This window comes from Psammomys obesus, unplaced genomic scaffold (assembly GCF_907164565.1).
Source record: "Psammomys obesus unplaced genomic scaffold, mPsaObe1.curated_primary_1811, whole genome shotgun sequence".
Lineage (NCBI taxonomy): Eukaryota > Metazoa > Chordata > Mammalia > Rodentia > Muridae > Psammomys > Psammomys obesus.
The window spans coordinates 3075167-3144908 of NW_026590405.1; the positions used below are offsets into that span (position 1 = coordinate 3075167).

Sequence of the window (69742 nt, forward strand, 5' to 3'; positions counted from 1 at the left end):
CACACACACACACACACACACACAGTAGAGAACAAGTACGGTGTAACTGTGTTCACCGGGAGACCAGAAATTCCGTGTGGCTCACTCCACTGCAGCTTTTGCTTTACAGCAGGGGTGTGCGAGTTAGCCTGTGATAGCCTGAGGTGTCCCTGAGTGTTTCAGCAGCTTTGGGAAGAGAGGAGAGAAGGTCCCTGTAGGCCCTCCTTCCGCAGAGTTCAAGTCCCTGCCTGGCATTGCTGGTTTGATACTCAGTGCTATGTTGTATCGATTTGAAGAGTGATGGAGGCTTTTTGTTGCGGCTGCTGTTTTCCAGGCTGTAGTTATTTGAAGAGCAGCTTGACGTTTTGAGTCTCAGCCTGATGTGTGTGTGTGTGTACATGCTTGCATTTATTGCGTGCGGCAGGTTTAAAGTGCGCTTCACTTCAGGATGATTTCGTTCTGAAGGTAAACGGCTTGTGCCAATCATCAGCTTCTTGGCACTCATCTCCTTACCTGCCATTCTCACTGCCTGGGAGGGAGGTGTCAGCCCTTCTCTGTGGCGGCGGATCACTATGCTTCCTCAGCAGAGAAGAAGCGTGTTCTGGAGGAGGAGGCGAGGGGCCTCACCTTCTGCCTGGTTGCTGCCATCTTTGTTTCTTCCTGCTCATGTTGAGTGCTGTGGTGGGATTCTACGTAGCCTGATGGATAATCACCTAGTTGTGGCCATCTGGGGAGAGGTGCCTTTCAGAAATGTCCTCCATCTGCCTGTGGCCTGGCCGGTCTCAGCTCACCTGCTTCCTGCAGCCTCGGGCCAGCCCTGGACTGGAGGAGGTTGAGGTGTGGCTCTTTTCCTGGAGTGTGGCAAGCACACTCTTGAGCAAGCTCGGCACCCCAGCTCTGGAAAAGACAGGAAGTGACCCCCCCTTCCAGTTTGTCCTTTCTGGGCCATTCTTTCCAGCCTTAGCACTTCTGCGGCATCTTCATGGTCGCTCCACCGTTGAAATCAAACATTTTCATGCTGGACCATTCTCATCACATCTCCCGGTGGCTTGTGCCTGTGGGTAGATGGAGCCGAGGTACAGCCTGCTGCCCCAACGAATGCCTTGCTTGTTTGGTGAACTTCTTAGGTGAGCTGTCAGGGATCCGCTGTGTTCAAAGCTCTTGGGTCCCTTTTGCCCAAGTGGTGGTTCTGCCTGCTCATGGTCCAGGAAGAAGCTGTAGGAAACACAGGATTCTTTTCTCTTCAGAAGCTGCCGTCTTGTGCTGACTTTTGTCAGTCTCAGCAAATGTTCACCCGTTTCACAGGCGAGGAAGTAGAGCACAGAAGATCAACAAGGGTGAGTGAGGGCCAGGCTCTGGGCCTCTGAGCTTGACTCAGAGTGTTCTGACCTTGACATGGCTATTCATAGCCACAGTAGAAGACCTTGTGGCCGGAAATGACCACGTCCTATTCTCAGAATAACCTTTGCTCTAGTTAGGAGCCTTACAGGTTTCCCTGACCCCAGTGTCTGGTCTGTGCTCTCTGTAGTCACTCGCTGGTATTCCCTGTGGCTAGGTTTCTGGAGCCTCATAGGTACCAATATCTGGAGATGCACAAAACCTTGACAAAGAATGGAGTCATCTTTGCACACATCCTCCGTGCAATGCAGATCATTTCTGCATCGCCTACGATGCTTAGTGTAAGTTCTGACCCCTACGCACACTGCGTAGACAGGTCCAGCTGATGTCACTGTTTATTCTGTGCTTCATATGGAGCTGCATAACCTCCCTAGCGTCTAGCTCCTGAGTGGGACAGTTTTGGTGCCCTGGGCGATGACCTTCGTGCCCTATGGTAGTTATTTATGACTGCTATACAGTGTACATAGACTAGATGCTTTAATCTAAAGGAAATCCACCATCAAGGTGTCCCAGCCTGCTTCCTCCTGGCACCCCTCTCCTTGGCTTGCAGGAGGCGTCTCTTGATATTTCTTCACAGGCTTGCTTCTCTGTGTGTCTGGGCATTCTGTTGCTGTGAAGAGATACCACAACCACGGCAACTCTCTTAAAAAGACGGCATTTAACTGGGGCTCGCTTACAGTTCCGGAGCTTTAGTCCATCATCCTGATTGCGAGGAACATGGCGGCACACAGGCAGACGTGGTGCTGGAGGGTTCCACATCTGGATCTGAAGGAAGCAGGAAGAGAAAAAGCCACCAGGCCTGGCTTGGACTTGTGAAACCCTAAAGCCCACACCCAGTGTTACACCTACTCCAACAGGGCCACGTTTCCTACTCTCAAGCATTGCCACTCCCTGAGGACCAAGCGTTCATATATATGAGCCTATGAGGGCCATTCTTAGGCAACCACCACAACCTGTCTGTGTTTGTGTCTTGACTTCCTTTTCTTATAAGGGACAGTCAGTTTGGATGGGCCCATCCTGATGACCTCATCTACCTCACGTGCCTCTTTCCAAGAGCCTGCTTTCAGGTCACCAAGATGGCTCAGGAGGTAAAGTTGCTTGCTGCTCAAAGCTGGCTACCAGACTTCATCCGCCCATAGTGTTTTCGATGAGAACAGCCCCCTGAGGCTCATATGTTTGAACACTTGGGAAGTTAGACCAAGTCCGGGGAAGAGTAGGAGATTGAAGGGTATGTCACTGTGGGTGGATCAAGATGTGAGCTCTCAACTGTCCCTGCTGTAATGCCTTTGCTTTGCCATTCAGATGACTCTAACCCTCCGAAACGGCAAGTCTGATTAAATGCTTTCTAAACTGCCTTGGTCATAGTGTCTTGTCACAGCAATAGAAATGTAACTAAGACACACTATAAAGGTGGGTAGAGAGAACCGATCCCGCAACGTTGTCTCTGACATACGAACATTCCCTCTAGCTTCCTGTGCTTACACACATTCTCTCTCTCTCTCTTTCTCTCTCTCTCTCTCTCTCTCTCTCACACACACACACACACACACATTTACTTTTTCTTTTTTAAAGATCCTGTCTCCAAATACAGATTCACACTGAAGTAGTAGGATCAGAACTTCTGTGTGACTGATTCAGCCTGCAGAAGTAAATCTCAACAGCTCTTCAGGCGGCCCAGCTTCCAAGTTGCTCCCCAGTCTTCTCCAGGGACTTTGGGGATGGGAGTGGGGAAGGGGGAGGGAGGGTGCTTGAGCTTTTGACCTGTCCACTGATATGGTCATTTTCTTTGTTTACACCTCTGAACCTTGCATAGCTGTCTACTGGTTGAACTTGAAAGAACATAGCCCTGCCTAGGACACATGTCAGTAGGAATCCTATTTTAAAAAACTCAAGTTGGCCCTGAAATGAAAAAGTCAAAGAACATGGCTTGGAAGGTGGGCCAGGGCAGTGTCCAGAGGAACATGTCCCTCCCAGATGTTGCCAGCAGGGGTCAGATGAGCAACAAAACAAAAAACCAAAAAAAGCAAGGGCCAGCCCAGTGAGAGGAAGGAAAAAGAGTATCTTGAAGTATCCCTCCTCTAATTTCTCCCTTCCTCCCTCCCTGGTCCCTCCCACCCCCTTCCAGGTCCTTCCTGCCTTCAGCCACAGCCTAGAGCACAGCAGTGTAAAGGAACCAGAATTTTGCAACAGGTGGCTGGCAAAGAAGAGTGACTGACTTAAAAAAAAAATCATCACGGTGTGAGGATGACTGCAGAGTAAGACGCCTGTGCATGGGCTCTGGGGACAGGGTGGCCTCTGTAGGTGAGGTGGACACTATACAGAGAATCCCACTTACCACTGGACCAACATTTTCCAAGCCGGAGCCACTGCTGGGTTCACACCCTCAGGAACAACTCCTCCCTCCCTCCCACTCCCCCCGCCCCCCCATGATGGTAGCCCTTCCTATTAAGACAGGGGGCTCACTCCTTCCACTCACAAAAGCCCCCATCCCTCCTGGCTTGTTGAGAAGAGAGAAAAGACGAAACCAAAATGAAAAAAAAAATGACCTGCACAAAGTGTGTGTAGGAGGGAGGCTCAAACCTTCATGTCTTGACCCTTGTACCATAGGCAGGATGTGCTTGAAGAGCAGAGACTGAGGTAGGCCTTCAAAGACACATCCGAACCATAAACATGGGAGCTCTGTGGCCAAGAGACTTTGCAGGCACAGCAATCAAGGCTCTTAAGATGGGAGAGGATTCTGGGTCTTTGTGAGAAGGAGGCAGGAGGCTCGAGGCAGGGGCCATGTGACCGTGCCTTAGAACTTCCCTAGACTGAGTGATTTGCAATAGAACATAAAAGCGATGCCAGGAAGGATGGATGCCTCTTGATTCTGGAAATGGCTGGGGGAGGGTCCCCTAGAATCTTCGGAGGAACACAGCCCACCTAGACCTCCAGAACCACACACTAGTCTATGCGCATTAAGAATTTCTCGGTGCTTTCGATCACCGCTGCATCCGCAGCGGCACGACCCGGCAGCAGCACAGAGCCAACACACCTACGCTGGTGCCAGCAGCTGTCCTGGTTTTGATCTGGTGGGCTGCCTCTTTTATCGACCACTGTTCTTCCTTCTGCTGGTGTGACCGTGGCTAAGGAGGGGATGGCTACAGAAAGGAGGGTTCCTAAGAACATATAACACAGAAGGGTTGGCAGCTTTGAATGTGGGGGTGGGAAGTCTTTAGTTCCTGGAATCGAGGCTGTTACTCTGTTCTTTCCAACCTGGCACACAGGTTGCAATGTGGTGTCCTAGTGCAGACCTCTCGCTCTGGCCTTCACAGTCAGGCTGGCAGGACAGCCGGCCTGCAGCTGGCAGCGACAAAGGTAGGAGCCACGGCGGGCAGTGCCCCTGAGCATCAAGTGTGTTTTGAGCTCTTCCCGGTCACAGCAAGCGAATGCCTGTGTTAAGCATAACCACAGCTCCTCGTGCCTTGGCATAGGGCAGTTACCTCTTCCTGGAAGGCTTGGGCTGGCTCAGTTTCGGGAGATCCAGTTTCTCCAGTTAAAGGCTGAGTTGGCCCCGTGTGTCAGAGTCTTCACTGGGGGGTCCACTAGCTCCCACTTTCCTTCCTCTCTGTTTTCTTCACAGAAGCACATTCCCAGGGATGGAATCTGGAAGGGGATTGAGAATGTCTGCAATGTTCTGTTACAAGTCAATCACCATTAGAGAACTTCTTAAACCCACTGACAGCCTGCCTCTTTGTCACAGAGGGGACCACACTGTCCCAGGCTGCCAGAGAACCATGGAACCAATGCCAACATCTACCATGCGACTTTCACCCGGGGATAATCAAGCCCTCCCAACAATAGGGCCTGAGGGAAGACTGATCATAACTCGGAGTGGGGCTGCTAAGCATCCTGGGAGGCATGGGGCAGTCCTTTTCCACAGGATTACCAGGGCCCCGTGACTGTATGTGTGTGTGTGGGGGGCAGAAGACCCCGTCAATCTGCCACAAAGTGTCTTAGTCCTGCCTCCATTGTGCTGAAAGGTTTAGGATTGAGGTTTCAGACAGCAGGATAAAGTACAAAGTGAAACCTTGGGCCTCCACGCCTTCCTCTGGAAAGTGGACCAGCCTGGTGGCTCCTCGTGTTGAAGGCTTTTCTGTCGGCATGCCTTTCTTACCTCACCTCACCCTCTTTTTAATGCCTAAGACTTCTTTGGTCAGACAAATTTTGCAAAAACCCCAAGGCGCACAGAGGAACCTGAGCAGAGAGGCCTCGGTTGAGTCAGGGCCAAGTCATTGTATCTACAGATAGGGACTGCCAGGAGGGTGTGATGGGGCCAGACAGGGGAAGCCTTGACTATTCAGGCTCCTGAGTGCTGACCCTGATTGGAAGGCTTATCATTCAGCAGAGCCCTTGGCTAAACTGATCTGTGGGCTGTTTAGTTTCTGGTGGTGGTGGTGGGGTAGTAGACTCTAAATGACCTAAGAAAATTCTAGAGTTTAGAAGCTTATCAGTACCACCTTTTTCTTCTTTCCTTGTTCCCATTCTCCTCTTCCTCCTCGCCACCTCCTCTTCCCTCCCTCTTCCCTCCTCCCTCCTTCTGTTGAACTGGAGTTCCCTATGTTGCTTAGGCTGCTTCCAAACTCATACTCTCATGTGGTCATCCTGCCCCAGCTTTCTGAGTAGCTACAATTACAGCAGGCGTGCTCCACCACGCCCAGCCCTTATCTACAGTTTTCTATACCAATAGAGTCAGGGCACAGGATCACTGCTTAATAAACTTGATAAGGGGGAAGAGGGAGAGAAAGAGAGACAGAGACAGACACACACACGGGGGGGGGGGGCGGGGGGAGAATACGTGAGCCTAGCCCCTGATCACGTCACCAGGGGGAGAAAGGGCTGGTCTAGAATGGATAATCATGGCCTGGCCATCGTCCTCTCTGCTCTGCTAGGCTATGTTCAGTAGGTCACTCCTTCCTCTGCATGCTTGCCATCCGCTTGTCATGAGAGGTTTGCACAACATTGGCCCATGCTGACAAATAGCTACAGTGAGTTCCCACTTGTCCCTCTAGAGGTGACTGGGTAGAGGTTCCTTCCATCTGTCAGTGCCCTCCCAGACCCTAAAGAGGAAGGCAGGGCCACAAAACAGCCACCCTTCTCTTACTCAAACACTGACTCCTGACTCCATACAGGACCTTTGTTGCTGCAAGGAGAAACTGTGAGCTGTCTTGCAACAAACCCTGAAACTTGTTGACACGCTGGTGGCAAAGAACGGTGGAGACGGCCACGAGGTTGAGGGTGACTGGCTTCTCCCATGGCTCCTGCAAGTATTGCGCTCCATGGGGGCCGTTGGATTCACCACATGGGGTTGGCTGGACACTAGTTTCCATTCTATAAAGAGTGCCAGGGCCCTGAGCCTACTTTACTTTGAGGCAGAAGAGGCATGGGGCGGGGGCACATACCTTTCTCACTAGTTGGGCAAAATCGGCACACTCTCTGGGCGGCAGCTTGAGGAGGGGTCTCGTGCAGGAGTCGAGTGCTGAGCTGTGGCTCACGATGAGGGTGATGCCCACTGTAGACAAAACAGCTCAAGGTCAGAGCAGGCCCAGAGAGTGCTGGGCAGCATACAGGCTTCCTCAGAATCTTGCAGGTCCAGCTACCATCGCCTCTGTGAGATGGTGGGATGGGAAGTCATTCACCCCATGATTCGGGGTGCCCCGCCTTCCCACACGGGGCCTGGGGATCGGGCGGCCGTGTGCCAGCCTCAAGGATGACATAAGGATGATCTGAGCCACTATCCTCTGGTGGCTGGCTGCCTAGGTCCTGTCAGCCACAGGTGGGGTGTGTGATGGCTGCCGCCTAGACCTGATCCAATCACTTCAGCTCGCTTATCACCAGGAGCCCGAGATACTGCCTGCTTCAGATAAGTGTTCGCAGGACTCAGGGAGCCTCCTCGGGTGACATGATGGGCTCCTGACAGCTGGGGAGTGGTGTGGGATCCAGTACCTCTGTGTGTGCTTCCTGCTGGACACGTGGAGCCGGGAGAGCTTGTGGTTGACAGTGTGAAGCTGGGAGAGCGGGGAACCTGGCTGGTGGTTAGGGCAGGTGGGCTGAGCCCTAGCCTCCCTTTCCTTAGGCATTGGCTACCCTGTCTCTCTGTCATTCTTGGTTTCTCTTGTTTCCTTCTAGTCTTTTGGATAGGTGTAGTTTGTGAAGACCCTGATGTTCTGGGTCCATCAGTGCTCAGCACGAGAGCGCACAGGCGTGGGCTACATGGAGTATGTAACCGCTCCCTGTCAGGGTGGAGATGAGACACTGTCTTGGCCAGAACATGGGGTTGGGGTCATTGATAGCTCAAGGTCAGCGAATCCCATCCCAGGGAAGCCCAAAGCTGTTTCTCCTCAGGCCTGTGAGACACTTACTGTCCTGTGGGCACGTGCCGACGATGTGGCCCATGCTCACAGCGCACCTGTCCACATACTGGTCATAGCTCTCGGCCGGCATGAGGGAGGAGCGGGGAAATGCAGGCCTGAAAGGAGGATGGAGAGAGACACGGCTGATGTCAGAGAGCCTTCTGGTGATAACAGTGCGTGCTGGAGCACTGGAGCTGGACCATGATCCTCCAGATGGCCTGTCAGGCAGGGCTCGTGGGTTTACAGCCAGCAGGGGCTCCTGGGTGTGCTCTACACTGGCAGAGGACGTGGTAACCCCACGTTATGCTGGCTGAGCAGTCTACCCTGGGGAAGGATAAACTCAGTCACCCCCGATCCCCTTCACAAACCAGAGTCAGGATCTTCTTCTGGATGGGGTCTATATATGTCCGTCCTTGCAGGACCAGTTTTAGTAGGACCACCCCATCTTCCCAATGTGGTCAGATCCCCTAGCTTCCATTCCCTCTTAGGTGATGTGTGTTCACTGAAGGTGCCTTCACCAGGAGTCTTGTTGGTTTGGCCGAGCAAGCCCACAGCCCTCAAGCCATTTCCCATCACCTCCTTCCTGCCTGTGCTGTAGTCACGGCTCGATCTATCTCACTCCACTGCAGGGCTTCAGCTCAGTAGACAGATTTTCTTTAGTAAGAACTAGAGAAGCCTCAGTAGCAGAGACTCGCAAGGCACAATACCTGTAGTTAAGGTCAACATTGAAGTTCGCCTCTTTCAGCTCCTCCAAGGTCAAGAAGGTCAGAGTGGTCTTGCTGGCTTCCCACTTCATCCATTCGAAGATTCCAGGCTCAACTCGTATCTTCAGCTTCTTCTCCAGTTTAAGTTCTGGGGGAAAGGAGGTGTGTCAAGGGCAAACAAGTGTGAATTATTGTCAGTGTTGCACAAAGAAGTTTTTTTCGTACGTAGCTAGATCCTCCATGTTGGTTAATGTTTTTGTCAATTAGACACAAACTAGAGTCATCTGGGAAGAGGACACCTCAACTGAGAAAGCGCCTTTAGAAGATTGGTCTGCAGGCAAGCCTCTAGCTGTCCTGGAACTCACTATGTAGAGTTCTTGAACTCTCAGGAATCCACCTGCCTCTACAGCCTAAGTGCTGAGGTTAAAGGCAGGCATTATGATGCCCATTTCTTTGGTTAATTACTGATGTGGTTGTGTAGCGGGAGGTTTTTTTTGTGTCTTTAAAAACTCAGTTATGTTATGTAGACATGTTTTTGTTTTAATCCCAGGTGTGGGCTATGGGGCCGCTTCACATTGTCCACAGCAGCAGACTATTTGCCTCATTCCTGCTCTGAGAGGTGTGATCTTGGCCAGCTGCAGACAGTTTAATTCTGGGGACTCTGAGAGGGTATAAATGCCAGCATGGGGGCGATTGCTCTGAGGAAGAAGAAGGCTGTTGCTGCTTCCCCGCCTGCTGCTCCTGGTTACTACTGATGCGGTTTGACAAGACGTTGGAGATTTCCTGAAATGAAGATTGGACTTGCCCCAAGGAACTCAACGACCCTAACCAGCAGAAGTAGCTAAAGAGACCTATGCCCCTTCTCCCCACTAACTTTCTTTCTCTCCTACCTGGGGTTGGGGTGTTGGAAGGGATAAGAGGTGAAGAAGGGAGGTAGAGATATTAAAACAAACAAACAAATAAAATAGATATTTAAAAAGTGTGCCTACATGGGAGGGCCAAAACCACTGAGAATGATGCCACACACTGGCAGGAAATCATGGTGCCATAAGAAAGCAGGCTGAGCAAGCCGGTAATAAACAGCACTCCTCCATGGCTTCAGCTCCTACCTGCAGATCCCTGCCGTGGGCTCCAACCACACAACCCCTCTGGCTGATAGACTGTGACATGGAAGAATAAGTCAAATACCCTTGTTCTTCCCCGCTTGGTTTTGGTTAGCGTTTTTATCACAGTAACGGAAAAGCAAACTAGGACACCAACCTATACACGAGGTCAAGGAAACCCTTCACAAATGTGATTCTTTCCTGGCAAACGTCCTCCTGGGATTTAAGCATGGCAGAGACCCAAACCACCAGGCATCCAAGGACTAATAGCACGCTGCCCATCAAGAGGGGCCATGATGCTTTGCTAGGGGGACACCGGGGCAAAGGAGCCACAGGGCAAAGTATGACGACGGACATCAGTCCTGTGGCACCAGCTCCCACAGGTCCTACAGCCTTAGCATTCCGGGATGTTAGTGGGCCGTTTCTGCCTGCTGCTCTTGGGAGGCTGGTTTCTAACAGCCTTTTGGCTTAGCCGTGGCCATTCCTTGCCGGTCATCTCATTCACCTCCACTCCCTCTTTGCTCCCCATGCAGAGCAGCCTCAAGATCAAACTGAGGACCGCTGAGCTGCTCACCCACCTTCCAGGATGTACTTGGCTGTCTGCACACAGCGCAGGGCCGGAGAGGCAAAGGCTGCCGTGATTCTGACGCCGCTGTCCAGCAGGGCCTCTCCTGGAAAAATTGACAGGTAGGAAACACCCTTTGCTCGCCAGCCCAGGGTGGGGGGTTTGCCTTGATGGCAGGCAGGGATGTGTGAGGATCTCACCCACTGCTTCACACACCCGCAGGAGCCCCCACCAGCTTAGGGTAGAACCTGCAACCGTTCTTGTGACTACATTATATTGTGTGGTGGAGGGGGGTGGCCCAGGGGTCAGTGGCGAGTAGGTAGTGGAGGTTCCCCCTAGAAGGCCACCCAGCAGGAATGAAAGGAAACTGAAGCGGGTGGGTTATGTGAGCCTTATCCACGTATCTTGAAAGATGGAGGGGCTCATGTTACAAGGCATGGGTGCGGCCCCAGAAGCACAAAGTGGCCAATAGCAGCCAGGGAAGACCCAGCCCTGCATCCCAAGGACCTGAGTCCTGCTCCTAGCCTGAGTAAGTTGGGAAGGAGGCCAGGGTTCCAGAGAAAAGTGACTCTGAGCTGAGAACCCACCAGGCCACACTCAGGTCAGATCTGCACTGTCATCTTAGCATGGACTTTGCTCTACACCTTTGTGGTCATTTAGCTGGTCACCTCAAGGCCAGCCACAGCTTTCGGAAGGACAAACTGTAGCGTAACCATGTTTTCTCTGTGATACCTGACAGGAAAGCCAGGGGGCTTGGGGTTGTCAGTTACAGGCAAGTTGGAGGACCCCAGTGCCTCAGAATGGGGCCTTCATCAGTGGATCTGTGTCCAGGGATTTGACCAATGGGGATCAAAAAGTATCAGAAAGTCATGACTGTGCAGAATATGCAGATTCCATGAAAAATTTGTGGTTTTTTTTTTTTTTTTTTTTGTCTGTTTGTTTTGTTTTTCAAGACAGGGTTTCTCTGTGTAGCTTGGCTGTCCTGGACTCGATTTTTATAGACCAGACTGGCCTCGAACTCACAGAGATCTGCCTGCCTCTGCCTCCCTGAGTGTTGGATTACAGGCATGTGCCATCACACCTGGCTGGCGTGCGCGCACCCCCCCCCCCACACACACACACATACACTGATTTGAGTACATACAAGTCCTGGCACCTATCCCCCAGCATCCCACAGGGCAACTGAGAACAAGTTAGAATAAGGGTGGGCTCTGTGCGAACATGTCTTCTGCAAAGAAGGGTGAGTAGGGACAGACAGAGAGGGGTGATGGGAAGGCACCAGGGAAAGACCCCACGGAGCCACAGGGAGAGGCAGGCCTTCCTCACAGCCTCAGAAGGAACCATCTGCTGGCACCATGACCTTGGGACCTCAACCTCTAATGCCGACAGGTGACAAGCGATGCTTCATCCACCCAGTCGGTGGCAATGATGGACAGCAGCTCGGGATACTTGTCACCCACATAACCCATCCCTGGATGCTCAGATACACACACGAAGAGCTGCTCAAACATCTCTGTGAGTATTTAGGCATGAGGACAGGACTTCCACTCGTGACGTATGACACTCACATGTGTGCATAGGCCGCACTGCCCTTAGAAAGGAGGGGCTCTACTGGGCTGTGTGTGGCTGGTGTGTCCCAACCCCAGGACCAACTGAGGTCTCACTGGGAGCCTGACACAGTGCAGTGTATACACCATCCCCACGCAGGGAGCTGGCAGTGAAACCCCGTGTGCTCACGGAGGGTGAGAAGCATGAAAGCTGGCTCTAGTGGGTTTCTTTACCTAACCAGCCAGGGCCTGGGATGCCTGCCTGTCCCTTTAGACTTGGCTTTCTGGATTTATAAGATGCAAACCAGAAAAATGGAACAGTCTCACCTGCTACCCAAATCCAATCTTGTATAAGGAGATTACCCAGTCATAAACTCCAAGCCGTGAGCGACAAGATAATGCAATATAACCTGTAAGGGAGTGTGCTTTTAAAGTGTGTGTGTGTGTGTGTGTGTGTAGGTCAGAGGTCAACCTCAGAAGTCATCCCCAGGAATGCTGTTCACCATTTTATTTTGAAAAAGCACTTCTCACAGGCCTGGAGCCCACCCTGTAGGCCAGGCTGTCTGGCCAGGGAACTGTGGGGAGCAACCCATCTCTACTTCCTGGGAATACAAGTGTGTGCCACCACACCCAGCATTTGCACGTAGGTTCTGAGGATCAAGCTCAGGCCTCGGTGCTCGCGCAGCAGACGTTTGACCGACTGAGCTCCTTCCCCAGCTGAGTCTTAATTTTTGAAGCGCCACTCTTGGTGCATACGGTGTCTGTGGATAGTCCTTCTCCCTGTAGTGTCCCCTTCCCTAGATTTCATTGCTCATATCACCAACCATCCATTCTTGGCTCATACCGCCCCACTTTGGGTCACTAGCTGTGTGGCCCTGGGCAGATGGTCTAACATCTCTGTGATGGTTTGAATGAGAATGCCCGCCCGCCCCTGGCTCATGTATTTTAATATTTGGTCCCCAGTTAGTGGAACTGTTTGGGAAGGATCAGAGGGTGTGGCCTTGTTGGGGGAGGTGCGTCACTGGGAGCGGGCTCTGAGGTTTCAGAAGCTCACGTTAGGCTCAGTCCCCCTCTGCCTCCTGCCCATCTGCCAACCATGACGATCATGGACTAACTCTCTGAAACTGGAAGCCAGCCCTCAATTAAATGCTTCCTTTTATAAGTTGCCTTGGTCATGGTGATGCTTCACAGCAATGGAACAGTAACTAAGACAATCTCTGTGCCCCGGTATGAGCAGGGTAGGGAAGGTGCCGGTACTGATGTCGAAGGATGCATGGCAGGGGCTCAGTGTACGCAGCTATCATCATTACTGTCACTTTTGCTCCCCTGTGGGAACACTCTTGTACATACCAGCAAGTCTGGCCTGGAAAATTCCGCAGGATGATAATGGTGGATCGTTTTCAAAGTCTTTGATGCCATTGCTCCTCCTGGGCAGGCTGCGGGGGAAGTTCAGGTCTGGCCTGTAGTATTTTCCTGAGGTGGAAACAAGCAGCAGACACCTAAGACCACTGAGTCAGATCTCATTTGTTGCTCAAGGCCCCAAGCACTGCAGAGAAGGTTATTGTCTGAATCCTTGCCAATGTCATTTATGGAATGTTCTCTGTGACGTGGATTCAATTCATGCAACAAATATTGCTTTGCAGGCCTGTGACGTGTACTCAAATGCAGAGCACTTAGGTTTGAGCCCCAGGGGCCAGGAGCCCAGTTCATCCTCTCGGCCCTCCTCATTTCACACAAGGGAGAGGAGGCTGTGTCCCCCAGGATAAGCTTCTGAATAGGTGTCAGTTAACTGGGTACTGTGTGACAGTACATCCTTGGCTGTAGGTGCCCCACCTTGGAAACCCTTCAGTCAGGTGCTTGCATGCAAGACCAGAAAACAGGGGCTGCGTGACACCCTGGCCCCTTTGAGTCTCGAAGATCTGTTCAAGCTGTTAGAAATTCTGACCCTTAGCTATAAGCTGTGTGACCAGAAACAAGTGGCTTGCAAGCTTCACCCATCAGAGAAAAGGGGAAACCAGAATCATCACAACCATCATTCAACTGATGCCAAGGGCCTGGCTCATGTGGCCAATGTGGATGGGTGTGTTTCCATAACCACACTAGTGACCCCAAAGCCTGGGGGGCCCTGACATCTCCCAGCAGCTGCTATGCCATGGTTTCTCCAAGGGAACAACACTGTTGGAATCTAGGGTCCCTCAAGGACACAAAGCCAGTCTGTCTAGAGTCATCTGGCCTTAACCTACCATCAGCCGTAGTGCACTGTTGTAGCCAAGACTTCCCGAAGACCTGGTCCACTCTCTCCCCATGGCGTGCTACCAGAACACCTCTTCTCGCGATGGTCGCCTGGGGTGAGAGCGACGGGACACGGAGTTATTAACCAGACTCACTTTGCAGCATCCACCAGCCATTGCCTAGAGACAAGCTTCCCCCAAGCTGCTCAGCAGCTGTGGTCAGGCTGCTTCACTGTGTGAGGCTGGGAGCCTGTGTTCATTTCTCCCCAAGTTTAACTTTCTGGGTTGCATGACTTCATAACAGAGATGAAAAGAGGACTGGTACCACCCTGACACATATTTTTCAAGTCTCTTCCAAGTGTCTGTCTGTCTGTCTATCTATCTATCTATCTATCTATCTATCTATCTATCTATCTATCTATCTATCTATCTAACTATCTATCTACCCATCCATCCATCCATCCATCCATCCATCCATCCATCTACCTATCTATCCACTGATCCATCTATCTATTCATCTTTCTTTTTATCTTCTTCTCTTCTTCCCCTCTCTCTGTCTCTCTATTCCTCCTTTTTCTCTATCATATATCAATCTATTTATAGTTTACTCATTTGCTCCTTCTCTTCCTATTCCTCTCCTCCTTCTCCTCCTATTCCTCTCCTCCTTCCTCCCCTCTTCTCCTCCTCCTCCTCCTTCTCCCTCTAGGACTGCCCATACTTGAGTCCATCCCCATAGTACTCAGGTGTGTGTTCTGCCTCTGAGCACTCAGGTAAAGGAAGCCTTCCTCTTCTTCACTGCCTTCCTATTTAGCTGGCGAATCTCTGCCTGCTCAAGCGCTCCTAATGATTAGGAAAGTCATCCCTCATTGCACCTGAGGTGGGACAAGGACCCCTGCAGGTGCCAAAATCCAGAGGCTCAAGTCCCCTGTATAAAACGACATGATGTTTTCATTGAACATAAACACATCAGTGCCCTCTGTACTCTAACTCTCTCTAGGTAACTTATGTCCCTCCTTTCTTTCTCTTTCTTCCTTTCCCTCTCTTCCTTCGTCCTTCTCTTCCTCCCTCCCATTTTCCTCCCCTCCCTCTTTTTTGTTTTCTTTTGAGACATGGTCTGCCAGCCCAGGCTTTCCTGGAACTTTCTATGTACCCCAGGTTGGCCTCAGGCTCACAGCCATGCTTCTGGCTCTACCTCCCAAGTGCTGGGATTACAGATAAATGTCACCACAGCTAGTTTGGATCTTGAGTGTTATTCAAAGGCTTGGATGTGGAAGGCTTGGTGGCCAGCCTACGGTACTACTGAGAGTGGGACCTTTAGGAGGTAGGGCCTCGAGGGAAGACGTTAGGCCACTGGACTTGTGACTTTGAAGGGATCTTAGTACCCAGCCCCTCCCTGCCTTTGCTTCTGGCTTCTGTCAGGCAATCAACTCTCCTCTACTCTCTACCTCCATCATAGTAAATAGTACTACAACAGGCCCAAAGCAACAGGTTCAGAAGATAATGGGCTGAAACTCCAAGACCATGACAAACCATTCATTTTTTTGGAGCTGATTTAAGGCATTTTGTTGCAATCCTGGGAAGCTGATTAAGACAAGATGCCATTTTCTATAATATTTCCACCCCCAGTTGGTTGAATCAATGGGTAACAACAACAACAACAACATAACAAACAAACAAACAAACAAAAACCCTGCTATGGTCTAGAGGTATAGAGGCTGTTGTTTTGTTTTGTCTTAACTTTTTGCTTGACGATGTCACAGGTGGGGGGATGAGGGGACGGGGCCAGCAGCTGTCTGGAGCATCCCTTCCTTTCCAGGCTGGCCTTAGCATCTCACAGTCACAGGGTACATACCTCCTGTGTTCTTGGGGAGACCTGTGTTTGGGAAGTAGCCTGAGGGTACCTAGCAGTAATACATCAACCTTCAGGAGGGGCTCCTGTGTATGTGTGGGCTCACCCTCACTTGGGAGAAAAGCCAAACTCTAGCAGCCCATGTCTACCATGGTGTTATACCAGCAAGCATGACAAAACAAACAAACAAACAAACAAACAAAAGCCAAAACAACAACAGAAATCCAGGGTCCTGTTACCTGCAGGGCCTGAATGCTGCTAACGCTCCTTGGCATTGACGGGGTGTGGGATTCCCCATTTCTCCTGCTGATGGCTTCACCATCCCTCCTAGAGTTCAGGTCCATGGCAAGACTGAATGTGTATGTTCTGTGAGGGAAGAGGAGAGACTGTGAACACGGACGTGACGTGACATGTTGTCACCATGGTTTCTGTTCATGGAAGTTCCTGGGGATAGCTACCCTAACCTCTGCAGTTAGGATCAAGACCACAAAATAAAGGCAAGTGGGCAGAATACTCAGGGCATAACTCATTGGCTCACGGCTCTAGCCGTGATGCCAGGCCTGCCTCAACACACTGCCCATGTGTTGTTCAAATGTTACTTCATTTTAGAGATGGCAATTTCTCCACGTTGCTCAGGCCGGCCGGCCATGAACGCTTGGCTCAAGACAGCCTCTCACCTCAACCTTTCACGTAGCTGGGACTGCAGATGTGTGCCACTGTGCCAAGCCCTGATGTTTTCAGGAACACTAAGAAGGCACCTTTTAGATGAGATCAGTGGCTAGACCAGCAGACCTTGAATAAAATAGATGATCCATGCATGGAGGGTAGGGTGGGAATCTTAAGACAGGATAGATGGAGGTCTCCATGGAAGGGTGGGTTCTGTCTCCAGGCTACCTTCAGACACAGGCTGTAGCCCCAGATCTTTCCTGGGTCCCCACCTACTGGGCTGCCCTGAAGACTTCAGATCTGCCAATCACAAACTTCAACAAATCCCCTCCCAGCTGCATCCTCCACCCCTGCGTCCTACTGGTTCTGGACCTTAATGAATATCAAATCTCTTTCTCTCACACACCATCCTCTGATTTACCATCTACCGTTGTCAGAGGTGCTCAGACAGAAGCAATTGGGATATTGTCATGGTGGCTAGACACCTTCAAGAGCTAGGGATGCAGGTAACCAGGAAACTGTAAATTACTTAAAGTGCCACGGGGTGAACAGGCAATCAGGAGCTCGGGGGACATGTGCGGAGGAGAAGAGCCAAAGCAAACTGGAGAGTGAACCCCAAGATACGCAACAGGAAGGGGTGTTACACTCACAGGGTTGCTTCCTGTCTAGAAGGAACAGGCAGGTATCAAGAGAGGAAGGTGAATGGGCAACACAGAGCACGTGACTCCTCCTTGGAGTGGAGAAGGAGTGATTTCCTCGGGGCAGAAGCCATTTTGTACAAGGAAAAATTTCTATGGACTGTTTAAAGATAATGCCTGGTCCCAGCAACAGTTAGCTGCTCATGCGGTTCTTGGATAGACACTCCAGGCTCTTCTGGGTCGCCTTCTGTGAGAAATCATCGTACCCTCTTATGCCTGAGGCCCCTTGCTCTCACTCTCTGTTGACCCAGCCAGCAGCGTTATTCTCCAATTCCTTTCTGGACAGGGAACATTTTTTGGTTCCTTATCGGGAACATGGAAAATGGTTACAACACACCGAAAGAGAAAAGGCGGTCATGGTTTTGTCAGCCACTGAATTCAACCACTTAATCTTTGCATTCACCCATATTTAGATGCTAACCCACTTTTATTTTGGGAAAAGCAGATTGCACGGTTGGGCTTCAGAAGCCCAGAAGATATTATGGGCTGCAATAAGGCAGGGGTGGCTTGTCTGAGCAGGCTTCTGGATATCTGAGGGTGGGTACAGTTTCCCCAAATCCCTTGAGACTGTGTGAGTGACACATTTGTGGGTGGGTTGGGACAGAGGTGAGGAAGCAAGGGGCAGGCTGAGGAGACAGATGTGCAGAGACTCAATTCTCTTGAGGGTTAGGGGAGCAGCACGGGCCCACGTGGCTGGAGCAGAATGAGCCAAGGGAGGAGGCAGAGGTGGAACAGCGGAGCTTTTGTGGGTGCGGACCCCAGAGGCTGAAGGCTCTCCTGAGGTTTGCACTTGGGAGCGAGTGCGAGGGGCAGTCAGATTTGGTGAGTGTGGGCACAGCAGCCTGGGCCGCAGTTCACAGTGTGAACATTGCCTAGGTGATGGAGAGAGTTCTGCACCAGGCTTCCCTCCCTTACTTGTCTCCCTCTCCCCCAACTCTCTCTGCCCTGTTACTGCTCTGTCTGGGCCTCACACATTAGGTGAGCGATTCACCACCAAGACATACCCAAGCTCAACTCCAGGCTCTCCAGCTGAGCCATAGGAAATGGTGGCTTTCCCTTGAATGAGATGGTGAGCCTGTGGAGGTTGAGCCTGGCTCTCCTGGCACCACCGAGCTGGCTTTGGGTGAGGGGAAGGCTCAGGACCACCTGGGGCCAGAGTCATAGCCACTTTCAAAGGAAAGCTCCAGGCAGGAAGCCCTGCTAAGACCAGCATCTCTCACAGGAGTGTGGACACTGTGACATCTCTTGGAGAGCCCCGTGGAACCCCTGGTCATTCCGAATGGACACAGGCCATGAATGCCGAGCAGTGACTGGTCACCATCAAAGGCAGGCCTACCAAGCGGTTTGAGATGCCCTTCTGCTTCTCTTTCATTAAAGCTCTCTCAGCCCAGAAGCCAGAGACGTTTGTCTAAAAAAACATGTTCCTTCTGTTTATTTCTTGTCTCTGCTGGGCATTGGTTTGGGTGAACTATGTAGCTGGCATATAAATACTATGGATGTCATTCGCCCTCCCCCTCCCCCTCGAGCTTCTGCGGGGGCTCTCAGACATGAACTTTTTCAGGATACCAAGTAAGCTTACTCAACACCTAATACCTGGTCTGGCCCACTCAGCTGTCTTCTTTCCTCTGAGCCAAAACCCTATTTTGATTTTTTAATGCATTATACCATTAGTATCTTAAAAGTGTTGTTTTTTTTTTTTTTTGGACACGGTTTCATATATTCCAGGTTGGCTTCGGCTAACTATACGGCCAAAGATACCCGCGAACTCTGGATCTTCCTGCCAAGTCCTGGGTTTAGGGGTGTGCACTACCACATCTGGGTTTAGGCCATGCTGTAGATCAAACCCGGGGCCCTGTAGGTGCTGGGCAAGCAGTCCCCTCGTTGAGTGGCAAGCCGACCCCTCCTCTCATCACTCTGGTGCCAAGGTCTTCTCAGCTCCTTTCTCCCGTTGTTTCTTTCAGATAAATGCTTCATTCATTCAGTGACATTCAAACAACTTCCTAAAACCTGGAAGTGACTCTGAAGTTGACAAGTCCCTGTAACTCAGTCTCCTCAACCACCTGTGAGGTACAGTTTAACTCAGTCCCATCCTTACAGGAGCTTATCACAACAGCTCCCCACGATTCCAGCCTGACACCTGTCTAGAGCCACAAAGAAAGCGTCAGTTGCTGTCTGCCTGACACCTGTGACCAAGCCCTGGGCCATCTGTGACCTCTGTGGAATTTTGATGGAATTCATGCATTTAAATGTTTTATTTTTATTTTATGTGTATGAGAGTTTTGCCTGCATGTATGTCTGGTGCCATGTGTATGCCTGATATCCACAGAGGCCGGAAGAGGACATCAGAGCCCCTGGGACTGGACTTACAGATGGTTGTGAGCCGCTGTGTGGGTGCTGGAAATTGAACCTGGCCCTCTGAAAGAGCAGCACAGTGCTCTCAGCTGCTGAGCCCCTTTCTCTCATCTCGGCAAGTGTGTTTTGATTACCTATAAGTTATGGTCCTCTGTGGCTGTCATTGTGTCCTGTCCCATCTCTGTTCATAACCTCTTATGAGCTCCTCCATATGGACTCGGGCTGGAGAGATGTCCATTAAGCTCTAGAGATACAACCAACAAGTTGTGGGCTTTCTTCATGCACTCCCACACTGCAGACACCACGGGGATGAAATGTATCAGTGAATCCCATAGCTGAACAGTGACACACACTGGAGCCACAGACAGCCCCTCTTCAGCGAGGGAGCGTGTCAGACAGAGCAGATACAGCTGAAGCACCCTGACACAGGAAGTGCAGGTCGCTTCCTCCTTCCTGAAGGCACCCGTGTCACCCGAGGCTCACTACTCAGACAGCAGAATCATTGTTATCTCCGCGGGCCATCTGTGAACTGTACAGTCAGAGAGGAAGTTGAGTTTGTCTGCTGGTCTGTCAGTTACAAATGCAAGCAAGAGGGTGATGGGTGCCTTGGCATGAGAGTAGAGGGAAGCGTGTGACATTTTGTCATTTTTGTCATTTTTTCTCTTGGACTTTGGAGAGCCCCTCAGTGGTTACCCTGTGCTGCAGAAATAGAAGTTTCCATTCCCCTTTGTTCTTAGAAGGGGGTGTGGCATTTCAAAGACAAAGGCATTGCATTAGTGTCCTCGGGCCGTGGCCATACAGACTGGGGCTTCGATGACCGAACAGGCTTCCTTGTCTTACTGCCCTGGAGACCAGGAGGTCCCTCAAGACGTACAGGGACTTGCGATTCATCTTGGGGACTTGTGCTGGGTCTGATGATAAGTTGATGTCTCCCCTCCTGAGTCCTCAAGAACCATCCTTCTGATCAAAGTGAGATCAGATAAGGGGCATCTTGATTTAAAGGTCTTTCTCTTAAAAAAAAAAAAAAGTCCACTGAGGCTTCAACATGTAAGCATATGGAGGGGGTGCATCTCATCCAGCAACGGTGCCCTTGCTGTGTCTCCTCCCACCAGCTTGCTTTGTGGGATTGGAAGTCTTCTGTGGTGAGATGTCTTCACGTGGTTGGAAGATGGCTTCAGCTCCTTCTGGGCTCTGACCCCAGCCTGACCCTGACCCTCTCTGATCCGCATCGGGGCTGTCTACACGCTCTGTGAAGATGCCCGAAACTCAGGTAGCTCCAGAGTGTGTCCCTCCCCCACCAGCAGCCACCCTCCAGTAGCCTGTGGTTTCCAAGTGACAAGCGGGTGATGGATCGGGACTGTCGGGTCCTCAGAATTCTGCTGTCGCCAGCCCAAAAGGCTGGAGACGATGCACTCGCGATGGTGGTTTTCCGTAAAGAACAATGTGTTCACGTGGCAAAGCCACCTTCAGGGCTGGGAAAGTGTCCCCTGAGCAGGAAATGGCCCCTGGCCACGTGGTTTGCAGATCACTCCCTGGGTGCTGGCATACACCAGCGCTTCTTGCTGTTTATATCACCCATGACCTGTGTGAGTCCTGTAACCTTGGGAGATACATACGGAATGTCTATACAACAAGCCCACGGGTCAACCATCTGTGCACACAGCTGTCTGACTTCGCTCCCCACTGCCTAGCACCTTCACGACACATTCAGACATACGCCACGACCTCTCTTGTGACAGGGTCTCACTGTGTAGCCCTGGCTGCCTTGGAACTCACAGACGTACGCCTGCCTCCGCCTCCTAAGTACCAGAATTAAAGCCAGGCACCACCATACATCAATTTAAAAGCTCTCTAAACGGTTACAAGAATGCTTAGTGGCTTTAAAGGCCATAGAATTGGGGTTGGGAGTGAGGGAGCCCATCAGGCATGGTACAGCATTCAGTCAGCACTTGCTGCTTCTTGCCACTTTTTGTGACTAGACACTGGTTCCCAGGGGAAGCTGGTCTCCCAGCACGGTCAGGCTCACATGGTTTGGCATTTGTACAGGTGCAGGGGCTGCATTAACGGTGAAGTGCAACCGTGGCTGGCCGCAGCTTGCTGCAGCTGCAGCTCCAGGCTTGCCCCTTGCCTAACACCTCTGCCGAAGTGAGATCTCCTGCCCTTGGTGGGGAGAGAAGGACGAGGGGCTGTGAGCCCCGCCCCCAGCCCCCTGGAGTCTGACGCTAAGCTCTCCTGTCCTCTGTTCTTCCGTGTTTTTTTAGAGCAGCCAGCTGACTATAGGATGTCTGCAGGAAACCAAGGCTTCCCTGATTCTGTTGTTCAGCCCTTCACCTCCCAAGCCGGGAACTCAGCTCGCACAAGAGGGTGTGTTCGGTTCTCTCTGCAGGTCTTTGTGACTTAAGTGGATCATGAGCTGAAGGCTGATAGAAAAGCCTTGACATCATGGCTGAGGTTTGCTTCCTGAGCATGCTGCTCAACTCTTAGGAATTAGCCTGTGAAGCCGAGACGACAAGGAACAGCCCCCTGTAGAACTGGCTGAATCCATGCACTTCAAATGCTAGCTTAAATTAGTACACATGGCAGCTTCCTAAACGCCTATAAGAATCCGTGGTCAGCTCAGCTGCCCAGCACACGTGAAACCCAGGTGATGCCACTTCTCTGTAATACCAGTACTCTGAAGATGGAGGCAGAAGGATCAGAGGTTCAAAGGTCATCCTTGGCTAGAGACCAACATAGTGAGTTCCAAGGCAGCCTAGGTCACATGAGACCCTGCCTGTGTAGGGGTGGTAGGGGACCTACTTTGTTGTCAACTAGCATCTGGTGGGGCAGCCCGAGGGCACAAATGCCATCCCTGGCTTGCCACGCAAACCCAAATGTAAGCTGAATTAACAGGAAGAGACAGTAGCATAGAGGTCACCTGATCTCCTTCCATAAATGTTTTCAGAAAACCCTACGTTAAAAAAAAATAATATCTGGCAAAGCCTAGTCATTTTCCCCATGAACACCTGTCAGCCACTAAATGACCAAAATCAATCATTTGTTTTAAATATTCAAAATACATTTCTTCTCGATTTATTCGAAACAGAGGTTTTAGCCACCAGAACTTTTGCCACTCTTTAACTGGCTTCCAATGGGCACATAAATAAAACTGTATGGTTTCCACCGCTTTGCCTTATGAGCAGCTTTGATACAAACAAACAAAGCAGCAGCTGCTGCCTAGGGATTCCCTCAGGATGGGGACAGACATAGGAAGCTGGGGAAAGGGTTCTGAGTTGCAGCGAAATGCTTAGCAACATTGTCCATAAGGAACTGAACTGGTGAAGAATGAAGTCGGTTAAACAGCTCAGGTTACCTCTACGCACAGTGTCAAAGCTGTCACCGAGTTTCTCCTTTTTGCTTACAGTAAATTGGGGTAGGAGCCAACAACCTAGAGTTTTTGAAAATCCTTAGCCTCGACAGATGGTGCTAGATGCTAAAATGACAAGATCCCCCGACTGAGCTGGAAGAAACATACCACCAGGAGCATGACAGCTTCCAGGAAATACATTTTGCCAACAACCACAGAGCTTCGGAAAGGACCCTGAGCATCTGGTGAGTCCCCGGTGCCAGCCATGCCAGGATCACAGCCTCATAGGACCCCTAGTGGGGGACCCAGTAAAATTTGAGTCATGTCGTTATAGAACAGTAGAGGATTGCTAACCCTCCTTTGAGCTTCACCAGGGCCAGTTCTGACCTCTGTGTGCACTGTGGATGGTCATCAGAAGGAAGTATTTTACAGTATTTGGGCATTGTCTCAGAAGAGCAATTTGAAGTGATGTGATTTCCAGAGGGTTATCAGCAGAAACCATAAATAGATGATATGTTTACTGTGTGTACTGGGGAGGAGGGTAATTCGGCCAGCGTGGGGACTGCACGGCTTTCTAGTGACGGGATCTAGGAACACACAACCGCCGTGGCCACCGTCTCAGGTGGCAACTGACAGAGAGAGGGCGGGTCTTACCTGTGCTTCACCCACGTGTCAGCCTCATTGGCTCGCTCCGTGTAGTTCTCCGGCAAGAAGCCCCGGCAGCCAGTCTGATGTGAGGTCCCGATGGCCCAGCCCTCGCTGGCTTCCTCCTGCTGAGTAGGGTCCACGAAGATGTAGTCACCAGGAATGAGCATTAGCTCGTCCGCGTTCTGGGGTTTGTACTGGAACAGCGCCTTCAGGGTCTGGAAGGGGGTCAGGAGACCCATGCTTTGGTGAGGGTTCGGCTGGGATGCAAAGGCCAGATACCTTCTGTCTCGCCTTCTGGCTCCTCTGATCTGTCTTATGCCTCCAGGGTCCCTTCATCCTCGCCTAATGGTACACGATGTGGCACGTAGCCAAATGCCGCAGAGTGATAATCTTAGGTGGATTTAGAAATAAAACTCCATCTTCCTTCCTTCCTTCCACCCGTCCTCTTGTGAACCCGCCTGGGGCATTCATTTATCTGCTTACACACGTTTGTCTATCTTTTTGCCTACCCAGCCACCCAGCCACCCTTGCATTCAGCTGTCCATCTACTCAGACACCATTTTCCCATCCATCATCCATCCATCCATCCCTCCCTCTATCCACTTATCCATCCGTCCATCCATCTACCCACCCACTTTCTGATTCCTTCATCCATCCAGTCATCCAGCTGTCAATTTATTCACTCATCTTTCTACCCACCCACTCACCTACCAACCCATCTGTTCCATCTACTCACGCACCCACTCCCCCTTCATCCACACATCTGTCTACTCACCCCCTCAGACATCCATCTATCCACCAATTTACCTATCCATCTACTTACTCATAAACCCACCCACCATCCATTCATCTACCCATTTATATTTACCTACCTATCCATCCATCCACCCACCCCCTACCAATCTATCCATTCACGCATCATTTATACATGTATCTGTTCCTCTCATAGGAAACACCTTACAGGGCGAGCAAAGGTGCAGATCTACCTTCCTTGGTGTGAAGCTACTTACAATTTCTCTTACGACGGGCAATGTTGGGGCTTCCTCATACGGATTCCCTGTGTGACATACTTTCTTCCCCAACTAATCAGCTCTTAGGAAAGGGAACCTTGGGATGAAGCCCATCAAAATCACTATGTAGGGTGAATCAATAAGTAAAGCATGCATCGACACATCTTGACAAGAGGCTTCTCCAATACTGTGGGAGGGCTTTCATCGTCTTTTGAAATGACTGTATGTGCCCAACTCATCTATAAAGGGATGATCCTTCTAAACTGCAGGTGAGGAGAAGGCTCCAGCAGAGCTGAGCCCCCTGTTTTCTTCAGGGAAGGTTGTAGGGATGAGTGCTGTCAGGAGAACATTTATCACTTCCTGTCGGTAAGAAAGGCTGGGCCAGCCCACCGGCCCAGCCAGGTCTTCTTACCTGGTAGTGCACAAAACGCATGTCTCGGGAGTACAGAGCAGCCGTCCACTGGCAGGTGTGGCTGGGCTGGATGGCTCTGGCCAGCTGCTCCAGGGTCCTTTGGTGGTGAGGGTAGAACTTGTGGGCCAAGGTCAGGTGCAGCTGCTTGGTGCACGGCTTGACGGTGCAGTCTGTGGAGTCAAGGAAACGCAGGATGCTGGGTAGCTCATCCTGGATGTCAAGGGAACAGAGCGTGGCATGTTGGGTACCCAAGTCAGGTGAGAATGGGGGTGCTGAGAGCCTGTCCCTGGATGTCACTGCTACCTGCCCGGAACAGGCAGAAACCCTTCTTCATCATGCCTCTGCTCTACCACACCTGCCCCTTAGAGTTGGCGCTTTCTTGACAGGGACCGGCTCTCCCTATTAGGAAGGATGTGGTTGGATGCTTGCAGAGTGTTTGAAGAAGAAAAGGCAGGTGCAGAGATGTGGATCAAGGTCTTCAGAGCTCTTTGCCTGCAAGACAGTTTCAATGACAGAAGTGCAGTGACTGGCCCCTTCATTCTCCCATGCACACACAACAGGAGACTCTAGGTTGGAGCTGGTTTGGTTTGGTTTGGTTTTGGTTTGAGACAGAATCTCACGAGCCCTAGGCTGCTTTGAGTTTGTTGTATAGCTGAGGATGACCTTGAAATTCTGACCCTCCTACCTCTATTTCCTGAGTGACAGGATCATAAGTGCTCACATCCATTTCTGGTTGTGCATTGCTATGGATTGAACCTAGGGCCTGTCATTGCTAGGCAAACTCTCTCTCCATCGAGCTACACTCCCCAGCCTAGGCCAATGCCTTTTGCTTAAAGAAGAGTCTCAGGAAGAAAATTCCCTGAGCTGTGGACTATAAAACCTGCAGCGTGTCTGATGTTCATTTGCCTTTCCTCACCGGAAACCCTGGTAGTGCTGAGGCCTGGTGCTTTGTGATGGCCTCTGACCCTGAGAACTTTTTGGCTCCAGCTTGGCCTTTGAGTCTTTCAGGTCAATAAACAACAGAGGATAGTATCTCAGGAACAGATGGAGCTGGTGTCAGCTGGACCATAAGCATTTCAGGCTCTGAGGAGGCAGCCCGGTGTCTTAGTAAGAATGGCACAGACTTGACCGTGTCAGGGCCCACTTCAAGGATCTTCCGTGCTTGTCACCACAGGGGCTTTGGCTGGGAGTCAAGCTCTAACTGAGTTTCCTTCTTGACAGATAGGCCCTGATGACAAAGATAGCTGGTTCCAGGACTCTGGAGTCCACTGAGGACTCTCAGTGCCCGAAAGCTGCTGGTCTCCTCTGCATGTAGGTCAGGAAGCAGACAGGATGTGTTATTCCCCTAATGAAAGTTCTGGATGGTTCAGGTACCATGACACTAGGTTCACCACAGTGTTTTCCACATAGGGACCTTTAGCAGCTGGATGGACCCTGGCCAGGTCCCTGAGCCCTAAGCTTCTGGGCAAGCAGCCAGCCCAGGTGGCATGAAGGGTGAGTGTGTATATATGTGTGATGGGAAATTCCTTTTGTGACACATTTTAGTAGTTGGGGAGGGTGTGCTCCCAATGTGAGTCAGCACAGCCTGGGAAAGACCTGATTTGGCTTCTCCAGAAACCCAGGGGTGACTCATGCAGACTTTTGAATAGGCCTTTGTTTGCCCTCTGTTGCCCTGTGTACCTGGGTTCAATTTCACTGAGAGGGCCAGTGTGGGCAGGGAGGGACTTGGGACACTCCTGAGCTGTCATTCCAGGAAGGTCTCCCAGCCTCTCAGGTCAGACTGAGGTATAAGCTGGGAAGGCAGGAAGAGCTCTGTCAGGGTCAGGCGATGGCGATGAGCTAGCTCTCCCAAGAAGCCAGGCCTAATGACTGGCAGTGTTCAATGAGGCATAACACTCAGTTCTAGGCCACCAAGATAGGTGAGCACGGCACTTCCTGTCGCAATAGGATCCCCAGACCGGGTGGTGTAAAACAAGAGTTTATTGTCTTTGAGATCTGGAGGCCAGACGTTCAAATTCAAGGTGTGTGCAGGGCCACATTCCTTCCCAAGGCTCTCGGGGTGGGTCTTTGGGTATCATCTCTCTCCTGGTGGCCCCAGGCATCCCTTGGCTGGGGCTCCATTTTGCCCATCTCTGCCTCTGTGGTCAAGTGTTCTCCTAGTTGTCATCATGTGCCCTTTTCAGGACCATTATTGATTTAGAGTTATTGATTTAGGGTTCAATCACCAGATACCAGTGATTTAGGGTCACTTTACTCCAGCGTGACCTCATCTTAATGAATTGCATCTTTTAAAGAACCCACTGATAAATAAGGCTCTGTTCTGAGGTTCCTGGTGAGAGGGGACCCTGTTTAACATAATAAGGTGACGCTGGGCAGGGGTTCCCGCTGGGCAATCTCAGCCTCAGTTTCCTCTTTCTTTCCTCTCTCCATTTCTGGTTTGTTTGTTCCTCTTTTGAGACAGGGTCTCACGTAAAATAAAGTTAGGAGTCATCTTCACTGTCTAGTGAAGGGTGTCCTCAAACTTCTGATCCTCTTGCCTTCCCTTTCTGGATGACAGGCACATGGGCCTTATGCCTGGACTAGGCTGCACTGAGGACAGAACCTCACGCCCTGGCAAGCTCTCTGCTAACTGAGACATACCCTTGGAGCTTCCTCCCCACTCTTAAGGCGAACCCTGTGAGGCCCATTCCTGGGACGGAGAGACAGGTGTCTGAGGCAGTGGTCTACGTGCTGCCTTAGGACAAGAGTTCAACTGTCCCTTGGAGGATGGTCACTAAAGAGCCTTCACCACGGACAGGTGCTAAGCCATCAAGTCCTTAGGCCTGACCCTGCTGGGACCCAAAGGGTTCAGTGGGATGCCCCCAGCTGGGCTCTCCTACCTGCCAAGACTGAGGCCTCAGAGGCGAACGCCGCGGCGAATTCCCGGATGATGTCGGCGGGGCTGTCGTCGATGAAGAAGCCGAGGTAGCTGGTGGAAGAATGGAGAGCAAGAGGAACCAGGGCGGGGAAGGAGCCCAGGATCCTGTCCCCTGCTCGCCTCAGAGCCTCGTACAAACACTCGACTTTCTGGTCTTCACACTAAGGGAAGAGAAGCAGAGAACTCGTGTATCCTCAACTTGTTGAATGGATTCACCTGTTAAGAATTAAGGCTTAATCGCCATGGGCTGTTCTCTGTCCAAGGTTTACCCCTGCAGTTATAGAGTGAAGGGCCACACCCCTCTCCCCCATCTGCTGCTCAGTTACTTGAGGCATCTTGGATAAAAAGTCTTCCTGGAATACAATCTCCTTTACATGCCTAGGTTGGAATTCTCTTGTCACTCACCCTCCCCCCTGAGCCTGTCACCTCCCGAGTCAGTCCTCTTTCCTTCCATGCTCCTTGCCTGTCTCAGTTTGCACATGGTAACTTCTGGAATTCTCCAGTGAACTCTGAGGAAGCTCATGCTGCCCCCCTGGATGCCAGCTCAGACCCCCCAGGAAGCAACACTTTAGTTCTGAACCCAGAGACCTCCTAGTTTCAGGGACATGGGGGTGCTTTGTGGATGTTTGGGGGGTGCTGCTTTCCAGGGGATAGCTTCTGGAAGCTTCTTTGTTGCACACTGATTGTGCTTTGTGGCCTTCTATCGCTGTGGAGTGGCAGAACAAAGCCCTGCCCTGATGTCCCAGGAGTATGTGGGCCTTTCTCTAGCTCATCAGACAGAGGCATAGAGGAAAGGGCTGCAGGTCCTCCTCCTTGCCTTAGCCCTTCCTTTCTTTGTCCCTCAACCATGCATCCTCTTGCCTTGGCAATGCTCCCTGGGGAGGCTGCTGGCTTGACCTTTCTTTTCTCCCAGAGGTCCAGGCCCTGATGTAGGGAAGACCCTGGCTTATGCCTAGCCCAAACCAGCATTCTTCAGTCTTTTCATCACACAGGGGGCTCTTGCTCTGTTCAGGACTTTGCTAGTTTCTGAGTAGACAAGGACTAGGACAACATCTGCCTTCCTAGAGGGGCACATCACCCAAAAGTGCTCCTACAGATAGTTAGAAAGATACAGAGAGCCTAGGGTCATACCTCCTTCTCCCTGGGGAACTGAAGACTAAAATGAATCGGGTCCCGAAGGAGGAACTGAAGTTGACCAGAGGAAGGAAAAGATTCCCTGAAAAGGAGCCAGCTCGTGCTAATGTCTTGGTTAAAATAAAGCAGTTGTGTTCTATTGTTGCCTCGTTACCAGAGAAAACTGACATAAGCCGCAGTGGTGAGCGTTTAAGGCCTCTGGGGTGGACTCACCGTGAAAAAGTCACAGAGCGTCACGTGAGGGAAGACCTCGTGAGCTCTGTTCTTTGCACACTGGCGTCGGCTCTCCCTCCAGAACTCTTGGAGTTTTTCCAGCAAAGGCCCCGTGGGGCAGAGGAAGAGTGCATACTCTTGAGGTATAGGGTCATCCAGTGAAGGGTCACTGCAGTGGCCATGTAGCCTGCAAAAGAAAAACAAAACAAACAAACAAAAAACCAAACCTGTCATATCAGTAGGAGCTGTCCCCATTGAGGACACGTAACAGCAGTGTCACCAGCCCAAAGTTAGGGGTGTGCTGATCTCATACAAACACACAGTGTTGTGGCCATCCCTGCAAGATGGCTCCAGGCGGTGGGGGCTGTGTGGCTCCAGGCTAGACCACTGCATATCTCCTGCTCTTCGCCCCATTACAGCATCCTAATGCAGCCAACGGCAGAGAAGACCAGAGCCCAACCTTTAAATGTGGTATTGAAACACAGAGGGATATTCTTCACATGTTAACTTCACTGCAGACTGCAAATTAAACGGAAAGTTTGAAACCACAAAAGACTGGACAACATTTAGGCGAATGCTACTTTTTTTTTTTCCCCCTGAAAAAGTATTTATTTATTTATTTAGATTAAAAAAAGCATTTATTTGTTTATCGAGGCAGCTCTCTGTATACGGCAGGGGAGCCTGATGGTGATTTTGCTTGTCTCAGCTTCCTCACCGATGGGACTGCAGGTGTGAGTTACCACACCTAGCTAAGAAAATCCACGCTAAATACGAGAAAAACGGACGCACAGCTTCAAAGACAAGTTCATTGCAAAGAGAAATAAAAATGGAAAAGACGCAGTTTATCTTATTGGTCAGGTTAACACTGGCGTTCGTTTCGAAGGTCCAGTGCTGTTTTCCATCGTGTTAAAAGTGCGGCGAGAGCGCGGGCTGCGGGTGCGCAACCATTCCTTAGAGCGCGCTGCCGGCACACGCGGAAGAAGACGCTCAGCGCCTTAAATGAACATTTCTGCCTTTGTTCCCCAGGGCAGGGCAAGCTGCACAGGCAAAAACTCACACGGAAAATCTCTGTCAGGCAAGAGCTAAACGGGAGTGACCTTACTCAGCTCATTGCGGCTACAGCTTTGGAGAGCTCCTGGTCCCTACCTTGTGTGTGAACAAATGTCCTTAACGGTAACGGTAATCTGGATCGGAGGTGGGCCTGCGCCTCTTGGCTCCCCTTGTGCTCTTTCCCGAGCTCACCCCAATGGTGCATTTGCGGCAGGTCCAGTGAGCGTGTGCGTGTGTGTGTGTATGTATGTGTGTGTGTGTTTGCCTAAATCATGTACTACTGTTCGAGCCATTCTGTGACCTGCCTTTTGGGCTCTTTCATGGAAAGAATAGACACGTAGGTTCATTGCCAGCACGAGTCTTCCCAAGGCTGTCTCACAGTCCCTTTCACACAATATGGAACATTGCTTCCACCCATTTCCAAATCCAGAGACTTTTTATTTCTATTGCAATAAAGAGACGCCACAACCATGGCAACTCTTATTAGGGAAAAGGTTTAACTGGGGCTGCCTTAGAGTGTCAGAGGTTTAGTCCGTTATCGTCCTGGCGGGAAGCCTGGCGGCGTGCAGGCAGACGTGGAGCTGGGGAAGGAGAGTGCTACGTCTTGATCCACAGTCAGCAGGAGTGACTGCCACAATCGGGCCTAGCTTGAACAGCTGAGACCCAAAGACCCCCTCCTCCCTACTCCACACGAGTGACACACTTCCTCCGACAAGGCCACACCTATTCCGACAAGGCCACACCTCCCACAGTGTCACTCCCTATGGGGCAAACAGGAGTCTGTGGAGGCCATTCCTGTTCAAACCACCACACATTTCAATTACTTTCACTTTTCCAAAGCTTCCAACACAGTGCTCAGGAGCTCTGTGTACCTGGGGTGTGTGTGTGTGTGTGTGTGTGTGTGTGTGTGTGTGTGTGTGTGTGTCTGACTTTTAAGATCTCCACATACAGGTGGAACTGTGTGGAGTCAGACGGTCAGCTTCTCCTGTTCCAGGTGCTGACACACACTGCACGCTGCCTCCGCCTCAACAGCGTTAAAGGTCCTTTTTCTTATCTGTGCTTCCCTGATCCCCATATGAGGTTAGGACCACTCTCAGGCAATTGTAGGGGACGTGGCTTTATCCCTCTTCCTTGGTGGGTCTCATTGGCGAGGCTGTTACTGGCCCTTCCCAGCACTGAGCTTGGCTTACAGTGAATTGTTTGAATCCGGACGCTGGCTTTGAATTCAGATTGCTGGGACTCTGGGCATTCCCCGTGTCTTGTAGAGGCAGACTGCCAGGACTCTGGGCATTCCCCCAGCTGGTGGAGCCTCTGCCTGTGAGCTCTCTGTTTATCTTCTGCCTGTGTGCCCTCGCCTGTGTGCCCTCGCCTGTGTGCCCTCTGCCTGTGTGCCCTCCGCCTGTGTGCCCTCCGCCTGTGTGCCCTCCGCCTGTGGGCCCTCTGCCTGTGGGCCCTCGCCTGTGTGCCTTCAGCCTGTGTGCCCTCGCCTGTGTGCCCTCTGCCTGTGGACCCTTGCCTGTGTGCCCTCTGCCTGTGGGCCCTCGCCTGTGTGCCCTCGCCTGTGTGCCCTCTGCCTGTGGGCCCTCTGCCTGTGGGCCCTCCGCCTGTGGGCCCTCCGCCTGTGTGTCCTCTGCCTGTGTGCCCTCTGCCTGTGTGCCCTCGCCTGTGTGCCCTCTGCCTGTGGGCTTTCTGGTCTTAGGGGAAGAGGTCTCCCTGAACACAGAATCCCGGGGCCCCTTCACAGGCTTCTATCCAGTGCTGGAGAGTTTTTGCTTTGTTTAGGCGGGGCCAGACGTGGGACCTGGGATAGCGCATATTGATTGTTCATTTGCTAGTTTCTAGAATCAGTCCTAGAAGACAAACTGCCAGGCGTGTTCAGCTAAGGAAAGGAGACTCAAACTGGATCAGCTAAGGAAAGGAGACTCAAACTGAGGGAGTGACACCAGCCCGTGGACAGGGGTTACTGAGAGGGAAGAGTGAGCTGAGTACCAGTGGTGGTGGTGGTTGGGGGGGGGGGCGGGCACCTGCGAGTGTGTGCTTCAGGCACTAACATTCATTTCTCTCGGCTTCCTCACTGTGAGTTCCTAGAGGCCAGCCCTCTCATGCAGCATGGCTTTCCCGCTGTGATGGAGTACACCCTCAGACGCCTCCAAACTAGCCCTTCCTTCTTTTCGTTGCCTCTGTCAGACATTTGATCTCAGCAGCAGGGAAGGGAGCTGATCCGAGACCCAGGTACTCATGCTCCATAGGGGAGCCCTCACCACTGAGCCACCGCCAAGCCCAGATTTTATCACCGGATTTTCGCTGTGGCTTCTCCAGACAAGAGCAGGAGAACTTCCCAGCTGGGAACGTGGTGTCAAGTGACACCAAGCGTGGGGAGGAGCTCCTAAGAACAAGGGCCCCCCCTCCCCAAACACACCCACCCGAAGCAGGGGCCTGGAGTGGGAGTTAAGTCATCTTTCCCTAACCCTCCTCCAGATGTACCCTGAGGTAGCTTGGGGGTCCATGACTGTCTTCAAAGTCCCTTCCCGTCTGCAGTGGCCTGAGAGCATGATGAATTTTATATCAAAACAAAGGACTCCTTCCTACTTCTTTAACATATACCGTAAGCATGAATTTGTGTGGGCCGAATTTGGATTAAATCATTTGTGTGTGTGTGTGTGTGTGTGTGTGCGCGTGTGCACACTTAGGAATGGAAGCCAGCATCCCAGAGATCTGTGCAGAGGTCTACATCTGGCTTTTAAGTGAGAAAAACCTCTAGATTCTCTCTCATGTCTTACAGCAGGGTTATATTATTTCCCCGGGGCTCAGAACTGAATGTTATTTTGAGTCACTTCCGAAGACACCCTATCCCACTCGGAGGACCCACCCAGGGAATAGAGTCCTGGTGGTCTCACCCAAGCCCCCCTGTAGCCCTGCAGCCCCCATCCCACTCACCAGTCTGCGGCCTCCTCTGCCGTCTTCCTTCCTGTGGCTGCTAGCGCTTTGAGCCTGGGGAACATGAACACAGGACGGTCAAGGTTAAGGGTCTCTTCTTTGGAAGGGCTGAGTTCTAGCAGTAAGATGGCTGCTCATCCACACTGTGACCTACCAGGGCTAAGCTGTTGGACTTCCTGACAGGTGCCGTTATGCCGAGACCTCCATCTTTCACACAGTGACTCATGCCCCAACCCCCCTACCAGCTCTCTTCCCACCTCTTGATCGCCTGTTCCCAGACCCTGGAGTCCTAGCGCTGGAGACCCGACCTCTCTCCTGCGCTCCTCTCTCTGCACCTTGCTACCCTGCCAGAAAGCTGACCTAACTTACCTGTGGATGCTAGCGTGAGCTGGGACAGGCTGCATTCCTGGCTCTGGCCTGTGCTTCCCTGACAGCTGCAGCCCCACCCCAACTGTTCAGCAGGAAGCACCCCTTAGCCAGCTGCTGGGCAGGCTGTTCCTCGTTCCCCTCCTGTATGCCTCACTCTCAAATGCTCATTGGCGCTTTCCTCGTGGCGCCCATGTGTCTTATGCATTCTGGCACCTGGGATGTGAATACCTTGACTTGATTTTGGCTGAGCTGGACCACAGAGACCAGAGTTGGCCGTGGACCCAGCAATCATGCAGCTGGCTCCCATTGGAACCCAAATGTGGTGCTGCCCAGCACTGGAGCTGTTTGTGTGAAGAGCAATGGGGATGTAGCCACGCGGAGAGGCCGAGACAGAGAGGCCGTGTATGAGTCTTGCCTGAGCAAGGACTTTAAGACACGCAGGTGTTTACTGTTTAAGGCCAGCGGGGATTCTGAAGGCGAGCCCACCGTACGGCTTGACCAGTGAAACCGAGCGGGTCTTGGAGGTGTTGAGATCTGGCTCCTGCCTGCCCTAGGCTCTCGGCAGGCTATCCTTTAGGCCTTTAGTGTTCTCATTGCCAGCTGGAGGGGGAATGTTTGACTGACGGCTCCCTGATGGGCTGGGTTCTGTCGCCCACTTAGTGGCGACAAAGTCCTGATATCGGGAGGAGAAGGGACTAGTCACCTCACTGAATGGGTTTGGCTTGTTCCCGAATTCCCCGAAGCACACTTCTGACTTGTGTCTACCTGGGCGTCAGGATCAGAGGGGACCACGGCTAAGAAGCAGGTTTGCGATGGGCGCTGTGACTGCCATCAGCATCTCTGAGCCTGTGGGCTTGGATGAGCCGGGTGGTGCTGAGCCTGGCTGTCTCTGGAATTTCTCACCCACCGGACATTCCTGATACTTCCCCCTAGAGACAAATGGATCTCCCTGGGCTGCTCAGAAACTCAAATGGTAACTGTCCCAGCAGATCCTAGCCTTAGAGACTCATCAGAGTCAGATGCCTTGAAATGTCACCTCTGGAGTCACTGAGCTGAAGTGTGAGTGATTGCCCTAACGCTCACTCCTCCAAACCCCTCAAGCGGGCAGCCAGAGACCCACATGGCTCCCAGAGTGCACGTGTCTCAGGGTCTCTGTCAGTCAGTGGGGAGAGCTGCCCTTTCAAAGGTCAAGGCCAGGAGGAAGGAGCCCTCTTCCGAGACACCATCTCACACTGTGAGGCGATCACTTTAGCAGGACGTGAGCAACCCTTGTGTGGCGGCAGAGGGGTCCACCCAGGCAGGCAAGCCAGGCCTCCGGGCCGTGGCAGCTGCTGTACTCACGCGGTATGTGTGGGGTAGCCCATGGCCAGGAGGGGGTCCAGGAGCGAGGCGGTGCTTCGGCCCTTGAGCTTGCTGGAGACCTTGGCGTAGAGCTGAGTCTCCCCCGCAGCCATGTCTTCCTGCTTGCCGAGCAAGAGGCCGCCTGCTCACTGCAAGGGCCAGATAAAGTGAGAGGAGAGAAGGAGGCAGGCTTGAGGTTGTGAAGAAAAACCTCAAGCCTCGTTTGATCTTTCTGACACAGGCGAATATCCTGTTTGCGCAACGAACGGGCTTGAATTCTCCCTGTGGGTCCGAGGCAGTGTCTTCCAAACCCACCTGCTTCCACATCGGGGTCTGCGCCGACACAGTTCATCATCAGGATCTGCTGTGCTCTCGTGCACTCGGGAAGCATTGGGGGGGGGGGAAGTACTGAGTGTGGGAGAAGGTCGGGGCATCAGAAGTCTGGAACAGGCTCCTCCCGTGGGTTTCCACCGGGTACACCCTTGTCTACAGACAAGACACTGAAATTCTTTCTACGTACGGTCCCTGCTTGTTCTAAAACACTAAAAAAATCGTTTTTTTTAAAGTGTTCATTGATCTATTTTATTAATGAATTTTTCAAGTTCAATGCTGTGCACGTAGCACGAGGAATTTCCATAGAGCGAGCACATTCTGCCTCTCCCCTCCGGGACCAATGAAACAATAATGTGAAACCCAGGGCATTTTAGTTTTATGCCCCTCTCTAAAGGGACATCTGGCAGTGTCTGAAGACATTTGTGGTTGCCAAAACAATGGGAAGGGTGGGGACATGCTGGCAACTAGTGGCTGTCACCCACAGACACCACAGGGCTCGAATTTGTCTGTACAGCTACAGGTGGACTTGTCCAGTGCCGGCAACGCAGGGGGCAAAATCCCGCTCCAAGACTTTCCAGAACCTTAGACGTATCCCTGCCCCACCCTGACTCTTCCCCAGCCCCTACTAGGCTCTTCCGTATGTTAATTCAGAGCCTCATGTCACTAGAACACTGGAGCATATGCTCTGTCATGGCTGGTTTCTTCTCAGGGATTGAACCCAGGGTTCCATCCACGCTAGACAAGCACTTTAACCCTTTGCTCCAAATTCTGCCTATGGGATTTGTCCACACTCTCACTTGCTCTGTATTTGTTCATTGCTGTTGCTGAGTAACAGCCTACTAAATGGTTCCTGGCTCTTCCATCTCTCTCTTGGCTTATGAACATGTGGGGAGAGGCCACAGTCTGCCCTCGGGCCAGCAGAGGGTGAAAGGCCTGGCATTGTCAACCCTGTGGTCTGTGCACAGACGCATCTCACTATGGCTGCAACCTGCTCTCCATGATGCCGGTGCTGTGTCACAGGCCTACTGGGCATGGGGCAGCCTCTCTGGGGAAGTGTCTTCTTGGATCTCTCTGCTCATTTCCCCTCCTTGGTTTGTTAGATTTTGTTTTGTTTATCAGCTCTGGTTGGCATCTTCTGCATCCTGTTTGAGAAATCGTTTATCCGAACCAGTGACCACAGTCCCCTCAGCTTTGTTCTAGAAGATTTGCTGTTGTCATTCCCATTTAGCTCAGTGCCGGTTGGAGGTCGTTTTGTGTATGGTGTGAGGCAGGGCTGAAGGTTCTTTATTTTCATTGACAAGACCAGCTCATGCCAAGGGATTGACAGATGGAGTTTGCTTCTGGCTCTGTCGTCTTCTCTTGCCTGATTTGTTCGTTTTTTTGTGTTCGTTCTTTAATCACTATGGTATGAGAGTGAGCTGTGTCTGTGGGGTTGTCCTACGCTCTTGGCTTTTTAAATGTAAATCCAAAGAGCAGGCTGCATGTGTACCATGGAGGCTGCACATGGCTCACACATAGGTCAGTCAACTGTCAGTAATCGGTCACTGCCATTCTCCAGGAAGGGCTGCTGTTTCAGTCACCATGCTAGGGAACTGGGCGGCATAAATGGACAACGGGCTTGAACGTAAAATCTGAACCTATTAAAAACCTGTCGAAGAAAGCCTAGAAAAAAAAAAGCGTATTGTGTTTTAGTTTATAAAACTGTCTTAGGGCATAACAAGCATAATCAATGATCTTTTATTCTTCCCCATTGGGCTTCATCAAAGTCATAAGCGTCTGCTCTTTGAAAAGTACTGTAAAGGAAATGAAAGAAAAGGTAAGCCACAGAGTGGGAGAAAACGCTCCCCGCCTACATAGCCTACATACTTGGTCCGATACCCGGAATATACAGTGTGTTTGTGAAATAGGTATTCTTAACGGCTAGTGAGAGAACCAATAAGCAAGTTTAAAATTGGGAAAGTGTCTAAATGGTGAAGAAGAGACTGGAGCAGTCATGGAAGGTGTCTGGCCTCATTCATCACTGAGGGGTATAGATGAAGAGCACAGCGCAGTTTCAGAACACTGGCTAGACTTGGAGCCAAAGTCAAAAGCACCAACAAGGCCAAGCTTTAACAAGGTGAGAGAATGCTTGAAACTCCCATGTTTTCCGTGAGCTCGTCCTTCGGCCAGCTACTCTGGAAAGCACGTCGACACCGTCTCTTATAAAGGCCAACACGCGTTTACTACATGACCAATTCTGATTTTAGGTTTTACCAGGGCAACATCAAAACGTGTGCCCCCCCCCAACCCTCTTTAAACATCCACGGTGGCTTTATTCGTCACAGCCCCAAACTGGAAAAGACCCCAACAGTCCAAGTCAGATCCAGCGGTGAACACACGCAGAAGTTGTGTGCTCAGGGCAGCTGGGCTCATCCACAGGAAGCGCCACAGCCCTGCTTCCTTCCGCACCAGAGAGCACAGGAGCTCACTGTGCTGAGCCCCTGGGGACAGGCACCGTGTCGCTCGCTGTATGGATTTATTTCCGTGACATTTAGACAGGCAAGATAAGATCTCTCTATAGCTGTAAGGAGCAGATCAGTGGCTGCCTGAGGCAGGGTGGGAGCATGTTGTGGGCTGAGGGACCTGGCTGGGTGGTGTTTACAATGGTATCATTTTTTTCCCCAAGACAGCCAAACTAAGTGTTTCGAATGAGCACATTTGGCAGCCTGTGGAGTAAGCCTCAATAAAACTGATCTTAAGAGCAACGAAAGGAATGCTAAAGATAACAAAAAAAACCCAATGCATTAGGTTAGATTGAATCTGCAGATCGTTTGAGAAGGAACTGACATTTTAACAGTATCAGGTCTTCGATTCCATGAATACAGTATCTCTCCCTACTTAATTTCTCCTAGTGGTGTTTTGTAGTTTTCAGTTTCTTTTTCTTAATTAAAAAATATTTTATTTATGATGGGTGTGTGTGTGTGTGTGTGTGTGTGTGTGTGTTGTGTTGTGTACCTGTGTACCTGTGAGTGAATGCAGGCCATGGCCACGTGTGGAGGTCAGAGGGCAACTTGGGAGAGTTGCTTCTCCCCGTCCCCCTTTGTGCAGTTCTAGTGTTCATGCTCAGGTTATCAGGCTTGTATGACGAGCATTTTACCTGCCGGGCAATCCTGCTGGCCCCTCATTTATGTTTTTGATGATATTATAAGTTATATATATACACACATATATACTTCTATGTGTATATATACATACCTATATACATATATATTTATGCACATAAATATGATATAAGGCTTCTATCCTATAGCTCAGGTTGGTTTTGGACTCATTATGAAGTAAAATATGACCTTGAACTCCTGATCCTTCCGCTTCTACCTGCATCACCAGGCCTTGTTTTAAATAATTATACATATAATATATACATTTAATCTTTATGGGTATTTTGCCTGCATGTATGCATGTGCGCCACATGCATGTCTGGTGCCTCCAGAGGCCAGAAGAGGGCATCAGATCCCCCGTAAACGGCCATGTGGATTTTGGGAACTGAACCTGGGTCCTCTGGAACAGCAGCGGGTACTCGTAACCATGGAGGCCTCTCTCCAGCCCCCGGTGAATGATGCTTTAAGACAATACCAGTTTCCAGTTGTTGGCAGGGGTAGAGAAATACAACTGAGTTTTGTATAAGGATCCCACATCCAAAGCTTTTGCTAAGCTTGCATGCTACTCCTGGAGCTCAGAGATTCTTTTGCACTTTCTACTGCCCCAATATGAGCCAGTCTCTGAGCAGCAGCGGTCTTCCTCTTCCTTTCAAATTGCTGTTGGAACATTAGGGCTATGTGTGGTTTTATTATACCATCACCTGGCACGTTCTTCCAGTGAAGGCAAAAGTCAGCTTTTTGATGCTAACTCGATCTGGTTTCCTAAGAGTAATCCTGAGTCTATAAACACACACACATATATAATGTTATATATAATATAACAATATAATATAATATAACATAACACAACATAATATAATTAATATAATATAATACAATATCATATATAATACAATACAATATAATATAATATATGTATGCTTATGCATTTTTCTATCAGTCACTGAACTCAACGTACTAACACTTTTTTAAAGGGGTCCTGCATCAGTGTTTTTTTGTTGTTTATTTATTTATTATGTATACAGTATTCTTCCTGCATGTACACCTGCGTGCCAGAAGAGGGCACCAGATCTCATTACATATTTGTTTTTAATTAAAAAGTTTTATTTGTGTGTATTTATACAGACATGTGTGGGTACCAAAAGAAGGTGCTGGGATCCCCTGGAGCAGGAATTGTGAGCCTTCTAGCGCGGGTGCTGGTAACCAGATTCCATCCTCTGCCCTTTGAAATCGGCTTTCCACATTTCCCAGCATTCAGAGCTGCCCTGTAGCTGTGAGGTCACACCTGACTCTGGATATGCCCATTCTACAGTCTACACTCTACACCCTTCGTGATTCACGTCTCCCCACTTCTTCTCACTTCCCCCCCCTAACCTAACAGCCACCATTTTGTTCTCTGCTACATTCTTCCTTTTGCACATTCCACACCTAAGGGTCAGCCGGCAGTCTCTTTCTCTGTTTCATTCGCTGTGGCGGACTCCAGGCCTCACTTCATTCTCCTTTTCCCCGGAGGGACCCAAAGGGATAGCCCAGTCAACTGATTCATCTTGAATTGAAATGTTAGAAATAGACAAAGTTCGCCACCATCAAGGCCAAACTCACCTCTTGCTCCAAAGGGAATTAAGAGATGGGTTATTGTGACTCACATGGCTTCGAGTTACCCTGAATGACAATGCTTCGCTGTGGAAGGGCGACACAAACTTTTTATAGTCGCGGAACAAAAGGCATTTTCAAACACACTGCCCGGGACATCAGATAGTGGGTTACAGGAAAGCGAAGGCCTCTCTCCTATAACTCTCAGGTGACATCCGATGCCATGCTCAGCGTTAGGGTGATAGAAGTCAGTTGTCTGCTAAATTATTGCATTCCAGCGGTTTTTACTTGCTGAAGGGATGTTACGTCAGACAAAGAGGTGAGTGATAAATGACCCTAAAGAGGGTTAAAGACAGCCCAAGATGACTTGATTCTTGACCTGCAGCATTTCAACACACACATACATACACTCCACACCCTTAAGTTCTGGTCAGTCTATAAAACATCTTGAACATAGCTGAGGCTTTATGCGTGAGGTGAGTGTGTGTACTATCCATTGGGGAAAAAAGGTAAATATGATTTTTTTCTCCATTCATATATGATTTTTCTTGTCCAAATAATATTTTTGAGCAATTATGTTTATATCTACAATATACTGAAATATGGAATGTTCCGACACATCTCTCCGTAATCCTACAACTTAAAGCTGCGGCAGGAGAATGGTGAGTTTGAGGCCAGCCTGGGCTAACCGATGTGATGTTGACTCATAAAACAAAATGAACTAAGCAAACAGGAACAAAACAAAGGAAGGAAGGAAGGAAGGAAGGAAGGAAGGAAGGAAGGAAGGAAGGAAGGAAGGAAAGTAGGTGAGAGGAAGAGGGAGAAGAAAGCTCATTTGCATCAGCCAGGAAATCCTCTAGCTGACTTTTTCCCTTTCTTCAGACCTTAAATAGTTGTCTTTCAGGTCAGACAGAGGAAAGAAACCAGCCTGATGGACAGTTGACTCCAATGGGGGCCGAGGGGGCTGGGAAACCTGTTTGACCTTTGGCTTGCATCCTGTTGGCCCTTGGTTATCTGTGTGTCTATTCGGTACTGTTTGACCACTTAGATTCAGAAGTGGCTCTTCTTGGTCCTGGGCACTGTGGGGGTTATGACAGAACATTCTAGATCATTGTCCAAGATGTCCCGGTTCAGAGAAAGAAAGGAAAGCTTCAAGAACCAAGTCTCCCATCACAATCTCAACAATTGTTCATCTTGGGGTCCGGAGAGCAGTCAGAAATAAGACAGGACCCCGTGAGCATGGAGGACTTCGGATGAGTCCAGACACTTCTGAAAGGGTGGAGAAGGTAGAGACAGGCAGGAATATAGAGTGAATTATATTGCCTAGACACCCCCCCCACACACACACACACCCCCCTTGGGTCTCACTATACCCAGACTGGTCTAGAACCTGCCCTGTAGCCCATTGGCCTCAAACTCATGACCCTCCCTCCTTTGGCATCTGGAGAAAGCACAGTGCTGCCAAACACCTCACCAGCCACTGCAGCAACACCGGGTGTAGCCGGTGTGGGCTCCTGTTCGCTGCAGCCCACTCGGACCCCTGTATCCGGCCCTCACCCAGAACTCAACGTGTCTGTTCTGCTGAGCTCGCTCTGTCCCCTGTCCTTCTGTTGCACAGAAGGCAAACTGGAATCCTTTCTGGTGTTCTAGGTTCTCAGGGCTTCCTCCAGTCTGTCTGTGGGGCACAGAGCAGCTGTAGGACTAAAACCAACTCAGTCTCCTGGGTGGATGGTGCTGATCTGCCCTTCTGTGGGGCTGTCTGTTTGGCACTAGGTGCCTTTATTTATCTTAACGAAAGGAGTGTCCCCGGCCCCTACGTTCATCTGTGACACGCCTGTATTCCTGGCTTTGCTCATTTACAAGCTGCTCTCCCCATCTCTGGGGCCATACACCAGGGCCACCTGATAGCCAGGTCCAGATTGAGTTACAGAGGCACCACGGTGATGCCGCTGGCCTCAGTGAGGGAGTCAACGAGACCAGGTGACTCGGTAGAACTATTTCCTTACTGGACTCCCCTTTGCCAGCTGCTCATCAGGCTGCCAGTTTTTATAATGAAAAAGAAAATTATCAATTCTTCGAGTGATGGCGGCCCCAGAAATGGTAAGTAAGGGAGCCCGGGGGTAGGGGCTGCTCACAGAACGCACCCTGAAAAATGCTCCTACTTCCCCATGAAGGATCTGTCAACCAAGGCCTTCTTGGGAGGGCATCCTCGCCAATGGCTGGTTTTCCAGGAAGCTTAGTTTCCTAATATTGTGCAAACCAGCTTAACTTTTAATGGTGAGCAGCTCCATAGTCGGGAAGAAGGCAGACACAGACTCATCGCTGTGCTCACCAGCCTTCTGGGCCTCTGCCGACCTCAGCCTTGATGGAAGCAGATTCCTAGAGCAAGCTGGGTTGTGCATTTGGGAGGATGCTCTGTGTTCACGCCGACCTCTCTGGAAGGTCTCTACCGAAGGAAGCAGAGCCCTGAGCCCTGTGTGGGTTTGGCCTGAGGCGGAGGCTCCCAGCCACTCCTCACTTGGCTGGGTGGCCTGGGTCCCCAGGGCTCGGATACTTTCATTTTCAAGTAGGTCACGCCAGCGTGAGCCAGGAAAGGGCTGTGTTTGTGGGAAGGTACTAACAGAGTGTACCCCTTCCCTGGCACTTCCCTGAGACACATAAATCGAGTATCGGAACATCTTACATCTATGACAGGTAAACCTTATGGCTAGAAAGAAAAACCAAAATGTTGAAGGATGGAAGAGGACAGTCTTAGGAATCACCCTGACAGTCACAGTCTTCTAAAGAATAACGACACAATGACTCCTGTGTGGCAAAGGGGCTTATCTCTAAGAGTGCCACTTGATTGGCTTTTAAGATTGGCGACCCAGAGGACACCGTCATTGTTACTTGAGAGGAATGAAAGTTCCGCTCTTGTTTTCTGCTGTTTACCGTGGTCCAGAGAAAGTCGTGTTCCCAGTAGACAGGTGTCTGTGACAAACCCACCGGGAATGGGCTTCATGTCTGACTGAAAGGATCTGAAATGGGACAGAGGCTCCCCTGGCACCCACACTTTCCACGGGGACCAACCTTGCTCATCCCTGGCTAAGCAGGTGGAGCTGGAGCCGGAGCCCAACATCAGAGGCCCTGAGGTTGTCACCATGGGGGAGAATGACCCTCCGGCCGCCGAAGCCCCCTTCTCTTTCCGATCGCTCTTCGGCTTGGATGATTTGAAAATAAGTCCTGTGGTGCCAGGTAGGTGGGACTTTGCAAAAGTGGTGAATGTGATCTGGGGGTGCGGGGATCTTCTAGTCTATTCTCTCATTCTCCTGCTCTCTCTCTCCTCTCTCTCTCTCTGCCTCCCTCTGTCTGTCTTTCTCTCTTCCCTTCCCCCTCCCTCTCTACAGTAGTGGGGAACGAACCAGGCCTTATACATACCAGGTAGGCCCTCTACCACTCTGTTATGACTCCTATCCTACCTGGGTATTTTCACATTACTGGCTGGACACCCCCCTTTCCTGATCTTGCAGGGCCACAGAGTTAGGGGGTGCCTGGGAGCTGACTCCCTGGAGGCAGTGTTTTTGTTTGTTTGTTTAAGCTTTCTTCTTGGGGGTTTTTAGAGACTGGAGCAGGAGCTCCACCAGTGGCTCTGGTTCCCTCTGAAGGAGGTCAAATCCTGGCCAGAAGAACTCTGAGCCCTGCAGGAGTCCTTAGAATCGGTAGCCCTTCTAGAAAATTCAGGCAAGCTGTATTCAGCAAAGGTTAAGCGCCTGGTTAAAATGAAAAAAAAAAAAAAAGAAAAAGAAGGAAAGCAGGCTTTGGAGTCGCAGGCCTGCACAGTTAGGTGTCTCCGCCCCTGATGTTGGTTCCAATGGGGTCTTTGTGCTGACAGCAATCTGCGGCCTCCTGGTCCTGAGAGCCAGGCTCAGGAGCAATGGGAATGATGACGCTGGGCCTGGCGGAGGGTGGGAACTTGGCTGTAGCCCTGAACAACATGCATCTAGGACTGCCTGAGGGTTCTTTTTAAGCCATCTGGTCTAGGATAGAGCACACAAGATACAATGAGAGAAGTGTTTGCGAATTGAAAAGACCCCCCCTGCCCCCCGGAATTCCATGCCACCCGTGCCGCAGTGATGCTGAGAGGGTTCACTGGTACCCTTCCGTTGGCTGTTCAGGCTGCTTCCTGTTTGCCAGTTTCACGAATGGATGTGGCGATAAGAATCTGTGTACAGCCTTGACAACATTTAGGATTCATTCCTAGAAATGGGTCCAAAATTGCATCTGCTGTGGAGCCGTGTAGATACGTCTCCAATCTCACACAAATGGGAAGCAAACACGATTCCACACCTGTGCTGTTTGAGAGGCTGGTGATCCCTTCCACCGTGAGCATAAGGGGGAGCGGTAACAGCAAAGCCATTGTGATGTTAGGGTGAATTTAGGTTCGTTGTTTTTGTTTGTTTGTTCATTTCCAGACAGGCTGGGAGTTTTTTTTGTTTGTTTGTTTTTTTTTTTTTTTTTTTTTTTTTCTTGCTTATCAGTCCTTTGTGGGACCTCTTTAGAGAGATGCGTTTTACTTACCATCCCAAGTGTCCCAGCTCGGTTTCTATTGCTGCGGTAAATACCACGGCCAAATGTAACCTGGGGAGGAAAGGATTATACTGGCTTCACAGCTTGCAGTCTGTCATCCAGGGAAGTGATGGCAGGAACTCAAGCAAAGGCCATGGAAGGGTGCTGCTTACTGACTTGTTCAGCCTTCCTTCCTTTCTTCCTTTCTTCTTTCCTCCTTCCTTCTTCCTTCCTTTCTTTTCTTTCTTTCTTTTGATTTTTCAAGACAGCATTTTTCTGTGTAACCCTGGCTATCCTGGAACTCATTCAATAGACCAGGCTGGCCTTGAACTCTGCCTCCCGAGTGCTAGGAATAAAGAAGTGCGCCACCACCGCCCGGTTGTTCAGCCTGCTTTCTTATGCCATCCAGAACCAACTGCCCCAGGGTGGCACCACCCACAATGAGCTGGGCTCTCCCATGCCCATCATTAATCAAGAAAATGCTCTACATATATGCTCAAAGGAAGGCATTTTCTTAGTTGAGATTCCCCTTTCCCAGATGACCCTGGCTTGTGTCAAGTTGATAGAAAACTAAGCATCGAACCAAGCCATACCAGAGAGGAGGGGTCAACACGCTGTAGCTATGCAGGGCAACTTGGGTATGAGTGTTCACCTTACTTGCAGTCTGGCAGGTCAGCCTACCATGACGTCATAGATGATGCAGCCAGGAGGCATGGCATCCCTGGGTGAAGGGCAGGGATCTGGCTCCATCACCCTGGTCACTGCCAGCCACCTCCCCAGTCAGTATTGCATAAGTGTGTAGATCCCTCGAAGGTGGAAGAATCCGGAGTCTAGGAACCCCCCTCCTTAAGAGCTGCAAGCCAGTCCTCTGATCTAGAAGAGGACATGGAAAGTGCTAAACTGGGCAGTGGAGCTACCAGACAGCCCCCCCCCTCCCCACCAGGGGACGTGCCAACACACATGGTGCTCAGCCTAGAGAAGAGGCTGACGGTGACTCTGTGGTGAAGGGCCAGCGTGGGATGGGTTGAGAGAGCTCGGGGGCCTCCCCGCCTCAAGCACCTGATAGAAAATCTCCCCGTCACACTCCTCTCTGGACACATCCTTGAAACCTGGGGCTTTCTTCAACTGTTCTCCCAGGGCTGCTGGGACAAAATGCCACCACAGCTGGTGGCTCAGTCCCCAGCCTTCTTGTCTCCCTCCTGGGGACCGGAAGTCTGAGAGCCCTGATGTCAGTAAGGCTCCGTTCCCATGGATGCACCCAGGAGCCTCCAGGCTTTGTGCAGATACAGGTCTTCGGCCACCAAACAGCCTCGGGGCTTCTAGAATCGTGGACATGCTATTTTACCCTTGGTCTCCATCTTTGCACGGCTCTGTGTTCCCCTAGCCCCTTCTTGTCATCTTTCTTCTATGCATGTCTATGTCTGTGCTGAAATTTCCCTCTTCCCAAGGACACCAGTCAAAAGAGTCAAGTGGCTGCCCTAAGGACCTCATCCTAACTTGTTTTCCCTGTGACCTCAAAGTAAGATCCCATTCTTGGCTGTTGGGGGGTTAGGGTGTCAAAGGCTCCTTTTCACCCCTGTCACTTACAAGACAGCAATGTCTTGTAAGCTGGGTCGGAGAACTGGGCCATTAGCTGGGAGGCTGAGATTGGCCTAGACAACATGGTCACTCATCTAATGACATTGGCTTTCTTTGGGCGGGTGTACTTTCTCTGGGCAAAGGGGACACGGGATACAGAGCTAGACTTTACTTTTTATGTCACTCAAAACGGGTCCCCCTGCCTCCCCCCATCCCCTTCACCCCTTTGGTTCTCAGATGCAGATGCAGTGGCCGCACAGATCCTGTCCCTGCTGCCCTTGAAGTTTTTTCCGATCATCGTCATTGGGATCATCGCCTTGATACTGGCACTGGCCATCGGCCTGGGCAGTGAGTACTATCCATTATTCAGTAGGCGCTCGGATACCTGCACCAGCATTTAAACTTGCATGAGCCCGCCCTCCCTCCCTTAGCTTCCCCCTCCTCTTCATACTTGCTGCTGCCTGGCCTTAATTACCGGTGGCTGGTGGCCTTTTGGTTCCGACAGCTATGGGTTTTCTCTGCCTGCATGAACGTTCAAACCAGAGCGGGAACAGGCAGGGGCTGCTGGCCGCGCTCCGGGCTCTGCCACTAGAGCACCTGCCCAGTTAGGATTACTCAAAGGTGGCTGATGAAACAGGATTCTGGGATGCAGAGGGGGAGGCTGGGGTGGAGCAGACAAAGGCCGCCATTCAAGTCACACCACGAGTGCTGGCTGTGTTCACAGGGAGGTATGTGGGGCTTCGGAGAAACTGGGTCATGAGGGGGAAAGGGGGCTCCCTTAGGGCACACGGTTTCTTGTTTGCTCCTCCAAGTAACCTCGGCGCAGGGCAGCATGATTTGCCTCCTGCTCAGCCGTGTGTCCCGAAGTCGGCTGGCTCCTGGAAGTTGTGGTAGCATGGGCGTGGCCGCCCTGCCCCTCAGTGGCCAGGACAGAAGCCAGGCTGAAGGAAATGGGCTGCGGCTGGGGATGGAGGTAGTGTCCACGCAGGTTTCGTTATCGACGCGCGTGGCCCAGATGTCGGCGATGCGCACCGATTGCCAGCCTTTCCTCATTCCTCCCCGTTCCCAGTCCACTTCGACTGCTCTGGGAAGTACAGGTGCCGTTCGTCTTTCAAGTGCATCGAACTGACGGCTCGTTGTGATGGGGTCCCTGACTGCAAGGATGGGGAGGATGAGTACCGATGTGGTGAGTCACGCGGGGTCATTGAAGGCTCCGAGTGTGTGTGTGTGTGTGTGTGTGTGGTGGGGCAGTCTTGGGGTGCAGGTCACGGGGACTGCAGCATCTTGGGGGGGAGCAGGTCAGGTTGGACAGCTCTGTAGCACTCTCTGGCCGACTTCGGCCTGCCCTGGCACTCACTGCCCTTCTCCCCACGCCTGGCTAGTGCGGGTGAGCGGCCAGAGGGCAGCACTCCAAGTGTTCGCGGCGGCTGCGTGGAGGACCATGTGCTCCGATGACTGGAAAAGCCACTACACCAAGATTGCCTGTGCGCAGCTGGGGTTTCCCAGGTGAGTCAAGGCCAGAGAGAGGGATGACAGCAAGGGCAAATTGCTACCCAATTGCAAGCGCTCCCTGATCCTCCCTGTCTTCCTTCATGGGGAGCAAGGCAAGGCCCAAGCATCCAGGTGACCCCAAGTCACACAGAACATCGTGTTTGAAGGGAGGGCCTCAGGGCCAGGCCAGGGCCTTAGATGCAAAAGCAATTTAGGTCTCTGGGGCTGGGGCTGGGGGCTCAGTTGGTAGAGCACCGACCTGCCATGCGGGAAGCCCTGGGTTCCATGCCAGCACCGCAACAGCCAGGCATGGTGGCACACGTGTAATCCCTGCACTGGGGAGGCAGGGGCAGGAACAATGTGAGTTCAAGGCCAGCCGGCGCTACATGGAGAGTCTGAGTTGCAGAGCATAAGAAAAGAAAAACAGTAACGGAAAGCAAACAGCTCAGAAGCCCAGAACCTCTGAGTGGAAAAAGAAATGTTCTGCTTAAACTTAAAAGAGGAGATGTTGGGACACTTGAAATCTGGTCCTGCTGGTCATCTCCGTGTCTGCACACACATCCTCACACATCCTGGAGGAAGCTCTTTCCTCCAGCGTCTTTCTGCCTTCAGTGTTAGGAGTCAGCTGCTGGCGCTCCACGCTCAGTCGCCCAACTGAGGGTTCCCTCTCCTTCGTGGCCATCCCTCCCGACTTCTGACCCATGCCTTGCTTCCTTGGATGCCCTCACCTCTCGGCTTCTCAGTACCCCGAGTTCCCACACCCATCTCAGGAACTAAGCAAGATCAACGCTGAGAAATGCAGAGCGGTGTCCTTGTCTGTAACCCGGGAAGCAGGGCCCTCAAAACCACAGGGCCACACACTCACCATCTGTGGCAGAATCTAAGCCAGCGGGATCCTTGATGCCTGGAGGCTGAGGTCCCTCAGGTCTGCCTCCTCTGTATGCCATACCCGCCTGGGGTCTGAAACTTCAACTGAATTTCGGTGACAGCTGCAAAGGCAGCTCAGACACAATTACATAGCGTTACTCCTTAAAGAAAAGGAGGAGATCCAAACAGCACAGAAACCACACGTGCCAAAACAGCCTCAGTTTCCCCATCAGGCATCTGTTTCCTGCCAGTCTCTTTCTCATTCCTCCTCTTCTCTTCTGGAATATTCTTCCCTTCCAAACCTCCTGGCCTTTTTTGCTCAGCTCAAGTCCTGTTCACTCCATGAGGACTCTGGATAAGGAGCCTCAGGTCTCTGGGCACGTTGGACCCACTTGGCAGGATGGGCAGCTCCTGACTCTAAATCCCACCCCAGCCTCCTCTTCTCTGCTCTGAGAGGGTGGTTAGGGCTACGCCATCTCCCCGTGCCCCTTCCTCCCACACCATGGACACGCCACCCTCCCCTTGCCTCAGTCTCTCTGACTTTATTCTGTGTCTTTATTTATTCTTTCCCCCTCCTCTCTTTAGAAGTCCCCTCCCTCCCCTCCGCCACATCTAGCTTGTATATCTGGAGTAGCAACAGACAAACAACCGAACAACAACCACAACAAACCCAGAGCCGAAACCAGTCAGGCCGGTCGGCCCAAATGTTGGTGCAGATTCGGGCCAGTCTTGTGAAGCCGGACCCTTTTCCTCCCCGAGAATGGGTGATAACAGTGTCTACCCTAAGAGGCTGTGGGTGCTCGGCGGTCATCGGGGTATAGGAGTGGCCGTGGCTGGTGCCCTGAGGTGACCTGTGACCCCCAGACCCCCTCTGCCCCAGCTCATCACCCTGCCCACCTTCCCCTGAGAGCCCAAACAGGCTCTTTCACACCTGCTGCCTCCTAGGGGGAGGAGGCACCTGAGAAAGGATCTCCATGGCACTTTCCTCAAACCCATGCTTGGCCAAACATGCTACTGGACTTACACGAACCCCTGTGACACTGAACAGTGATCGGGTGCTGCCCCGAGTGACAAGCCACTGGGTTGGCGAGCAGTTAGCACCCACAGCTCGCTGTGCATGGCCTTCCCTGAGGACCCCCAAACTCTGCATTTGTTTTCCTTTTCTGTTGCCGGGCCCTCGATCCGCCTCTCCACCGCGTTCCAGTCCCTTCCACTCTCTTCTGTGCCATGGCTGTCCACACCTGTCCTCCAGTGTTGAGCTCACTGGCTCGGTTCTGGGGTCCCTGGGTCATGCCCACCGTGCTGGGCAAGGTGGAGCAAGCTGTCACAGACCCCCAACGCCTCCCCCTCAGATCAAGTGTGTCAGAGATGGGTGGGCGGAAGCCACCCAAGTGTGGCAGGAAGGGGGTCGCTCCCCGTGCCCGGGGCTGGCCGGTGGGCAGGCGTTGGACTGTAGGGGAGCCAGCAGGTTCCCAGGCCACAGCCCACCCGGCATGCCTGGCCACGGTGTGGGCGTCCCATGGGCAAAAGGGAGCCTTTAGTGGTTCGGGGAGACCCGAGCGAGGCCCCCAGAGTGGGGGTGTAATCGTGAGCAGGTGTGCACTGAGTGGCAGCTCAGTCACCGTAACGATTGGGTCCCGGTGTGCCTGCAGCTACGTAAGCTCGGACCACGTCAGAGTGGACGCAATAGAGGAGCCGTTCCAGGGTCACCTTGTGTCCATCAACCACCTCCTGCCAGACGACAAGGTGACCACGCTCCACCACTCTGTGTACGTGAGGTAAGCGTGAGACACGTGCTAGGGTCCAGGGGTGGAGCCCCAGCCCTGGGAAACACGGCTGAAATACAGGAGCAACCATGCAGGCAGGTGTGCATGAGGCCATTGCTGGGCCTGCCTCACAACAGGGAGTCCTGTGGGGTGTGTGTGTGTGTGTGTGTGTGTATGTATTTGTATTGTGTTGCGTGTGTATGTATGGTTGTGTGTTATGTGTGAATATGTGTATATGTGTATGTGTGTGAGTGTGTATATATATCTGTGTGTTTCTGAGTATGTGTATGTGGTTGTATGTATAGGTATGTGAGTGTGTATTTTTGTGTGTTTGAGTGTGTGTATGTATGTATATATGTATGTGTGTATGTGAACATGTATGTGTATAGATGTGTGCATGTTAGTGTGTATGTATATGTGTGTGGATGTGTACATGTGTGGATGTATGTGTACATGTATGTGTGTATATGTGTTTGTGTAAAGTAAGCAAACAAGTAGGGAAGGGAAGAGGAAATGCTTTCACATTGGCCCCCAACTCTGGGAACAGGGGCACAGGCCTCCCAGGCCCTGGCTTCCAGGCTGTGACCTCTGCTGTGCACACGGCAGCGGGCTGGCCTGTCAGTGACCTGTTCCCTTCCCCCGCAGGGAGGAAGGCTGCGCCTCAGGCCGTGTGGTCACCTTGAAGTGCTCAGGTAAGTGTGTGAACGTGTGGGGAGCCTGGCCCTTCGGAGCTGTGTCCCCACACCCCACCATTCAGGACGCCTCCCCTGGGTGCTGGGGTGGGGCACACGCAGGAGGGCAGGGTGGTCCTGCTCGCTCTCTCTGCACTAGCGGCTCCTCTGGTGTGCCCCACCCTCTCCATATCCAGGCTCCCACTGTGGCAGGGCCGTGAGCTCCGGGTGGGGCTCAGGGAGGTCTGGGGTGCCATGGGGTGTGCCCACAGCCCTTGCCCTCGGTCTGTAGCCTGTGGCACGCGGAGCGGCCCCAGCCCCCGCATCGTGGGTGGAAACGCGTCCTCGCTCGCCCAGTGGCCGTGGCAGGTGAGCCTCCAGTTCCAGGGCCACCACCTGTGCGGGGGCTCCGTCATCACGCCCGCGTGGATCATCACGGCCGCGCACTGCGTCTACGAGTGAGTGCCTGGGGCCTGCCGCTGGGTCCGGGGGGTGAGGGGGGTGATCCAGGGGTGATAGGGGAATCAAACCCGGGTCCTCTGGAAGAGCAGTCAGTGCCCTTGACCACTGAGCCATCTCTCCAGCCCGGCTCTTAACCACGTGTCTCATGGAGAGCCTGGCCGGTGTGGGGTGCACGTGGGTGTGGCCTGCCTTCCTGTGGGACCTGAGTGTCAGTGTGTTTCAGCCTGTACCAGCCCAGGGCCTGGACGGTCCAGGCGGGCCTGGTGTCCCTGACCGACAGCCCCGTGCCCTCCCACCTGGTAGAGAGGATCGTGTACCACAGCAAGTACAAGCCAAAGCGGCTGGGCAACGACATCGCCCTCATGAAGCTGGCCGAGCCGCTGGCCTTCGACGGTGCGTCCAGGCCTCTGCGGCCGGGGGGTCGCTTCTCGCCTATTTCACGGGCTTGTTAGAACGGCTGCTCCACCCCCCTTGCCGGAAAATCCCTACCTCTGATTCAGCCGGGTGTTGAGATTAGGCGTACTGTGTTTGCTCGTTAAAGCTGGGTATATATGTGTGTGCATGCACACGGAAGCCAGAGGTCTCCTCGAGCGTTGTCCTCTGGGACTGTCCGCCCTGTTTTCCAGGGGGCAGGCCACCTCTCACCGGCCTAGAGTTGCCTAGCAGGCGGACTGGCCGAGAAGCCCCAGGGACCCCCTGTCTCTCCAACCCCAGCACTGGGGACTGTGCTCAGTGTCACCACTGAGGGCTTTTCCCACGGGTGGGGCGCGGGGCGCGGGCGGGCTGCATGCCTGTGCCATAGCGCTTTGCCGGCTGAGTGAGGTGTCTTCAGTCCTGGCGTGCTCGGCCGTTGAGCCTGCTGACTCCAGGTGGCAGCAGAGTCACCGCTCTGAGCCAGGGCTGAGGGAGCTTCTGTCGGTGCCTCTCTTCCTCACCATCTGGAAGGCTTGCTGGGAGTTCTCAGATCTCTCTCCTTCCTCTCTCTGACACTTAGCCCACCCGAGTCTGTGAGTTCCAGGCTCAGCCCTCTGGCTGTTACAGAGCGCCCCCACCCAGGGCCAGCCCCCCTAGATCGCTCTGGCATTCCACTAGTGGCACAGAGCAGCAGGGATTGTTGGCTTATGTGAAAGTCCTGACCTACCCAAGGACAGACACTCTGGAGGGCAGGCAGGGCTGCCTCCAAGGTGGACTCCCCGTTCTCTGCAGTGAGCCTGTGCGATTTCCAGAGTGACAGAGAGAGAGAAACTGCTGGGGTGGGGTTGGGGAGCCGCTGTTTGCTAATCATTGTGGTAACATTTGATATCCCACAGAGGGAGGTGTCTGTCGAGTATTTTTCTGTTATCACCACGCAGGATAGGGCGTGGGGGCCCATCATGTGCAGTATACACTCAAGGTCTGGACCAACTTAGACCTGAGGGCCAAGTGTGACCCAGTGCACATTTGAGCAAGAGAAATCTTATCATAAAGCAATCAGTCTCACCCCCAAGCCCTCCCCCTCCCTTTTTTTTTTTTAACATCTCCAATGGTTCCGGCAACCTGATGAGGTTCACATGGCTTACAAGCCTGAGCTATCTACTGTCTAGCTTCCTACAGCCAGGGATTCGGGGCATAGTTTAGGGCCACACTGGAGTTTTAGGGACTCGGGGGCATGAGTGGGTGTGGCTTCTGTTCTGGGCTAGCTGCCTTCAGTGACCAAGGCCAGTTGACTTCTGGGACAGTGGCTTCAAGGATGTCACACCATTGTTCCCTTTCTAACAGAGACCATCCAGCCCATCTGCCTGCCCAACTCAGAAGAGACCTTTCCTGATGGGAAACTGTGCTGGACCTCAGGATGGGGGGCCACTGAGGACGGAGGTCAGTGGCCTGATGCCAGAGGCTGGGAGGGTCCCCCCGATACTCTGTTGTGCTGTGCTCCTCAGGACGCTTGGAGGTCTAAGCTCAGGGTTAGGGTGGACCAACATCATGGTGTCACTCATCTTCGGACAGTGTGAAAGTTTTGGGGCTTCTCTGGAGAAGCGAGGGAGAAGCGTGGGTATTTCTCCATGGAGAGACCTTCGCCCACCCCTCCTTCCTGCCACCTCTCACTCTACTGAAGCAAGTATATGGAGTATGCCTTGATGGCCCCTCAAGCTTTATCAGGAGGCAGGTAAGGCAAAGAACTGATGCCTGAGCGAGCTAGCACAGGGTAGTATTTTCCCCATATGAGCGTGGACTATAAGGCACTCCCAGGAGTGGTAGAATTGTCAGTCACGGTCGCATACCTGCTAGGGACATCTGTGTCCCTCGAATCAAGGTACGGTGCTGACATGGTCTCAACAGTCAAGGTTCCCAGCGTTTTCTAGGCACAGGCCAGCCTGCTGTCTCTAGAAACCGCAGCAAACTACCATGGCCTGGATAGCTCCAAAAGCCCAAAAGTGTAGGCGTGAGTCCTCTCACACTTCTGGGGTCTGAGATCAAAGTGTCCAAAGGCCTGAGGTGGGCTCTGTTCCAGCATCTCCCCAGGGTCCGGTGGCTCTAGTCCTTCTCAGTGTCCCATGGCTGGCTGACGCGTCACTGCAGTCCCAATGTCTAGATGGTTGTTTTGCTTGTTTTGCATCCCCCCCCCCAATGTGGTTCTGGGTATTGAACAACTACTCTATTGGCTCTTCCATCTCCTCAGTCCCTTGGAGACATAATCATTCAGGTTCTCACCGCAGCCCAGGCTGAACTGAAGCTCGCTACGTAGCCCAGGCTGGCCATGAACTTCACAGCAACTCTCCTGACTCAGGGTCTCAAAATCTAGGATTCAATGCTCCGCATGTGTTTATCTCCGAGCAGTGATAGGTCAGAAGTCATCAGCCAGCCTCAGGGGTCACTGGAGCTGGTGGGGTGGCTCCCCAGGTGGCTCCGACGACAGCTGTCCTTTTCCCTTTGCCTCTATGCTCCTGGTGTAGTCTTCAAGGCCAGCAGGCTGATCCGACTGTAAGCTCTGCTTCTTTGAGTTGTTGAGAAGTCCTTGTAGTTTTAGTGAGTTTATACTCACATCATCCGGGCTACTGTACAGCCAGCCGTACACCCGAATACCTGTGAGGTTCCCTGGCTAATGGCATGGCCACAGGTCCAGGGCCCACACCTAAATTTGGAAGGTCACATCATTACTGCTGGCCACATTCAGCCCTGCAGAGATGTTCAGCATTCAGGAGCCTCAGTTTCCCTATTGTCTGTCTTCCTTCCTTTTCCTTCCTTCCTTCCTTCCTTCCTTCCTTCCTTCCTTCCTTCCTTCCTTCCTCTCTTTCTTTCTTTCTTTCTTTCTTTCCAGACAGGGTTTCTCTGTGTAGCCTTGGCTGTCCTGGACCCACTTCGTAGACCAGGCTGGCCTCGAACTCACAGAGATCTGCCTGTCTCTGCTCCCAGGGTGTTGGGGTTAAAGGCTCATTCTACAGTGCCCAGCCAGTTTCCCTTTTGTAATGGGGATTGACTGGGGAGTGTCAGGGGCTCGGCTGGCTGTGGGAAGAATGTTTGTCTACTGTTTCCTACTTCTCTTTCACCTGGGCTCCCTCAGGGGAGGAAGCGGCCCTGAAGAAGAGGAGAGAATGCACAACACACTCAGTAGGGACTGTCTGAGCTCCGTGTGCTCCATGACCTGGCCTTTTCTGTGACTGCTCTGTGTCGGGTGGCACGACCCTTGTCCCCCTTCTCCCGTCAGTCTGTCTGTTCTCTAACCAGGCTCCTCACCACCCATTTCTTATTTACTTTGAGGCAGGTGACGCCTCCCCTGTCCTGAACCATGCGGCCGTCCCTTTGATTTCAAACAAGATCTGCAACCACAGAGACGTCTACGGCGGTATCATCTCCCCGTCCATGCTCTGTGCGGGCTATCTGAAGGGCGGTGTGGACAGCTGCCAGGTAAAAGACTCCAGTTAGCCTTGGGGCCGCAGCAGCAGGCAAGGGTCCAGAATGGCGACCGGGCCCATGGGACAAGGCCCCTGCCAGCTACCCCGTGACTGTACGAAAAGCAAATTTACACAAATGGCACAAAGAAGAGATTTGCTTAAGATATCCCTGGCTTTCCTGGTGGCCCAGCCTGTGTTTACCCGGGTTCCCAGTTTTCCAGGGCCTGGGGTGTTGCCTTCGCTCATCCTCTCTGGCCCCTTTCTGTGAGTGTGTAAGGGGGTCAAGCAGAGCAGCAGGGAGGCGGGTGTGAGCCGATGGATCTGAGCTACCCAAAGCCACAGTGGGTGAGATTCAGTTCAAACTGTGGACACCACGAGTTCGGGCAGACCCTCCCACCGCCATGGCTCTGCAGGCCACCCTTGACCATCACAGTTTAGTGTTTGGGACGTGGAGGGAGACACAGCTGGAGGGGAAACCTTCCTGCACAGGCAAGGAGCTGCCTCTTGAGAGAAGGAGTGTCCGTTCCAGAAGTACATAGGTTTGCCATATGGAAGGGAAAGTCTGTGACACCAGGACGGTGTTAGCCGCTGCATCTCTCCTACTTGAGCTTTGCCTCCTTCCGCTCTCCAGGGAGACAGCGGGGGGCCCCTGGTGTGCCAGGAGATGAGACTGTGGAAGTTGGTGGGCGCGACAAGCTTCGGAATCGGCTGTGCTGAGGTGAACAAGCCCGGAGTCTACACGCGCATCACCTCCTTCCTGGACTGGATCCACGAGCAGCTGGAGGTGCGTGGCGTGCTCCCATTGGAGGTGGACGTGACTGTCCGGCTCACAACATCCCTGCACTCCAGGCCTGCCTCGGGGAGGCGGGAGGAGATGGAGAGGATGTTGATTCTGCAGTGATTTCGTGGCTCTGGGTACAAGCCCCAGGGCGCTAATCCCACGCACGTGATCCAGGCAAACAGGGGAGGGATCTGGAGGGATGGGACTGCTTGGAAAAGGGTGCAGGGCAAAGGGTGACCCATGGGTGAGGTGTCCCCTTGGAATGGGGTAAAGGATGCTATCTGGGCACGGAGCATAGAGTGGGTGGGTTGAGCCAGGTCAGGAGGCTCCCAAGTGCCCCTGTGTGGCTGACACCTTGCTGAGAGCCAAGGTGAAACAGGGAGTCCTTAAGCAGGAGGGGGAACCAGAACAGGCCTTCAGAGGCTCCTGGTCAGCAAGAGGAAGACGGGGGAACCCTGAGCCACCAAGGAACTGAGAGTCACTTGACACCAGGCAAAGAGATGTCCTGATAGGGCAAGCCTTGCTGCGTTGAGAGCCATGGGTCCACATCCCCCCCCCTCCCGTATGGGGAAGGGCTGCAGGGAGGCAAAGCCCAGCCTCAGACCAAGGACTAGGCAAATATTTGCCGACTTTCCCTCAGGCTTGTCTCTCAAGCCTGACAGGGCGGAGGCTGGTGAGGCTGGGGCATGTTCAGATCTCAGTGTTGCTAGTCATAGCTGTGGATTTTTTTTTTTCAGCCTTGCTCCCATCCTCGGTAGATGATGGAGCCTGCAGGGCTGGCTGCTCGTCAGAGGCCTGTAGGAAGCCACCAGCTGGAGCAGTCTGCTGGCTCTATTGTATCCATGCCACAGGCTTTTCTCCAACTACAGAATTTAGCCAACACTCATCTTCCACTTGCAGAAACGGGCACTTGAGCAGCGAATTTCCTTGTGCAGAGGCCACTGGAGGCACCTGTGTGATGAGGCTAGAACACAGATGGGCCTTGTGTTCCCAGGAGGTGTGGCAAGCCAAGGAGGAACCCCAGAAAGCTAGTGGCCCTCCTGTGGCGGGTCCTGAGACACAAGTCCCATGGGACTGTTCTCAAAGTCTGAACCAGCACAAAGCTGCTCTCTGCGGCTTCACTCTGTGCAGTCAGGACTCAGGCTGGGGAGCCGTGGCAGGATGGGGGCCTAGCTAGGATGCTCTCTATATCATGCTCGGTGATGAGTCCCAGAACACTGCTCATGACAGATGGGGACCTTGAATAAACGAGGGCTCCCAAGCAAGTAAGGAACTCATATGAGTGCAGCCACACACATATGAGGACCTCAGCATGATTCTGCCCTGAGGGATAAACAGATCGTACACTTGGGGTAGAAAAATCCTCCCTTGGCTGTTTGCTAAGACTGAAGATCCCCGGCACCCTCTTCCGGCCAATCTCAGTTGGGGACCTGGCGTAGGGATCAGGTGATCCTGCTGTTTTGAACATCATTGTAGAAAGGCTGGTGTACTCCCGAGACTCCCTGGCAATCAAGCAAAGACTCAGCTGTCTCCTAAAGTATCTGTTCTCTGAAGGGCTTCACTGTGGTGGCTGGCTGGCCATTTTGATGGTCCTGGGAAGATGCAGCAGTCCCCTCCCTTCTGTATGAAGATTCCCGGGTTTGGCTTGTCCCACGGGACGCCCTTCCAGAGACCTCTCATCTTGTAGCACTGTCCCATGTCAGCCCAGGATGTCCCCACTCCATCATCTTCATCCTGCCCACCATGTTTTCCCTATCCAGTTAGGGCTTGAAACAAAAGTATTCTGTCTCAAATTAGTCCTCAGGAACATGCATCTGTGACCCAGCAGACCTTCCTAGAGCAGTTTGGGGACAATCTTGGACAGAGATAAAAAGTGCAGAGGCCTTTCTTGGGTGGCAGTCACCCAGAGCTGGCATCCTCCTCCCTCAGAGGCCCAGCCTTCCCCAGTGACCACTGATGACATTTAATAGAAAATCCATCACAATTTCCAAGATGTGGCTTGCAGGAGGAAAAAAAAAAATGGTGATCTCTGTTTTCACTTTTAGAGAGACCTGAAGACTTGAAGAGCAGGGAACAAGCCAGCACCTGAGCTCCTGAAAGTAGACACAGCTGGAGCCTTCCCTGGACTCCTGTGTGGACATTGTGGGAATGAAGTCCAGCCAGCAGGATGAGCAGCCTCCTTACCCAGACACCTGGCGCTCCTGCTGCTAAGGCCCCCGGTCCCTGGGGGCTGAAATGGCCTTGGTGCTCTTTCTGTGCTTTACAAGGACAAAAGTACCCCAACTCGTGCACACGAGCAGCACCTCTCCTCGCCGTCTCCCTACATTTCCTCCTCCTCAGAGCTGCTGCCAGCACAGGCATGCTCTCATGCAAAACTGTCCACAACCGTTGGTGCAGACCTGAGGCTAGGAACGGCTGCTGTGGATGGTTGAAGATGCAGTCACTCACCCGTTCCAGCCCGAGGCGCCAGCTCTCAACCCAAACGTCTCCTTCCCAAGCGCCCGTTTCGGGAGTGAACGTGTGAACGTTGTGTGCGTGATTCAGCCTAAGGTTTTGTTCCGCTGTTGCCTCACTCACAGCATCTGGTGCTCGATGAATTCCCTGTTTCTGGAGGGGGCCCCTTCTCTTAGCTTGGCTTGCGGTGAGGCTCATGAAGACGGAAGTCATGGGCTCACCTCGAAAGCCCACTCTCCCCGTGTCAGGAGTTCGCATTTTCCTGTCAGAACAGGTAATTAGAAATATCCCACGTTGCACCGTGGGATCCATAAGCAGAGTAAGGGACACAGGCCGGGGCGAAGACAAGACTGGAGGACGCTGAAAGCAAGTTGCATAGAGGAGGCCTAAGTCATTGGGTCTCTCCCGCCCCTTCACGCATGCCGATAACGTACCACGGACGATGGCGTCTGGGCCCCTCCTGCATGGCTCACGCTCCTGTGGTTCCCAGATTACGCAGGGGCAGAGGAGGGTTACATGAGGATGTAGCCATTGGCCATTCAAACTTGTCACGGATCAAGTCATCAGAACACGAGTCAGTCGCTTTGTGGCTGCAACAGAAGAGGTGTGTGTGTGTGCGCGCGTGTCTGTGTGTATGCATGAGTGTACGTGGAACACACCACTGAGACAAACCGTCACAAAGCCACTGTGCTTAGATTCAGCCCCGTCCAGATCAGAGTCACAACTCGGGTTTCTGTGACTAGGATAAATGTCCCAAGACTCATGGTGGGTGCCTGAAACCATTCTGGGCCTTACACAGATGGTTTTTTCCCCTATGCACTCATCCCTATAGTGTAATTTATCTATTAGCCGAAGGAAGAGATGGATAATTATAACGAAGAATAATGCACAGCAGTTGTAAAAAGTGTTATTAAAAAGTTACAAAAATAAAAACACTCTCCTATAACAGCTCATCGTCAGAAGCAGCGAGGGCAGGGACTCACGCAGGGAGGGATCCTGGAGGCGGGGGTGACACAGAGGCCACGGCGTGGTGCTGCTCAATGGCTTGCCCCTCACGGCTTGCTCAGCTTGATCTCTTCTGGAACCCAGGACCGCCAGCTCAGGGCTGGCCCCACTCACAGTGGGCTGGGCCTCTCTCGTCAGTCACTAGTTAAGAAAATGTCCTACAGCTGGATCTTACGGAAACATTTTCTCCATCAAGTTTCCCTCTTCTCTGATGACTCTAGCTTGTGTCAAGTTCACAAAAAAAAAAAAAAAAAAAAAAAAAAATAGCCAGCACAGTAGAACCGATGTTGCAAGCTTGGAGAAGTCAAGCCATGTCCTTTGTAGCCTATCCCACTTCAGGTAGAGAGCAGACAGGTGAGACCGCCTGTGGCCATGCAGTCCCTCCTACCTTTTTGCAGACAGGGGCAGTCCCAGGCTCCTGATGCACTGACCCAAGGCAATCTCTTTTATTTATTGATTTATTGATTTATTTTTTGAGACAGGGTTTGCAGCCTTGGCTGTCCTGGACTCGCTTTGTAGACCAGGCTGGCCCCGAACTCACAGAGACCTGCCTGCCTCTGCCTCCCCAAGTGCTGGGATCACAGGTATGTGGCCTTACGCCTGGAGACCCAAGACAATCTTAAAACTGCAACTTCACCTTCCTCCTATCTAGAGCATTCTAGCTCAATTCCCAACACTCAGGTTAGGTCACTGGTGTGGTGTGAAACTCTCATCCACCCAACCTCTAAGAGTCAGAGATTCCCTTTGAACTCTGAAACTGCAGGCTTCTCTCTTCAGAACCCTGCCTGGTGCCTAAACTATCATAGTAAGCCTCCTCTGAAGGGTAGTTTGTCTCAGCTCCTACCTACATACCTGTAACGTCATATATATGTGTATATATAAATACATAAATTTACATATATCACACAAACACATAATATATGTGTGTATATATATATGTAAAATAAGGGCCATTTGAACACAAGCATTGCTCTACCAAGACTCCACCCAATAAATGAAATAGCTATAACTGACTAATGGGTGGGTAGCATATACAGTGTGGACACACTGGACAAAGGCATGACTTATGTCCTGGGAGATGGAGTGGAAAGGCATGAGATTTCCTTATGCTACTCAGAACAGTCACTGAAGACCTACCAGCAGTTTATTTCAGGAGTTTTCCCTTTATTACCTTTGGACCACATACAGTTGACTTGTAACTGAAACTTTGGTAGAGAAGAGAAACCTTAGATAAGGTTTCATTTCAGGGGAGATTTGCCAAATTCCTTTCGAAGATAATTGCTAGTTTCTGTGTGATATATTCACACTGTGAAATGAAATCTCCTAAGTAACCATCTCGCTTGAGAGAGCCGGACTGTGAGGTTGGCGGAAGGAAGTGTCTGGCCTGCTGTGACTTCATCCTTCTCTGATCGCCATTGTATTGATGTGTACAGGGCGTCTTGGATAATTCAAACAGCAGCCGGCCAGTCAGCATGGCCAGGGTGCCTGGTCCAAGCCCTGCACATTTCAATATGCTTACCTCATTGCCATCACACCCCCACTGTGACAGCCTGTCTCCTCCTTGGGGGCCTTTCCCCTCCCCAGCCCAGCTTCCTTCCCTAAACCCTGCCACAGGCCTGCTTTCCCTCCCTTCCTTTTCGCCTAGCACTCAACATTCTAAAGAAGAAACTTGCCTAAAGGATCAGAATGATAACCGCTAAATCATGTTTCTTTAGATTTACAGACTCTAGAGTACCTAGTGGCTTTCATATAACATAAAACAAGTACTGCCTTTCCACAGTCTTTACCAAGGAGCACGGGCATTTCTATGAGGTTGGGCTCACAGGAACCACCCTGTCCTTCAGAAGGGAGGACAGGAACTCCTCTCAGGAGCGTGAACTCCATCGCTGTGCTCAGGCAAGAGGGAAGGGGTGCCAGAAGCCAAGACTGCATTCAGGACGCAGCCTTTTCTGCTTCTCTCCTCCTCCTCCCTGCAGACATCAGTTGCAACCCTGGATTCTCCGAGGCAGAGTTCTAAGGACAGCTTTGCCAATCTGCCAAGGTGCTGGTCCTTGAATAAACCCAATCACTCTCATCTCTCAAATACCGGCTCTCCAGGGGGGAGGCCCGGATGTTAGTCCAGTGACACTAAGAGACAGACTGCTGTGGTCCCTCTTCTGTGATGAGGAGTCCAGAGTGTGAGAAGGGAAGCACTTTCCAAGGCCACACATTGGCCCAGCACCATACCAAGACTTAGAATGCAAAAGCAACAAGCGACCAGACACTTTGGCCTTCAAAGCTGCCAGAGACACCTGTGATCCGAGGTCCTGGCTGGCTTTTTCCTCCAGGGTAATGTTTGGCCTTTCCAGAGACAGCTGCTAGCTCAAGGCGGAGGTCAGCAGGGTGACCACGATTTTCTTTCCCCAGCTGTTGATGTCGGCGTGATCTTCAGTCACTCTCTTCCCTATTCCTTTAGAACAAGGTCTCTCACTGAATCTGGAGTTTGCTGTCTGTTGATCAGCAAGGCCTAGCAAACCTTCTGTTTCTGCGCTACCCTGTCCAGTGCCAGAGTTACAGGGGTGTGCGTCTATGTCCACCTTGTTTGTTTTAAACAGGGGTTCCAGGGATCTAAACTGAGGCCCTCGTGGTTGCATGGCGAACACTCTCACCCACTAACTGTTGCTTAACTTTTTAAGTGGGACCAACTTAAATCTCTTTCAGAGAAACTCCCTCACTGGACCTTGTCCTCACCCACATCGTGGGAATAAAGAAATCTTTATTCTGAGTGCTGTAGGCAGAATAAACAGACCATGCCCTGTATCCGAGCAGAGCCCGTGGGGAGCTCAGCCTGCAGACACATGCTATCTGTCTGTCCTGCAGCACCTTCCTGAGAGGGGCTGTTTTCCAATGGAGTTAACCCTTCTGTGTGATAAGATTATCCCCGGAATTCATGAGCCTCCTCCGGGTTATAGTTACTTTTCTGTTACCATGACAAAGCGCCGTGACCAAGCTAAGAGTTTATTTCGGATAACGGTTCTAGAGGGATAAGAGTCCATCTCTGGAGAAAGGCACGGCAGCAACTGGAGCGGAAGCTGAGGGCCTGCATCTTCGAATGCAAGTACAGAGAAGAGAGGGAAAGCTGGAAATGACACGACTCCTTTAATCTCAAAGCCCGTCCCTCATGATATAACTCCTCTAGCAAGGTGGTGCCACCCGAACCTCCCCCAATAAGGGTCACCAACTGGGGATCAAGTGTCCAAATGCCCGAGACTAGGAGGGGCATCTCATCCAAACCACCACACCCCTTCTTTCTTCGTGGTCGTCACGATATATGTGTGTGTATGCATATGTGTAAATTGGCATGTATGTGAGTGTTTGCATTTGAGTGTACACATATACGCTTAATGCATCTTGGTCATGTCACCATTTGTGTGTGAGCTTGTCTGTCACTCTAAGCTGAAGACTTGTTGGGAAGGAAGCTGGTCCATTGACGCCTGTGTCCCTGGCACTGAGATTTAGGACCTGCACAACGCTCACACATTCTGGTGGGATGAATGAACGACGGCTATAAGAACAAGCCACCACCACAGACCACCTGAATGCCGTCACGTCACGGAACAGTACATCGGAAATGATGAGAAGCAACCCCAAGACAGACTTTAACTTCATGTTTTGCCTTAAAAGTCCCCATAGCTCTCCATTCAAACGCACAGACATTATCCGAGGCTATCGGGAAACTGGACTCCAGAATATCACTGTGCAGACCTGGACCATTTCCTGCCTGGGCTGCCAGAGTGGTGTGAGTCATGTAGAAACAGCAATTCAGGGTATAGTTCACAGAGAAATGGCCAGTTTGTGGTCACAGTGGAGGAGGGGTCACAACTTAGTTATCACAGCCAAGAAGTCAGGACAGGGCTGGTCCCCTCCATCTCTCCCAACCCAGTCCCTCCCTCTTCCTCCTTCTCTTCTCCTAGAATGACAAGCAAAGCCTCATGACCCTGTTTTAAAGCTATTCTTTTAGCACTGGGGACATGTCTCAGGGACGGGACCTGGATTCCTGGCCTTTTCTCCTTTCTCTCTTTTGTACCTTGGCGCTAATGGAGGCTCTGCTCTCTGGGGGAGCGGAGCTCGCTGTCTCCTTTACGTGTGTTTTGGACACTTGTCACCGCCCTTTCTACCAAGAGCCACTGGTGAGGCTCTGCACCTACAGATACACAGTCTCTGCACCTACAGATGTCTTCTCCTTGCTCTCATGAGCACCTGGGGTGTCCTAGGAGGCATGGCAGGCTGATGTGTGAGCAGGAGCTACTCTTTTGCCGGACCCGAGTTCGGTTCCCAGTGCCCAGGCTGATATGTTCACAACCATCTGTATAACCCCAGCTCCAGGGTGATCTGATGCCCGTGGCCTCTCTGGACACCTGTGCTCACACACACACACACACACACGTTCATTCGAAATAAAATCAGTCTTAAAAAAACAGTATAAGGTCGATGTCCTCGTTTCATTTTTGTCGCTATGATAAAATATCCCGACCGAAAGGTCTGAAGCCAGGAAAAGGGATTATTTCAGCTGATAATTCTAGGTTGTACTTTCTCGTTGTGGGGAAGGCCAGCGGGCAGAAACTTAAAGCAGCTAGTCACAACAGCCATGATCCAGGGCGGAGAGAAACGAATGCGTGCATGCTTACTGTGCTCAGACCCATCTCTGTGCCTACACAGGCACAGCCTAGGGATCCTCAGCCCAGGGAATGACGCTGCTCAGAGCAGGTCCTTCCCACCTCAGTTAATGGGATCAAGACAAAGTCGGCTATCGTCACATGCCAACCTGACCTAGACAATGCATCACTGAGACTTTGTTTTTTCCTTCCCAGACGATTCTAGATTGTGTCAAGTTGACAATGCTAAGCAAGTGTCGAGATCTGGTTGCTGGAGTTTTCTAGTCGATTCTCAAGTTTTCAGGAAAAAGCTGGAGAACGTTGTGCTTGGGTTTAGGTCCTGGGAGATTTTGCTTGTGTTTACCTTAAAAGATTCATGTTTTACATTTAGTTCTGTGATGCACATTGTGTTTCATAGGAGGTCTAACTGGCTCTTTTGTCCTAACCGCCTGAGCGCATGTGTGAGGTCTGAGTTCTCGGCTGTTCTTATTGACCCGTGTGTCTGCCCTCCTGCTCCCGCTGCTCTGTCTCCAGTACTGACCCCACAGACAACAGCAAACCTAAATGTCAGGGACTCCTCTCACATCGCTCTGCTTTTAAGATTGTTTCAGCTCTCCTATGGCCTGTACCTCTCCAAGTAGAGTCTAAAATAAGCTTATGTATGCCTGCCAGCAACCTTGCTGGGATTTCCATGGGAACTGCACCCATCTGGGAACTGCACCCATCTGGGGGGAAGGGATGCCTCTCCTGTCCAGAGCCACGGTCAGTATTCTGTATTCATCACCTTTCTCTTCCTTCTGTCATCAAGGAACTTATCATTGTTTTTGGTTTTCTGTTTGTTTTTGTTTTGCACACAGCTCTTACTCTGTCTTTCTTCTTTTTCTTTTTTTTTTTTTTTTCTTTTTTTGAGTGATTGTAAAAGGCGGTTGTGTTTTCCACATTTCTGCATGTCCACTGGCAGTGCATAGGAGAGCAGTTGGCTGTTGTGGCCTGGCTAACCTCTTTTCATCTTTAGCTCTTTCTCGATTCCTTGGGATCTGAGTTTGCTTGTGGTTCTAGAGAGCAAACCCAGGACCTCGAGGGCCCATGCTGATTATGTGGTACTCTACTCTGGAGCTGTACCCCTACCTCCTGGAGGCCTTCTGTAGATGTGGTCATGACATCTTCCAACGGTTTTATTTAGTCTCATCTGTGTATATTTTTCTTAATTACATAACTACCACCTCTATTACTACACTGAATAAGAATGACCATCCCGCTTTATTCCCCACCTTAGCACATCCTAAGGTCTTTTTACCAGTAAATATAACATCACCGTGGGCATCTCACAGATGCTCTTTTTCAAGGTGAGATCAGTTGCTTCTGTAACCATGATTCTAAGAGATTTTTAAAGTCACCAATGGCTGCCAAATTTCGTTAGTCTTTCTACTTCCGTTCATATGGTTGTATGATTTCTTTTCTTCAGTTTCTTACTATGGTGAATCATGTAATGTTCATTTGTAGAGTTATACCAACCTCACATAATTAGAAATAAATCCTAATTGGTTTCACATATACTTCTTTTTATGCCCTGTCGGCTTAGGCTCTCGGTGCTCTATTGAAGAAGTTTGTGCCTAAGTTCATGGATAACTGATCTGTTGCTTCATTTGTGTGTGTCGGCTTTGCCTGGCTTTGGTTGGTATTTGGTGATAATGGACTCCCATTTCCCCTGCCCCATTCAACTCCCTCATCACACCAACTTTAGTGTAGACTGTGGAAGGACAGGCCTAGTCCCTGGAGTCCTGGCCTCAGAAACTAACTCTCCCTCTCACAGTTTTTTGAAATCCCTTATCATTGTCTCATTTCATAGAAACTTGGAAAACACCAAACACGTCAAGGAAGGCTGCAGAAGAACTATTCATACCTCCCATTAAAACCCTTCACAATCATGGTGTCCCCTTGGCGACATGCTCAGGCACAGCCAGGCTGGGCCAGCACTGAAGCCCCAGAGACGATGCCTGCTTTACATTCTCAAGAGCTCATGGTCAGGATTTACGTCAGTTTTGGGGCTTTGAGGCATGCCTTGCTTGTCTGGAAAAAAGCTGTTCATATGGGAGGCAGAGGAGGAGGGTGACCAGAGGCAAAGAGGACAAGGCCTGGGGTTTAGCAATCTCTGCTTTACCACCGATAAGCCTGAATATCTTCTGTCCCCTCATTAGCCCATGAGGAGTGAAGCTCTGGGATTTATGGGGTGCAGCTAGGAGGACTCACTGGGCAGGAACGGGTGGCTCCACTCACCAGCGGCTGATATCTGAGAGATTACAGGTGCCCACAGCTCACCTCAGGTCCGTGTTTGACTTCAGGGAAGGTGTGCGGAAATAGCTTCAGGCAGGCACATCAGTGGGGTGTGGGCCCAGGGAACCCCCCCAAAGTCAAACACTAGCCCCATATCTTACCCTGTGACTCACCTGCTGGGAGAGGAAGGCAGCTTCTCTTTTGATTCGAGTGGAGAAAAATTATTGGACGCCACCTTTCCGATGACGAGAGTTAATTCTTCACATCCAGGAGTTGCGTTAATGAGAAAGTGGAATCTTCCCCTTTTTCTCTCAGGTTGTTTTAAAGTTCAGGGCCCAGTTCCTCTGGATGAAACAGTGTCATAAGGTGATTCTCCAAGTACAATGATAATCCTCAAAACACTGCAAGCAATGGTTCCAAAATATGGGGGACGTGAGACCTCACTGCCCGAATGGTGAGGCCTGCATTACCTGCAGGCCACAGCTGCTCTCGGGAGACTTGGATGGAGTCTGGGCTTCCGAGGGTCTGGGTCAGTTCAGAGGCAGTACTGATGGTCTCAGAAGGTCTTCATGGTTTTATTCACCAGGACCCAGACTGCACTGGTTTCAGTGGATCCCTCAGTGAAGTCCCAGGATATGTCTGTGCCCAGGCTTCTTGTTTTATAGGCAAACATCCACAAACCACCCAGTCTCCACCTGAACTCTATCATCTGCAGAGACCCATTTCCAAATGACGACACAGTGTCAGCTGCTGGAGATCAAGGCTTCAGCACAGTGCAGGGGAGACACCTGAAAATGTTCTCACAACCTCACTCTAGGGCCCTTTATCGGGGACCTGGCCCCCACCCTTGATGAGGAACTCTGGATCCCAAATCAGCTCTAACTGGAGCTGTGAGACTTCTGAAAGCTGCTGCAGTCCCTTTACGAAGTCATTTCTTTATATATATATATATATATATATATATATATATATATATATATATCTTAGCTTATTAATCAATTTTAAAATTTAGAAGTAAACATTGTATACATTTATGATATATGATATAATGTTTCAAAATGTGTGCACAGCTAGACCTGGTGGTACCTAGCTGTTGCTATCCCGACTCCAGGGAGGGCCAGTCACAAGGGTCACAAGTTCAAGGCCAGTGTGTGCTATGAGTACAGACACTGCTATTTCTGGGTCTCTGCAAATACCAAAGCAAAGATGGATTGGTCGGCGTGAGGCGAGAAGGAAACACAGTTTAACATGACTTAGCTGGTGTTGTTTGATGCTAGGGAGTTTTTTTTTTTTTACATATTTAAACACAGTCCAACTTTGGGGGAAAAAAGCTTCCCGGTGACAGTTGTCACAATAAAGCTCAAGCAATGGCTACATTGAAACTCCTTGCAGAGCATACGTCTTTCCCACATTACGCTCGACCTCTTCCATAAGAACGGGTTCTGTTGCCTGGGGGACATTGCTCAGGATAAAGGTCTAGGGGGCAAGGATCTGGGAGAAACCTAAGAGTCTGAGGGATTCCAGTGAGGCTTGGCCGTCCGGATAGCACAGAACACCAGGCCAAACTGTTCCTTTATACATTTATTTATTTACTTACTTACTTTTATTTTTGTGGGGGTGCACAAGGGCCATGGTGCCTTTGTGAGGTCAGAGGTCAGCTTGCGGAGTCAGTTCTCTCTTTCCACCGTGTGGGGCCTGGAGCTGGAACTTAGGTCACCGGGCTTGGTGGCAGTCACCTTTACCCACCGAAATCATCTCACTGGCCCGAGTCAAGTTACTATACATGTGTATCACCTCACGGCTTTGTGTGTGTGTGTGTAAGAATAGTTAAAATCAACTCTCAGAATTGTCTCTAATATTGTCACTAGACGCAGTCCAGGTACTGCTGCAAAGACCTCCTTAAACTTAGTTTTCTCTTTTCTTGAAAACCCACCTTGCCTCAATTCCACATGCCCTCCTGGCCCTCACGACCACCGTGCTACAACCCAGCTCCCCGAATTTCAGCCTTTTACTATGTCAGACATGTGAAATGGTGCAACCGATTTCAGGGAGCACGGCGACAGGACTGTTTCACGGGCGTGTTACCTGGAGACTCTCAGGGAGAGGAAGGCGGCTCCTCTTCAGGCAGGGGCAGGGAGGTGTCTGGGAGTGTGAACCTCAGCTCACGCTCTGACACCGCATCCTGTGGTTCTGGGTTTCATCCCGGAAGCTGAGGTCTTGGGGAGAGTGAAGTGGGTGTGACGCCTACTCATGACAAGCATCTTAGGGAGCCAGTGGCCTGCAGCCTCCCTGGCCCGTCCCCCTGCCCATAGCCTTCCTGTCCACTGCCTCTGACCTCCTTATCCATAGCCTTTCTGCCTGTGGCTCCCTTGCCCACAGTCTATTTGCCTCATTCTCTGGGACATCCTTCTTCCAGAAAGCTTACAGAACTCTCTCTGAAGAAGCCAGTGGGCGCCAGTCCGTGTCACCCTTCTCCTGCCGGAAATCAGCTACTGTTGGCGCCCTCACCCTAGTTTGCTGCTCATCCATTCCCACTTGGCTGGAGGAGGAGTTGGAAGCTCAGTGCTCTACTCTGCCGGGTCTCAGCATCCCCAACCAGGGTGTGCTTGATCCTGCAGATTTCCCTTGATATGTAAGGAGCTCCATTTTTCACTGGTGGCAATTTCTGGGTTGGCCTGAGGCCTGGTAGGGTATGGGATAGCCTCCCCATTCTGAGCCATTTGAGGAGGAAGGAAGACATTGTGAGTCTGTTTGGGCTCCTAAAGCTAGCAAGGTGGAGAAGCAAGAATGTGCTGCCCCGGGGTTGTGGTGCTCAGGAGCTTGGATCCGGTCCAGACACCACGGCTGGGGGACGGGTGCACTCTGAACTCACTTCCTCCCACCTCTCTCCTGCCATAGCTACCCAAGCACCCAGAGCCAGGGCCTGCACCAGGCTGGTGGAGATGGCAGGAATCACAGGAGAAACTGGCACCCCCATCCCAGGTCCTAGCCTTGAGAGGACGTGGAGTGGGAGAGCGTCCACCCTAGCTGAGACATATGGAAGCCGGGGGCGGGGGGCTGCCCCCGTAGGCAGCAAGATCTGCCAGCTTGCAAAGCAAGCAAGCCTGCCGTGGCACAGGCCTCGGCAGCAGAGTTTGCCTTTCAGTTTGTATACATGTAAGTGTGTGGGCTGAGCACACTCAGCGATGAAGGTGTGTCAGGCCAGAGGCCAGCATCACGTCTCTTCTTTCTCCTCCTAGCTCCACCTCTATTTTTTTTTTTTCAGTCAGGGTCTCACCGAACCTGGATCTTGCTAGTTAGGTTAAGTTGGCTGCCAGTGAGGTCTCCGGGGCCCACCTATCCCCACCTCCTTAGCGTCGGGATCTCAGGCACGTGCTGCCACGCGTGGCTGCTTACACAGATGCTGGAGATCCAA

General features: G+C 51.6%; 2 protein-coding genes across 4 annotated transcripts; one reads left to right on the top strand and one right to left on the bottom strand.

Moving 5' to 3' along the window:
- Positions 1-4884: 4884 nt before the first annotated feature.
- On the bottom strand, positions 4885-34974 carry Ubash3a (ubiquitin associated and SH3 domain containing A). 2 transcript variants are annotated; one of them, XM_055607237.1, is made up of 14 exons: positions 34862-34974; positions 33152-33205; positions 29165-29351; positions 27780-27978; positions 24901-25070; positions 23485-23693; positions 16008-16134; positions 13932-14031; positions 13039-13161; positions 10155-10247; positions 8477-8621; positions 7779-7885; positions 6819-6928; positions 4885-5022 (listed from the first exon to the last, which is right to left on the bottom strand). In XM_055607237.1, exons 1-14 carry the CDS (start codon positions 34972-34974, stop codon positions 4885-4887), a joined length of 1875 nt encoding a protein of 624 aa, XP_055463212.1. The 2 variants fall into 2 exon arrangements, with proteins under 2 accessions (XP_055463212.1, XP_055463213.1); XM_055607238.1 differs by lacking the exons at positions 6819-6928; positions 7779-7885 and having other exon boundaries at positions 4962-5022.
- Positions 34975-43022: 8048 nt separating this feature from the next.
- Positions 43023-58023, top strand: Tmprss3 (transmembrane serine protease 3). Of its 2 annotated transcripts, XM_055607241.1 has the most exons (13): positions 43023-43161; positions 46288-46398; positions 47120-47236; positions 47433-47556; positions 50061-50186; positions 50820-50866; positions 51138-51303; positions 51531-51700; positions 53066-53161; positions 54168-54170; positions 55050-55192; positions 55811-55963; positions 58006-58023. In XM_055607241.1, the coding sequence occupies exons 1-13, from the start codon at positions 43068-43070 to the stop codon at positions 58021-58023; spliced, it is 1368 nt and encodes a 455-aa protein (XP_055463216.1). In that variant the 5' UTR covers positions 43023-43067. The 2 variants fall into 2 exon arrangements, with proteins under 2 accessions (XP_055463216.1, XP_055463215.1); XM_055607240.1 differs by lacking the exon at positions 54168-54170 and having other exon boundaries at positions 43053-43161.
- Positions 58024-69742: the final 11719 nt, after the last annotated feature.

Bases quoted from the DNA above. Each gene is read 5' to 3' on its own strand.
- Tmprss3 (XM_055607241.1), top strand. From the start codon at position 43,068: ATGGGGGAGAATGACCCTCCGGCCGCCGAAGCCCCCTTCTCTTTCCGA. The intron at 50,187-50,819 runs GTAAGCGTGAGA...CTTCCCCCGCAG, and splicing joins CACCACTCTGTGTACGTGAG to GGAGGAAGGCTGCGCCTCAG. The intron at 51,304-51,530 runs GTGAGTGCCTGG...AGTGTGTTTCAG, and splicing joins GCCGCGCACTGCGTCTACGA to CCTGTACCAGCCCAGGGCCT.
- Ubash3a (XM_055607237.1), bottom strand. From the start codon at position 34,974: ATGGCTGCGGGGGAGACTCAGCTCTACGCCAAGGTCTCCAGCAAGCTC. The intron at 29,352-33,151 runs GTGAGTGGGATG...TTTCTTTTGCAG, and splicing joins GCAGAGGAGGCCGCAGACTG to GCTACATGGCCACTGCAGTG. The intron at 23,694-24,900 runs GTAAGAAGACCT...ACCCCCTTCCAG, and splicing joins TGCGTTTTGTGCACTACCAG to ACCCTGAAGGCGCTGTTCCA.